This window comes from Pseudochaenichthys georgianus, chromosome 3 (genome assembly GCF_902827115.2).
Source record: "Pseudochaenichthys georgianus chromosome 3, fPseGeo1.2, whole genome shotgun sequence".
Taxonomy (NCBI): Eukaryota; Metazoa; Chordata; class Actinopteri; order Perciformes; family Channichthyidae; genus Pseudochaenichthys; species Pseudochaenichthys georgianus.
Genome location: NC_047505.1, coordinates 7,514,253 through 7,586,341, shown reverse-complemented (window position 1 = coordinate 7,586,341; position 72,089 = coordinate 7,514,253). Strand labels below are relative to the sequence as shown.

Here is a 72,089-nt window from a genome sequence, read left to right as displayed (position 1 = left end):
ATTTGCTCCTGTGGGTATTGTCAGCAGGAAACCGATGGACTGTCCACTCCAAGTAGGGAATGAGTCCTTACCCCAAGTGAAGGAGTTCAAGTATCTCGGGGTCTTGTTCTCGAGTGAGGGATCAATGGAGCGTGAGATGGGCCGGAGAATCGGAGCAGCGGGAGCGGTATTGCAGTCGCTTTACCGCACCGTTGTGACGAAAAGGGAGCTGAGCCGGAAGGCAAAGCTCTCTGTCTACCGGGCCATTTTCGTTCCTACCCTCACCTATGGTCATGAAGGATGGGTCATGACCGAAAGAACGAGATCGCGGATACAAGCGGCCGAGATGGGTTTCCTCCGCCGGGTGGCTGGTGTCTCCCTTAGAGATAAGGTGAGAAGTTCGGTCATCAGGGAGGGACTCGGAGTTGAGCCGCTCCTCCTTCGCGTCGAAAGAAGCCAGTTGAGGTGGTTCGGGCACCTAGTTAGGATGCCACCTGGGCGCCTCCCTAGGGAGGTGTTCCAGGCACGTCCAGCTGGGAAGAGACCAAGGGGTAGACCTAGGACCAGGTGGAGGGATTATATCTCTTCGCTGGCCTGGGAGCGCCTTGGGATCCCCCAGTCAGAGCTGGTTGATGTCGCCAGGGAAAAGAAAGTTTGGGGCTCTCTGCTGGAACTGCTACCCCCGCGACCCGACCACGGATAAGCGGGAGAAGATGGATGGATGGATGGATGGGTATTGTCCACAGTAGTTGACCATTACATGTATGATCTGTGTAATGTGTATTTGTAAAGTGCTTTGAGAGTCATTGATAAAGCGTTATAATAATAATCTTATTATTTATTAAAAGAGCATGGAACGTGTTGACTCGTGCATTACAGAACATTTCGCTTGCACTGCACCACCTTGGTTTTCTAAGCAGTATATGCAAACAGTCATTGTATGCAACCTGGAGCTTCCGGAGGCTCGCCTTCTTATACTTGACCCACAAGGGGGCAGTATAGGGAGGAGTGCAATAAGCTCTAAAGAGGTTCACCTTAACCTTATCTGAACACCAAGAGAATTTTCTAGCCAACATGTTGGCTTGTATATATAAGACACGCCGCTGTCTATACGTGTCATCATCATCAGCCATTTCATCTGTGATGATGTGTCCCAGATACTTAGTGTTACAGCAAACAGACAGCAGATACTTCGTGTTACAGCAAACAGACAGCACCTGTCCTGACAGGTAGAATGTTGGAAAACAAAGGTTCTTATCCCCTTTTGCTCTACAGATCATTACAGCGCTCTTCTTAGCATTGTATTTAACGTCAAATTTGACTCCGTAATCAGAACAAACATTTAGCAACTGTTGAAAACCAGCACTGCTAGGAGAAACAATTGCCAGATCATCAGCATACATAAGATGGTTTACAATCACATTACCGATCACAAACCCTGTTTTACAGACACTTAAATCATCTGATAGATCATTCATATAGATATTAAAAAGGCATGGTGAGAGGAGCCCCCCCTGGCGGACTCCATTACCAACACCAAATGGCGCAGAGACTGCATTCTCCCATTTGATCCGCATGCTCTGGTTGGCATACCAATAAGCCAGGATCCTAATTATACTGTTAGGCACACCTCTTTGTCTCAATTTTAAAAACAGTTTATGATGGTTAACTCGGTCAAAAGCCTTAGAGGCATCAATGAAACCAATCAGAACAGTGGAACTCTGTCTTCTATATGTTTCTACCATTTCCTTCAAAGCATAGATGCATAGCTCAGTACCATGCGAGCCCTGGATCGCGAGTCGTGGCTGTGGTCCTGGATCATCGGTCCTGGATGGATATCCTCGTGGATTCATCTTCCTATTATACACACATGACGTGTGTCCTTGGGCAAGACACTTCACCTGCACTTGCTCCTGTGGGTATTGTCCACAGTGACCATTGCATGTATATAAAATATGTGTAATGTGTATCTGTAAAGCGCTTTGAGCATCTGGAAAAGCGCTATAATAAATGCAAGGAATTATTATTATTATTATTACATGCATTTCCAAACATTTGGACTACCTATGTTGCAAATGTATTATCTTTTCAATTTACACACGGCATCTATTGCACGTCTGTCCGTCCTGGGAGAGGGATCCCTCCTCTGTTGCTCTCCCTGAGGTTTCTCCCATTTTTTCCCTTTAAACTGGGTTTTCTCTGGAAGTTTTTCCTTGTACGATGTGAGGGTCTAAGGACAGAGGGTGTCGTATTGTCATACTGATAGTCTGTACACACTGTGAAGACCACTGAGACAAATGTAACATTTGTGATATTGGGCTATATAAATAAACATTGATTGATTGATGCTTAGCCTTGAAGCCAAACTGGTTATCTGAGGTACATAAATAAGAACATCTAACAAAATTCTTTCCAGGACTTTGGATAACACACTGGCTAGAGCAATTGGTCTCTAATTATCCAAGCTCCCTACCTTGCCCGCTTTGTCCTTAATGACAGGGACCAAAGTAACAGTCAACATGGAGTCTGGCAACATACCATGAGTCATGAGGCCAGTAAAACAAATGGCAAGAAGAACTGCAACCTTCGGGCTTGCCAGTTTAAGGTGCTCTGCAGTGATTCGGTCAGAGCCGCATGCTTTGTTATCAGCTAGCTGTGCAATTGCTCGATAAACCTCTTCAGCTGTGATTCCCACTGTGTCACTTTTCACAACATTACCAACTTCGTAGGGGTCACTTTTAACACCATTAAGTATAGTAGAGTAATGTTGCCTCCACAACTCAGCTATGTTATCGGCTCCAGATACTCCCTCTATGGTACATGGTAACGATGTGCTGGCCCTGTTCAGAGCTCTCACCTCCTTCCAGAAGCCAGTCACATGATTATGAAGGAGCTTTTCAGCCATAGAGTCCACTCTCAATGTTTCTGTATGTTTGTTGATATAACAAACTGCATATTTATATCTAGCATTTGTACGCTTTTTGAGATCCAGGATAGGCCCCTCTCTGGGTCTTCCTGCCTGGACCCAGGCCCCAAAAGCATTCTTGGCTTCAGCATATTGATCAGCCACATGTTTATTCCACCCTGGCTTGACGTTGTGTCTCTTCCAGGTACAGCACGGTCTACTGGCCTCCCATACAGCTCCCACAGTACAATCATACATGTTACAGAGGTCTTCACGGTGAGAGCTTTCATTACAACCCACAGAGTTGCCACTTTGGGTAGATATACATCACTCAATAGGACATCAGTTCGCCCATAGTACAATAGCCTATCCTCATTTGTGAGCTTGGACCAATCCACTTTAGTGGTACAGGCATTTTTAACCTCCTGAGACATCTCAGGGAGACTATCATAATCTAGTGACATTACAAAAGGAATGTGATCTGACATTGATGCCTCATACACAATCTCAATTGATCTTACAATGTCATGGGCATTAGCAGTGCTTATGCAATGGTCAAGCCATGAAGTTGTATGCCAGGCCTCGCTTATATATGAATAGCTATCTGTAGGCAGAAGTATTTGGCTTGATAATATAAGATTGTTATCATCACAAAACTGTAGCATATGCTTAGCACCTTTTGTCTGATATGTCAGCATTCATATCACCCACTACATAAACACTGGTGGAATGATTATCAACAATAAAAGAATGTATAAAAGCAAGTCTGTTCAGGTATTCATCTTCATTATGCTGTGACTCATATGGTGTATATACATTGAGAATGCTAAACTCCTTGTTATTAATTTTGATCTGTACAGCAATACACCAGTCAACTTCAAGCCTGATGACATTAATGACAGCGTCCAGCTTTTTGTGCCACAGGATAGCCACGCCCCCTGCTATCCTTCCTCTCACTATTCCCAGAGATAGGTCCGTAGTGGACTCATCAGCCCCGTGAAAATGTTCATTAAGAGAGTTCAACATTCCCAAGTCCTGCTTTGGTAAGAAAGTTTCTTGCAAGCATAAAATGTCACATTTTGTAGCAAGTTGTCCACCACTACACGTCGGATCCTATCCGCAGCGCTGTTGCCCAGGCGCAGCCCGCGACAGTTAAATGATCCAACCCGCATAACGTTTAGCTAAGCAGCTCAGCCGTAGCCCCATTCAGTACCCTCGCACCAGCAAAAGGTCTAGCTCTGCTGGCCCCTATCACCTCCGCTTTACGTGGTTCATAGTATCGCCTCACAACTGAGCCTTCAGTTCTGGGTTAAACATCTCCGCAACTTCATTGCACTCAGCACACACTTTAAACGAGCTATATCTGTTGCTCGCAGTGTCAATACGGTGACAGTTAACATCACGGCCGAGTTGTTCAGTTAGATATTCGTACAGTGTCTCAGCATCAAGGTCTGGCGAGAATTTGGTAGCAAAAACACTCACCAACTTCGTACGGATCACTTTTATATTCCCTTGTGCAGCAGTGCCAACAATAGGCTTAGGCATCCTCCGTTCAGGTTTCCCAACAAGCTGTTTGGATAAGGCAGACTGGCCCTCGGCCCTATTCCTCCGACCTCGGCCCTGTTTCACAACTTGACTCCATACCTGCAAATTTACCGCAGTTCCTCCAGGGCTCACACAGGCACTCACGGTCCCTGACGCAGCAACCGGGTCAACACAGTTGGGATGTACATCAGTAGAAGAGCCGGGGGGGCTCGCATCCTTCACCAACACCGCACCATCCTGGCCATCACCCTGAGCGCTCCCACAGGCAGTTTCAGCGTCACTTGGTACAGCCAGTCCTCCACCATGACTCAGCTCCAACTGGCGTTCTACGGCAGCAACTCTGCTGTCCATGGTCGCAGCCACAGCACGCAGGTCCTCACCGATATCTATGAGGGGCCGTGTAGGCCAAAATTCAAACTCACCTCGCACACACACTACTGAAAACATCTGGCCTTGCACACACACTACTGAAATACTCTCACGTTCACTACTGAACACCTCACACACACACTACTGAACACATCTGGCCTTCCACACACATTACTGAAATACTCTCACATTCACTACTGAACACCTCACACACACACTACTGACAATTAGGCTCACACACACACTACTGAAAACATCTGGCCTTGCACACACACTACTGAAATCCTCTCACATTCACTACTGAACACCTCACGCACACACTACTGAAAACATCTGGCCTTGCACACACACTACTGAAATCCTCTCACATTCACTACTGAACACCTCACACATACACTACTGAAAATTAAGCCTCACACACACACTACTGAAATCCTCACACATTCACTACTGAACACCTCACACACACACTACTGAAAACATCTGGCCTTGCACACACACTACTGAAATCCTCTCACATTCACTACTGAACACCTCACGCACACACTACTGAAAACATCTGGCCTTGCACACACACTACTGAAATCCTCTCACATTCACTACTGAACACCTCACACACACACTACTGAAAACATCTGGCCTTGCACACACACTACTGAAATCCTCTCACATTCACTACTGAACACCTCACACACACACACTACTGAAAATTAAGCCTCACACACACACACACACTACTGAAATCATCTCACGTTCACTACTGAACACATCACACACACAATACTGCAAATTAACCTCACACACACACTCCTGAAAAACATTTTACTGAAAGGTTCTCAGTAGGGAATGTGCATGTGTTTCACCTATGTGTGTGTGAGGGGATTCTTGCTGTAACGGAAGTCATTCTAATGTAACGGATGTCATTCTAATGTAACGGAAGTCAGTGGTCTCTTTGCTAGCCCCGTTAGCTTCATTAGCTCCAGGCTGCTACTCCGAAGTGTTTGTTGTGTTGATGCCTGGTGGAGTATTCTTCATTGAAATATCGCACTTATCTTATGGCTCTGCGGTGCAAACAGACCGTCCATGAATGCAGTTTATTCGGTAAGTACAATTCAAGCACTTTATTTCTTACTTGTCTTTTTATTCAGCTAACAAGCGAGACGAAGCTACATCTGTGCTAACGATGCTATCCGTAGCATACAAGTTAAAACATAATGGAGAAGTGTAACACATTAAGAAGGTTTATACTGTAAAACATAAGGCTTCTCTGTGAGGTTGGTAAAATAAGGTCATGCTTGTACACTAGTTAGTTTGCTAGTTAGGTAACTGTATGCATTGTTATTGTTCATTTAAAATAGCTATGCTCGACGATGCAGACAGCTAGCGTCACATTAGTGTTGAAGAGCAGAGTACTGTATGAGATTAACCTCACTATAAGATCTGTGTATCTGAAAAATATGAATCTCACATTTCCAGTTGGTTCCAGAAATAACGTTAACGTAGATAGTGCAATATGGTTTGTTGAGCTGGAGTTGATTATTGAAGCTTACTGGTTAACGTTCATCATATTAAACGAACGAACCCAAACGTTGTTGTTTTTATTAATATTATTACCAATACTTAGCATTTTATTATCATTACACTGGAGAAACCGACTTATTGTGACAGCAGAACATGAACATGTAACTTAATGCCTGCATTTGAGGACGAAAAATAGCTCAGTCAATGCTTTAGGGACAAGGAAATTATTTGTTTAAATATTAGATATGACATTATGTGTGCTTCTGTGACAATGAAGCTTATTCATTGCATTACGTGTGTTGAAGATGTTTCTCTTTTACCCTTACGTGTGTGTTACAAATGAATGTGAATATGGCATAGGACAAATATTTAAATTGACTGTCTCATGAAAAACGATTCTAAAATAAAAAGGACCACAACTATACAATAATACACAATCAAACTGATAAGATACAGTAAGGGCTTTGATATCCAGCACTTTCTTTAAGGATAACAAAAAGATTATCACATGACATTTGCATGTAAAAAAGTCTGTGACCAACACATTGTTACTTTACATATATATCTGTTTGTTTAAAGTTTCCAGGTGATGCGGCAGACAGACCAGAGGATGCTGACCACGAGAGACAGACCTATTCCAAACATCAGTGAACTTCAGCATGGACTCAAAGGTACAAGGAATCGAGAAACGTTCTGGTTTAAATAGATAAAGTAACAACTATAATCAGCTTTCACATTTCAATGTATTTAAGGCAATTATTATTTTACATTGTGAGAATTGCTACCATTTGTCTCTACATATTGTCTGTAAAAGACGTGGTAAAAGTGGTTCTTGCAGTGAGACAACCGAGCAGTTGAATATTATTTAATAAGATATTTTAATGTTGATTAACTGCAGACTGTTCATTCATAATCTGATTATCTTTGTAGTACAAAGTGATGAATTAAAAAAACACATTATTTCTACAGCCGCTAAATAAACAAACGTTTCATAAATAACACACTTGCTCTGCAATAATGTCATATGTTTCTTGTCATTTCTGTTAGGAAAGGACATACCTGAAGGACACAACTGCCTCACCGTTTTCTCAGAGGGGCAAGAAGAAAATGAAAAGCTGATTTCAGATTAAAGACCAATACAGGACATTCACTAAGAAACTACACTTTTATTGTGAACACAAAGTCAAACAGGACCATCATTTGTTTGTGGCAGCTGAGCCCAATATGGGCTCACAGATGCAGTTAGGTGGTTTCTTCATCAGACCTGGTCCTCCTCCATCAGGCCACGTCCTCCTCCCAGAGAAAGACCACTCCACCTTCTCCAGCCAAACCCACAGACAGGACATCCGTCACGCTGAGGTTTCTCCCAAAGTCTCTGCACGCTGTCTCAATTGATCCACACTGTGAATATGAGGGGGAAATGTGTGTCATAAATGCTTTAGACAATAAGAAATATGAAGTTAACTGTAAGGAATGGCTCATTCTTTTTTAAATAGACAAAACTATTACTGTATTTCAATATCTCATGTCTGAAAGTTTAATTTAAAAGAAGAAGGGGCCCCAAAAATAAAGATTGGTATATCAATAAATGTAGTTGATTGTGTCTTTTTAATTGTTTAAAGTAGATAGAACTGGTACTTAAGAGTTTGAATACAATCTGGTTGCGGAGGAGGCATCACATGTAACTAAGCTTGACTTGAATTTATTAAAAGTATAATTAAGTAACCGCAACAAATCAATAACAAATCGTGCAAAAATGTGAATCTTTGCTGGGTCCACTGTTGAATTTACCACATATTGTATGTTTTAGAAACCTTAAGGCATGTATAGATTTGTATGCAAGTAATATCCCAAAACTCAATAAATACCGTAGATTATTATTGAAAGTTATGCTGAATAGTTTCATGTTCACTTACCTTAAGCAACGTAAAACGTGCAGACCGGGGGGAATACAAATACTTGTATTTCTCTTTTTTGGTTTGTAAGGGTGTCACCTTCCGCGGAGCCCATTTTCTGTAGTATTATCCTAACAAAGAGAAAACAAGAGGGAACAACCCTTATTTAGGTTTTTTAAAAAGTGACAATATCAGCTTGCATTCATCCGACAAAAATACGACACAGGGTATTGTCTAATTGCTGGTTGTCTTGTGTTTTTATGGGATTTGGATAACGGATTTATTCTATAAAATATCTTGAATGGTTTTCACTTAATACTGTTATAAAGTCGACTGCGGACAGCCGGGCTGTAGTAAATAGTGCAGCAGATCTACACAGCTAGCTCGCTAGTTAGCATTATTAACAGCTATTTATGTACATTTTCAAGTTCTGCTTGAAAGCAAGTTCCTGCAAACTGTTCAAACAAACGCTTCAACTTGTACCATTTATAATCTGTATGTTTGAATATGGATCTTAAATCGGCGTGACGTTGAAGCAGCTGCAGTTCCTTTAAGCATACCGTTAGCATTTTGCTTCTGGCAACTAGATTTATGATTTGAAAATTATAAAAGTAGGGTAGACATGTGGATATTATCCGGCTGAACAAAACTTGACCCGTCTCTTAAATGCGTCTCAACCACAGACCTTATTTCCAGCTAGTTTCAAACCATATTGCAATATCTACGTCAACGTTATTTCTGGAAACAACTGGAAATGTGAGATTCATATTTTTCAGATACACAGATCTTATAGAGAGGCGAAGTCACGCCAATCTACTTCCGGCCCATGGGACCCCGGAAGCGAAAAATTAACATTGAATTCAATGGAGAGAGAAAACGTATCTTTTGATCCCGTTTGAATTGTGCCACGAACTACACATATGATGTTTGTCAATCTTAAACAATAAGTTCCATGTCAAAAAAGTCACATTTTGTCGTAAAACTGTTGAAATATAAGACTATGAAAAATACGCGACTACAAAGACTACAAATCCCAAATCCCATTCTGGCTCGCGTAAGTGATGTCACAGGCGATAATGCTCCAAGTGGTTGCGACTAGTAATTAAAGCGAAGAAGAAGAAGAAGAAGAAGAAGAAGAAGAAGAAGAAGAAGAAGAAGAAGAAGAAGAAGAAGAAGAAGATCTCATAACTGATTATTCCCTCCAATAAATAAGAGATTGCTAAAAATAAATTCACTTTTACAAGATGCCTGTGTGCTTTGTACCAGGTTGTAATCACATAAGTGATCATACTTATAGATCATAGCTCGTTCTATCGCTTCCCGTCTGATGAAAGGACCAGGAGTCGTTGGACCAAACATATCAGGTAATACACATGTTGTGCATGGAACACAGTCAAGCTAGCTACATAGCTAGTAGCGAGCACGTTAGTTAGCATCACATTACTTAGCCTTGTCATTTGTATTAGCCTTAACATGAAGTGAACCCAAATGTTAAACAGTAAGAGTAGTCATGATGCTAAGTATTTTGTGAAACATTTGAAGAGGAGCCTATCGCTCCCTCCACCAGGTGCTAAGGGGGCGGGAGGTAAACTAACGGCAGATTAGCATCTGCGATCTTTTCTACTTAATGCTATCTGCTCAAATGGTTAACATTGAACATTAAAAGATCAGGCAGTTCAGGGAGAGTCGAAGGAAGGAAGGAAGGCAGGCAGGCAGCTTTGCATGACATTTATTTATTTATAGAAGGACCATGCATACAAAAACATTAATCTCAGCAAAGAGAAGAGATGCAATATGCCAGATTATAGCTAATAGCTAATTTCCATCTGTGGTCCATTCTTCTGGACGTGTTTCATTGTGATGATAGTGAGTCAATCTGTTTGTTGGAAAGACAGTAGTTGAGTGATTACTGATAGAACATTATTAAAAGAGATAATTATTTAAAGTGTTGTTACTGACCTTTTTCTCTTTTATTTTCTTTACCTCACCTGTAACTGCTGAGACCCTGAGGAACATGCACACTGACCTGCTCTGGCAACCTGATTTCCACTGTACGTAATAGTATTTGGTTATGGTATATTATTTATATACATCAAAGGCACAATGCACCCCCCAGAGACACATATGTATTGAGTGTGATATTGTGCATAGGTCAAGTGAAATCATCTTTACATACTAGAAAACTGTAGGAGCGGCAACTTGTTTTGAAATTGAATTTTTAATATCCGATAATGAAGTTGATCTGTTTTCTTTATTCTTCTCTCTTCCCAGCTCCATCCATCACCGTGCTCTGTTCCTGCAGGTCCTGCTTGCTAATCAATGCTTTATGTTTTTACACAATTACAAACAAAGTCAATGTATTGTATGACATGAAGTTGTGCTTCATTCGGAGTCAATAATAAATTCATTCTGCCTTCAACTGCACAATGATTGTGGACTGCACCGACATCCATGTAGCTGCCCCCCCCAGTAAGATGAACCAAGCAAAGAGGGTCGCCATCATGCCCAAGGACATCCAGCTGGCGCGCCGCATCCGCGGAGAGAGGGCTTAGACTGACCTGAGACCAGCACACCCAAACACAACGGGTCTTTTAAGAGCCACCTACAGTTTCAAAGAGTTGCAATCCTACGTTATTATAATGATTAAACTGGTTCATGTGTCACTTAGTTTACTGAACCGTGATGAATGAAAGAAATTAGTGAGGTAGTGGTTTAAAGAAGTTACAAAGACATTAATATATGAGTAACAGGTCAGTGTAAACACAAGCTTCTGTCAATTATGGATCACTCAAACTATTTATATAAAAATATGTAATAAAGTTCTAAAACAAGTATTCGGTATATTCCTTGATAGCTTTTGGAGAAGGTTGTTTTTAAGTTTACTAAAATCTATCGTTTCAACTGTTTCACTTTATAAAAAGGAACAGGTGAGTAGAGCATTATTGAGTTTCTTATTCTGTCAGTAAATTATCCGAATGAAATGTTTATCATTATTTTATTCAACCCTAAACAAATTGATTGTACCTTTTTAATAATGACCTTACATGGTTAAGTTAAATTAACTTCAGAAAATCAAATCTGTTCTGAGAGAAAACTAATAAATGTTTAAAGATAGGAACTTGCCATCCCACTGAAAAACAGTCCGTAGAGATTTAAAGGCGTAGTTGTAGTTCAGTCCAACGTTTCATTTGGATTCATTTCTCCAACAGTCAACTATTTTCATAAAGAATATATATATTTTTCAAAGTCAACTTTATTGTCAATCTTACTCAGTTTGTGTTTATAGACAGAGATCAAAAATACTTTTAAATCAAATAAAATTATACAATTTACAGATATGTATACAAATATATATATATATATATCCTATATAATGATGGTGGACACTTCACCTCCAGCAGGGCAGATGGCTGCACAAGTCCATCGTGGGATGCTCCCAAAACACTGACTCACTCACAAAGAGACCAGACTCGAACACTGTCTCCTGATAGGCCTGCACAAAAGCCTTCACCCCTTCGGCCTCGTTTACAACCCCCCAGTTGACAGCCATGACAGCCAAGTTGTAACCCCCGAGCACCCTCTTCATGAGGGACGCGCATGGAGTGGATGAAAGTCCCGACCGCAGCACAGCACCAAACTTGCTGGCTGTCAACCTGCCCCGCCTGTGTAACTCCCACTTTGTCCGCTGTCCTCCGGTGGCTGTCTGGATGGCAGCTTGCTGGTCTCTGCTCAGTCGCATTGAGGCAAGAATTGCCTCAAGCCCCCGACCCCCATGCCCCTTCACCAGCTCCGGCACGGTGACAATGGCCTGATGTTGAGGCCGCGGCTCTGGCTCAGGTGACAAAAGCCATGCCATGCCACACTGTGCGCCCCTCAGTGCAGACCTGAACCAGTCTACATCCTGAGTGGCGATGTCTCTGGCCAGTGGGTTGTATGTCTCCTCTCACTGTTGGTAAAGTTGAGACACCGGCTGGACTACTTTGGAAGTGCCAGGCTTCCTCCACTGGCACTCAACATCTGTGGAGCGATCTGCCACATGGCACATATTGCCAATGCTGCAGCGTGGCTGCATTTGTACATCCCCCGTGCACAATCACAGACAGCGCTCTGCATCGCGCCATCGTCTCCCATGCAGATCTGTACAAATAAAGTAAGTACCATGTTTGTTAGCATGCTATAATAGATTGAATGAGCAATAATACAAGGATGGTCCGGATCTGGGGGTGGGAGGGGTTATTTTTCCATAGTTTTGTCTGATTGTTGTTATTGTTTGTTTTTTCTGTATTTTTTGTAATGTGTGTTGTACTGGTTGTGATTGTACATTGTATTTTTCTAAATGTGTATGAATACATTTTTGAAAAACATTTGATCAACAATAAAAAAGGATTTGGTCAGGATCTAGACTCAGTGTGTAGTTTATTAATTAATCAATGCTCTCTACATTAGGAAAACACATACCAGTGTACCCGAGGGAGTCACACACAGCTGTGCCTGGATAACCAAACAAATTGACAAGATAACCAAAACCCTTGACTCTACACACAGCAAATAAACTCAAATGACACAACGAGATCACACATACAGTATAGTCGATATAAAACTGGCCGCTTCAATCTGAAGAGCAACTAAAACAAAACACGGGAGTTTACCTTGTTCTTGTGAACACTAATGTTATCCACAGCATACACACAGACCACGAAGTTCTAAAGGAGAACACTAGTTACTGAAACAAAACACGTTAGTGTACCTTGTTAGCTAATGTTAGCTAGCTGACATTAACGTTACACATTGCACTCATATTACTCACCAACATCTTGTAAAGCCGGTCCCGCTGCTCTTACAGAACCGACTAACTCCCCTTTCGTGTATGTACAGCTCTCAACGTGTCCAGACTTGTAGTCACCTCGTTTTATACTTTTATTCTCATTCTGAAAGAAACAGGTGAAATTTGCTAACGTGACGGCCATCTTTGTGATGGTGACGCGTATTGTGCGAGACAAGAGACCTGTAGTTCACTCAGCGGTTTCACACAAAAAAAATTGTAACTTCACAGTTTTACGACACATTTTAATTTTTTTGACTTGCAAAATATTCTTTTAAATTGACAAACATCATATGTGTCATTCGTGGCACAATTCAAACGGGATCAAAAGATAACCTTTCTCTCTCCATTGACTTCAATGTATAATTTTACGCTTCCGGGGTCCCATGGAGGATCCCGGAAAGGGAGGGACTTCGCCTCTCTATAGTGAGGTTAATCTCATACAGTACTCTGCTCTTCGACACTAATGTGACGCTAGCTGTCTGCATCGTCGAGCATAGCTATTTTAAATGAACAATAACAATGCATACAGTTACCTAACTAGCAAACTAACTAATGTACAAGCATGACCTTATTTTACCAACCTCACCGAGAAGCCTTATGTTTTACAGTATAATCCTTCTTAATGTGTTACACTTCTCCATTATGTTTTAACTTGTATGCTACGGATAGCATCGTTAGCACAGATGTAGCTTCGTCTCGCTTGTTAGCTGAATAAAAAGACAAGTAAGAAATAAAGTGCTTGAATTGTACTTACCGAATAAACTGCATTTATGGACGGTCTGTTTGAACCACAGAGCCATACGATAAGTGCGATATTTCAATGAAGAATACTCCACCAGGCATCAACACAACAACCACTTCGGAGTAGCAGCCTGGAGCTAATGAAGCTAACGGGGCTAGCAAAGAGACCACTGACTTCCGTTACATTTAGAATGACATCCGTTACATTAGAATGACTTCCGTTACAGCAAGAATCCCCTCACACACACATAGGTGAAACACATGCACAATCCCTACTGAGAACCTTTCAGTAACATGTTTTTCAGGAGTGTGTGTGTGAGGTTAATTTTCAGTATTGTGTGTGTGAGGTGTTCAGTAGTGAACGTGAGATGATTTCAGTAGTGTGTGTGTGAGGCTTAATTTTCAGTAGTGTGTGTGTGAGGTGTTCAGTAGTGAATGTGAGAGGATTTCAGTAGTGTGTGTGCAAGGCCAGATGTTTTCAGTAGTGTGTGTGTGAGGTGTTCAGTAGTGAATGTGAGAGGATTGCAGTAGTGTGTGTGCAAGGCCAGATGTTTTCAGTAGTGTGTGTGTGAGGTGTTCAGTAGTGAATGTGAGAGGATTTCAGTAGTGTGTGTGTGAGGCTTAATTTTCAGTAGTGTGTGTGTGAGGTGTTCAGTAGTGAATGTGAGAGGATTTCAGTAGTGTGTGTGCAAGGCCAAATGTTTTCAGTAGCGTGTGTGTGAGGTGAGTTTGAATTTTGGCCTACACGGCCCTTCATAGATATCTGCCTGAACTTCCACTACGTGTCTTAATGCGCAAACCTCGCTGTGCAGTCGCTCCATCTTGCTCAGCAGGTTGGACACATCCAGGTTGTTAAACGTAACAGGCGGCAGCTCATCCAGGTAGTGGGAGACAAAACGGGGGATGTTTTCACCGCATTCATTTAGCACTTTTAGGCAGCTTTTGATATTGTTTGCATCCTTCTGGTTTGATTTTTATTTTATTTTATTTGATATACTTTATTAATCCCAGTGGGGAAATTGTTTCTCTGCATTTGACCCATCCTAGTGTTAGGAGCAGTGTGCTGCCATTTTGAACGGCGCCCGGGGAGCAGTGTGGGGAACGGTGCCTTGCTCAGGGACACCTCGGTAGGACTTGGTCTTGCCGGGACTTGAACTGGTGACCTTCCAGTTGCCAAGCCAAGTCCCAATCGACTTCGCCGCCACCACCACCACCGTGTGTTACCTTTAAAGGCCACACACCGCTGCTTGGTTTCAGGACAGAGTTCAAACAACGTCGTTTTAGAAGTCTCGATCCATTCGGAATCGAAGGTGTTAGAGGTTACAAGGACTAGCTCGTCCTGGGTCATAGTTTTAATTTTAACCGCCAGGAAGTTGAGTAACTCATCCTCTACAATAACTAGGCCGTCAACAGTCTTGTCTATTGTAGGTTTTAGTCGAGGCCGGTGGTTTGAATCGGGAGCTACCGAGCCACGACACACACCATCAGCCATCTTGGATCTCGTATCTTGACAATGGACTTACTGATGAAGTCAGGAAAGTGTGTTTTAATTTCAAATTATCACTAAGATTATTCCATATTTGTACTCCCAAAACTGAAACACAACAAGAATTAACATTTATTCTTGCTTTACATGCTTTAAAAACACATTATAATGTCCTTCTCTTATGGCGCGTTTCCACTGCAGCGGGTAGCTCACTTTTAGCGTGCCGAGCCGTGCGGGGCCCGTTTATGGTTGCGTTTCCACTTGGCCTAGTTTTGGCCCGGGGCTACTTTTTCACCTTTTTTCTGACCCGACTAAATCGTGGTTCTAGGGCTGAGTATGCTAAACTAGAGAGAGAATCGCTGGCAAGGGGGCTACAACTACAACAAGATGAACATATTTGACCGTGATGTAATTGTAATACACGTTTAAAAATGATGCCGAAGTAACAACATACTGATACCGGTTAGTAAAAACCATGAATTAATGCTTTGACAAGTCTGCAGACAGACGGCAGGCGAAAAACCCTTTTAAAATGCGTGCTTTCTAAATGGAGCTTGGCTAAACTAACGTTATATATGCTCCGACCGTCCACACTCACAACAACGGCCTATACAGACATAAATAAACCAGCGACTGTATTCTCCATGACACAGGCAGTCTGTGGTTTGTACTTGTTTAACTTTTGTCTAGTTTCTGAACAGATATGAGGAGCTGTGAGCTCTGAGTGCTAAGAGCTAATGGCTGTGTTGTTTTTCTGGGGCTCTCATTGAAGATGACGTCATGGCTCCGCCTACACTGCGTTACTATAGTAACTGCCCCAGTTCCTAAACTGTAATGGAAGCGCAGCATTAAAGTGAGCCGGTCCTAATAAGGCCTAACCAAACCGAGCGAGGCCTGCTGTGCAAACTGTTGGAGTCTACCGGACCAGGTCCGTCCTCCGCGCAGATCGTTTGGATATGGCCAGAGCGGGGTCGCCGTCCGGATCTGCCGATGACCTTTCTTAGTTCTTAGTAGAGGGAAAAGGAATTGTGTCCTAGACACTATTCTCTGTTAGCTGTACAAAAACTAGACTTTGCACTCCAATGAATTGTTTCTTCAAATAAGCACTTTATTACACAGTTCAACAAAGATATATCAATCCGTACTATACCACAAAGCGCTTTGGACTCCTTCTTGAGTTCCCACCGTGACAGGCTCGTCAGTGTGAGATCCCAGTTGAAGTGAGTGCCGAATTCTGAATATATCTTTTTCTTTATAGTGTTTGCTGTGAAGCCCCCACCTTTGGTGCTCTCTGTGCTGCAGTCTGCCTTTTCTGCCCAGCAACACACAGTTTTAGCCAAGGTCAGGCCAGGGCCATACTCCCTTTTTCTAATTACCTGTTTTAACTGGTTTTCTCACAAGACAGTTGCGTCTGGTGAGGATCAGGGCCCCACATCTCGTCCTTGAAGATAACAGGATGTAGCCGGCCAGCAGTAAACTTTAACAGCAGTAAACTTTAACACGTTATTTTTCCACTCAGACAGCTCAATGTTTCCTATAACAGGATTTACTATATCTTATTCACAGTTACTTTTTCCTTATCTTTATCCTTCAATCCCCCTTTTGCCCCATTCTAATGATTGGGGCAACAAAACAACGCTATTGTTTATGTACATTTATGTCAGCTGTTTTAGGCTTCTGTCTCTCTTTCCCACATTCTGCCATACGGTGGTACTGATGGTGCTGTCGGGAAAGTGTCCATTGCTGCTGCTTCTTCTTCGCCTTCCTCAATGTCTGGGTTGTTTTCTAAGGATAGCAAGGCGAGTTGTTGGCCCAGGGGAGTAGAAGGTGCTATGGCGGTACTAATTATTTTGTCCACCATTGAGCGGATACATGGGATGCAGCAGCACCCGCACAAGGTCAAAATTGCTGCAAACACGGCCATTGATATCTTGTGTAGTTTCATTTTGTGGGGAATTTGGATTATTACTTTGGTCAATGATTTGCCTCCCCCTTTCACCCACTATGATAATGATTATTCCAACAATGATGAAAAAACAAAGTGTTAAGGCCAAGCAATAGAGGTGTTGGTTAGGTCCTGAGTTCTTCTTCATCTTCGTTTTTCTTGTAAAAGTTCTTTGGTGTATCAGTGTAGGTGAGTGTCTCTTGTGTGGTGTGTGTATGTGATGCGTGTGGTGTACCGCCTACTTTGGGGGAGCGGTCCCTTGTTGTGCCTCCTCGCCGGCTGTTATCTCCTGGGCTGCCGTTGGTTCTCCTGTTGTCTCCTCCTCCTCGGAAGTTGAGTCGATGTCCACACTTCGGGGTTGGGGGCTTCGGTTGTTTGTCTGATGTTCAGTTGGCCTAGGTCCTGGATGGTGTCAGCGAGGGTCCTGGTAGGTGCTGGTGCTTCCACACACCTGCTCCAGTGGTACCACGTGTCCCCCTTTCCTTGTAGGCGGACGGCATGGGATGTCCTCTGGGTCACTCGGTCGGGGCCGGAGAGCCTGGGGTTGACAGTCAGCCTCCTGCGTCTCGGGTCCCCCTTTCGGCGTCAGCAACCTGTGTGGAGAAATCTGATACAAATCCCTCAAGCCTACGCTCCGGGCTCTGGGGCCCTCGGCTGTTTGACCCACCAGTGCGTGGCAACTTGGAGCCTGTTGGTGGGGTGTCTTAAAACAACAGACGTCTGTGCACAGGTTTTCTAAATTAATTGTGCAGCTTCAGAATCTTAATACTTGGACTGTGCCCACTAAATAAGAACCCCAACATCTTTAGGTAAACTAAATAACATATTTCAATAGCTCTGAATTTCTGACAAGCATCTGTATTTATTTTTAAATGAAATCCCTGAGATCCCATTAAAAATCTAAATATGATTTGAACTGCTAATGTTTCTGGTAAAGAAACACACTAATCTTATGGATTCAAAAACAACCAAAATCACAATACTAACAAAGTGAACGGCTTCCTGGTGATACTGCTTTTACCCGTCAGTGCTTAGATATTATCCCGCTGAAAAAATGAATACAGAATTCCAACAAACTGTCCTCAAATGTCTTTCTATTATGTATTTAGATTAAATGTATATCCCCATAATGACCTCAACAATAAAGTCTATGGCTTTTACTTCTTTACCAGGCTAGTTACATGATGTTGTCCAAGTTACATTCTATCTCATTACATTACTATGTTTTAACTTTAACTGTAAATATGTTCTTTCTACATTTCAAACCTTAGTTACTTTAATACCTGTTGACACATTAGTTGACACATTACTCACAGGTCAGCTTCTTAAGTCCATCTCTCTGGTAGCCCCTTGGCCACTGATTCTTTATCTGTGTTACCTGCTATAACTCAATCAATATTAGAGACATGTCAACATTCATCAAACAGTGTGTTATCCCCAAATATGGAGCAGGTCAATTCTAAAACTGTCAATCAATGATCAGATTGAACAATGGAGTTGGGCAGCAGGTTCCTTTCAGTCCCTAAATGAAAAATGTACATTGTAAAGTTTACACTCCCCCTTTTTTACACATTATCTCATGTGTAAACAAAAACCTGTATGGGAAGAAAACCTTCAGGTCATAATGGATTATAAGACAATACCAAACATTTTTCCCAAATGTACATCCATCATTTCCCACAGTAAACACTCCAGTAAGTGTTTCTCTCCATCTTTCAGTCCTAAAAGAAACAGAATCTTCAAATGTCATAGTTTGAGTTTCACATTCTGCAAACCGCCACCTCCTGTGGGAGTGAAATATCAAGTAGGTTAGAAACGGTTTCCCCTTTTGTGCAATGTTAGGAAACCTCTCATTTCACACATTATTATCACACAGAAATAATGTGTTAGTCCAAAACATGCTTGATTAGTCATCGTTTTAAATCATGCAGTTGCACTGATCAGATGCAGACATACACTCACTCACACTGTCAGGTTGTAAAGTCAGGTTTTGGTCAGGTACACCTCAGAGTCAGTCATTGACAGTGCCTTCCCAAGCTACCCTGTCGGTCAGGGTCAAAGGTCAGTTGGTCTTTTTGGCCATGTGTCGTGCCCTGCAGAGATGTTCCAGCACAGCCCAGCATCCTCCGTCTATAGAAATCTGTATATATGGAGCGCCATCATTTATTAATTCACAATTACAACTATAATGTTCAAGATATCTCTGTTTTCCCAAATTCCCTGAAAAGTGTTAGCCAAAAAATGTCACTTCCTTATTGTACTACTACTGCAGTTCATTTACACCTAATCAATATCAACACGTCTAATAGATGTAATTCAGAAACTTGTGTACATCACTATTATCTTGTGTCAAAACATTATCAGGATCTGTAAAGCTCTGCTATGTATTCCATAACTCATTCTATTAATTTATCTTCAATTCTGGTGCACTTAAAGAACAATGTTACCCTCTTTAACAGTGCGTGGAACCCTGGGTGTCCTGAACATGAAACAATCACTCCTTCCCTTATCAAGGACCTAAAAACAGAAGTAATTTCATCAATGGTTTGTAGCTGAACTTAGGAATCATCCCTCATGGTAGGTATGTTTTTATTTTTTAACATCTCTAAATGTCGGTTAATTACTAACTAAATGAATGTCCATGAGGAGGTGGTGCCGCTAGTCCTCTAAACTCATAATCTGGTGCCGTGCGCTTCCTGTGAAGCTGCAAGTAAGATTTAAAAACCACTGCAGGGTGGGTCGAGTGACCCCTCCTCCCTATTGGTCGTCAATAATATGCACCCTTACTGGGTGATTGAAGGCCCCACATTATTTCCCATTTCAGCCTCAGCCCCCCTTTACTCTAAAATTACTTTTTAAATAGGAATATGTAGAAATGGAACAAATATTCAATCTTCAGAAAAGTTCTTAACCAATGTCTATCTGGTGAACAGCCAACATATTTTAAAATGTCAGATGTATAAAAATAAGCCTAAATACTCCCTTACCCTCAAAGTCCAAATCTAGACACAAGGTGAACAGTTTTGGTAACGGACAATTTAATCTAAAAACAAAACAAAATTGGACTTGTGTCCTTGTTATTTGTTCTTCAAAATACATTAGCAAATACCCTGCGTAGTATTCGCAACCTAACTAACCCTCCCTAGGATATGAAATCCATTAATCCCTTTACTCATAGTTAGTTTATATGTCTAAATTATTATGTGTGACCTAATAATCAGATGTGTTGTTTGTCAACCAAGAATATTAAACTTTAATCTTTTCAGCATTCCAGACCATCGCTTAAACAATCAGCCTCCCCTCTCAAACACTAATGTTATTGTTGTACACCACCCTCTGCCTTTTCTGCCCAGCAACACACAGTTTTAGCCAAGGTCAGGCCAGGGCCATACTCCCTTTTTCTAATTACCTGTTTTAACTGGTTTTCTCACAAGACAGTTGCGTCTGGTGAGGATCAGGGCCCCACATCTCGTCCTTGAAGATAACAGGATGTAGCCGGCCAGCAGTATACTTTAACAGCAGTAAACTTTAACACGTTATTTTTCCACTCAGACAGCTCAATGTTTCCTATAACAGGATTTACTATATCTTATTCACAGTTACTTTTTCCTTATCTTTATCCTTCAATCCCCCTTTTGCCCCATTCTAATGATTGGGGCAACAAAACAACGCTATTGTTTATGTACATTTATGTCAGCTGTTTTAGGCTTCTGTCTCTCTTTCCCACATTCTGCCATACGGTGGTACTGATGGTGCTGTCGGGAAAGTGTCCATTGCTCTTTCCCACATTCTGCCATACGGTGGTACTGATGGTGCTGTCGGGAAAGTGTCCATTGCTGCTGCTTCTTCTTCGCCTTCACCCTCTGCCTTTTCTGCCCAGCAACACACAGTTTTAGCCAAGGTCAGGCCAGGGCCATACTCCCTTTTTCTAATTACCTGTTTTAACTGGTTTTCTCACTGGTTTTATCTTTATCCTTCAAAACGCGCCATTAATTTAAACATATTTAGAATACAAACAGGCAGGCTTTTGCTCCCAACACGAAAAAGCAACAAAAAAAAGCAACCCTTTCTAAAGTTTTACTATAAAATATATCTGCACATTTGAATCAAATCAAGTTTTATTTATATAGCACATTTATAAACAATTTTTGGTCGAGCCAAAGTGCTGTACATATAATAAAAAAGAGACACTTTACAGCTAATACAACAGCACAGATTGTTCAGAATATCAGTATGAGAAAAAACGACACCCTCTATCCTTAGACCCTCACATCGTACAAGGAAAAACTTCCGGAGAAAACCCACAGTTTAAAGGGAAAAAATGGGAGAAACCTCAGGGAGAGCAACAGAGGAGGGATCCCTCGTCCAGGACGGACAGACGTGCAATAGATGCTGTGTGTAAATCAAAGAGATAATACATTTACAACATAGGTAGTCCAAATGTTAGGAAATGCATGTGTCTGTAATAAGAAGATGAATCTACGAAGATGTCAACTACAATCCTGTGGGAGCCTTCAGGGAGGCAGCATGACGAGACCCAGGTAGGACCGCAGAGACAGGTTTAGCCACGACCCGAAGTCCACGACTTAATCCAGAACTCAGGATAGAGGATCCAGGATACAGGACCACAGCAAGAAGATCAGCCTCAACTCTGGATCCCGGCGTAGATATAGACACAAAACGAGAAAAAAATTGGCTGGGTTAATCGGAACAAGAGAATACACAGACACAGATGGAAGAACAAGCACTCCCTTAGAATAGGTTGAGGGCAAAGGGTAGCAAGTAAGAGAGTAAGAAACATAGGTGGAGAGGCACACTCAGGGAACAAGGTCCCCACTGGAGCCTTAGTTGGAAATTGATGAGAGATAGGGAGGTACGCTGTGTCTACGAATCGTAACACTCCCCGGCCTGTCTAAGCCACTCTGCAAACCGTTTCTCTCTAATAAAACCTCGAGAGGTTAGAGAGGGAAAAGGTCTTGGATAAAAGTTATTCTTGATAAGAGAAGCCGAGAAGGCCAGAGAGAAAAAGTGAGTTTTAAGTGTTGATTTATTTAAATTTTTTAATTTTAAGGTGCAATACTTTATGAAATAATGGATTGGTTCAATCAAAACATTATTTGAGTAAGGTACAATATTGCATTTTTCAAATAGAAAATGTAATAACAATAATTATGGAACTGAGAGAGGGAGACACACTTACCAATCGCAAGACGCAGCCTGTGTCCAAAGCACTGAAGCCTTATCCAGTGATTCAGTTCCACAGCTTTTACAACATTGGATCCGTTATCAGTGGTGATGCACGTCTGATCCTCTTCCTTCAGACCCCAGTTGGACAAGGACTCTTAGTCCTTGTGCAATATTCTCTCCCGTGTGGTCAGCAGGAAAGTATACCCGTTGCAGGCAATGACTCTTCAACTCAAAGTTGTCATTTATGAAGTGCACGGTGAGACTGAGATACGGCTCGGTCGTTCTGCTCGACCACAGATCGGTTGTTGTCGCATAGTACTCTAAATTGTTCAGCTCCGTCTGAAGTTTATTCCTACATTGCGTGTACATTTCTGGGATGGCCACTTGACTAAAGTATGTGCAGGAGGGAATAGCATATCTTTTATCCAGCGTTCGGATGAGTTTTTTAAACCCTTCGTTGCTCACAGTGTTAATAGAAACCATGTCTTTAGCGAGGTAGTGCGTTATCGAATTAGTTATCACAGTGCCTTCGTGAGCCCTTTTCATACGGCGTAACAGCCGCAAATTACTCTGAAACAGTAGCTTGCTTAGCGCTAGACTGCGCTACGGGACGAAACACTGCGTTTCTGGCTGTGCACTCGTCATATAGCTGCCTGTGGTGCCTTTTCAAGTGCTGATAAAGGTTTGGTGTGTTGTCTCGGGATGTAGCGACTTTTCCAGCACGCAGCGCTTGTCATGGCCGCGCCAGCCCAGGCCCCAGCCCAGGCCCCAGCCCAGGCCCCAGCCCAGGCCCCAGCCCAGGCCCCAGCCCAGGCCCCAGCCCAGGCCCCAGCCCCTCACGGCCCGAGACTCGATCGGCCCAAAGTTGATGTGGGCGTGTCGATAGAGGAATGGAACGTGTTCATCCGCCATGGGACGTATTCCGCGCCGGCTCAGGCATAGGGGATGCCCAGGCCCCCTTCCAGCTGTTTCAGTGCACTGGGCCTATACTTGGAGACAGCCTGTTGAAAGCCGTCCCCGACGCCGCTTCCAGACCTAATCACCGCCATGCGTTCCCTAGCTGTCATCCCAGTCGCTACATGCGTCCTGCGCACCGAGCTACTTCAGTTACGCCAGGAATGCGATGAGACATTCCGCGCATTCGCTGCCAGAGTGCGGGGTAAAGCAGAGACTTGCGCATATAATGCGGTATGCGAGTGTGGTAAGGACGTGGACTATACCGACCACATTATCCGTAATGTTCTGCTCAATGGCATTTATGACTCGGACATACGCCGCGAGACGCTGGGGACACCTGACGTCCTGGTCAAGCCAGTTAACGACGTAATTGCACCCGTCGAGAATAGAGAGATGGCCCGTAACGCTATCCCGTCCTCCCTATCAGCCATGTCGTCATTCCGGCGCCTGAAGATGATCATGGGGTCAGAGCCGGTCTCCCAGGTCTCGTCGGTGCAAGTTTTTTGTATAGATCATTGGCTATGTGGGAAAATACTATGTTTGAAATGTATAATTTAAATTAGATGTTAGCTTTTTCTTATATATATATATATATATCTGTCGACTTTCCTGAAGTACTCCCCCGTTGATAGAAATCAACACGTAATGAATTAAGACCCCACGGTTTGATGATTGATAGGTGTGTGGGTTGTCTTTCATTTTGACACGCAGAAAAATGTTATAATAAACATAGATACTGTATGTTAAATGGATATATCCGCCTTCTTTCATTTATCTTTCCATTCCCACAACAATATACATAAATAAATGGCATATTTTGGACATAGTTCGAATGGTGATTAATCATGATTAATAAATTGTTAAGCTGTGATTAATCTGATTAAAAAATGTAATCGTTTGACAGCCCTAATATATATATATATATATATATTAGGGCTGTGCATCTTCACTGGTCTCACGATTCGATTACGATTATCCTGTCAACGATTCGATTCGGTTCGATATCCCGGTGCATCACGGTGCATCACGATTCATACCAATGCGTTGCATCCTCAATTTTCTATATTACTGCACATGGCTTATTTTTCATCAATGCATACATGCAGTAAATACATATGAACTCTCTTTTTATTAATTAGAAAGTGCTTCAGAAATCAATAACATAAATGTCTTGACATTAATTTATAAACCAAAATAAATGAATTGTATAGGTCTAGCCTCCGTGTGTGAAGTTGTTCCATCCTCAAAAACAAAAAGCTAATGCTTCTGCAGTCTAGCTGCAGCTTCTAGCCACGGCCTTCTGTTAAAAAAGGACACTGAATGTCCTGAATGAGGCATCACATACATGACTTGAGTCTGAACACAGCAGACAACAGGAGTATTTACAACAGCATATACAAACACAAATAGTGCATGTGGGTGCACACTTACATTCTCTGTCTTACTGTTACATAAATCCCATGAATGTTTGAGATTAAATTAGCTGCATTATATCTCAGTGATTAAGTGAATAATAAAGTTTCTATCGGGTCACTATCAGCCTGTCACTCATTATTTTTCATGGAGGGGGCGGGGCTTGGAGGAACGGAGGGGAGACGGTGATCGCGGAAGCTTTTTTCCTCCTGCCTTCACAAACTTTACACACGTATATATCGTCTGAAAACTGGTAGAGGACATTCATACTTTGCAATCCAAGACTTAATTAAATCCACCAAAAATCTGACATGATTGTAACGCGATTATTTTTGAAAAACATAAATCCCTGTCACACACTCCGTGTTGCTGCGGCTCAGAGACACAGGGACCCTGTGTCTCTGACACGGAGTGATTGAGAGCGGGTCCTTCTGCTGTCGGTTCTGGACTGGTGTTCTTGTGTTGGTGGATAAAGCAGACTGCTCCGTGTTGCTGTGCCGCTGTCACGTCTGTTCCCTGATCTCTGCGTCACCGACCGATTTGATATTAAAGTGACAGAAAAAATGTTATAGTAAAGCCGCGGCCGGAAAATCAGGAAGCAACGTTACTACTCTATAACCGATTATCTTCCGTCACTGCATCGAGACCGAATCGTCCACGTCCGCATCGCAATGCATCGTAGAAACGATTATTTTCAACACCCCTAATATATATATATATATATTGTATTCCAGTCTCCCTTCAGATATGTTAAGTGGCATGTCATTCAACACAATGCTGCTCACCTCCTTCAGTTGGGAGAAAAGCTGGTTCAGGTTCAGCCTTATGGGGGGACAGGGCTGCTGAGCCTAAAGATGGATCTGTTGGGACAGATCCAGGGACAACTGATTTACACTGAACAAAAATATAAATGCAACAGTTTTGTTTTTGCTCCCATTTTTCATGAGATGAACTCAAAGATCTAAAACATTTTCTATATTCACAAAATAACCATTTATCTCAAATATTGTTCACAAATCTGAAAAAATCTGTGATAGTGAGCACTTCTCCTTTGCCGAGATAATCCATCCCACCTCACAGGTGTGGCATATCAAGATGCTGATTAGACAGCATGATTATTGCACAGGTGTGCCTTAGGCTGGCCACAATAAAAGGCCACTCTGAAACGTGCAGTTTTGCTTTATTGGGGGGGTCTGGGGGGGTCCGAAATCAGTATCTGGTGTGACCACCATTTGCCTCACGCAGTGCAACACATCTCCTTCTAAAAGTTTATCAGGTTGTTGAGTGTGGCCTGTGGAATGTTGGTCCACTCCTCAGGATCTCGTCACGGTATCTCTGTGCATTCACAATCCATCAATACACTGCACCTGTGTTTGTCGTCCATCCTGCCCATACCATAACCCCACCACCACCATGGGCCACTCGATTCACAACATTGACATCAGAAAACCGCTCACCCACACAACGCCACACACGCTGTCTGCCATCTGCCCTGAACAGTGAAAACCAGGATTCATCCGTGAAGAGAACACCTCTCCAACGTGCCAGACGCCATCGAATGTGAGCATTTGCCCACTCAAGTCGGTTACGACGATGAACCGGAGTCAGGTCGAGACCCCGATAAGGACGACGAGCATGCAGATGAGCTTCCCTGAGACGGTTTCTGACAGTTTGTGCAGAAATTCTTTGGTTATGCAAACCCATTGTTGCAGCAGCTGTCCGAGTGGCTGGTCTCAGACGATCTTGGAGGTGAACATGTTGGATGTGGAGGTCCTGGGCTGGTGTGGTTACACATGGTCTGCGGTTGTGAGGCCGGTTGGATGTACTGCCAAATTCTCTGAAACGCCTTTGGATACGGCTTATGGTAGAGAAATGAACATTCAATTCACGGGCAACAGCTCTGGTGGACATTCCTGCTGTCAGCATGCCAATTGCACGCTCCCTCAAAACTTGCGACATCTGTGGCATTGTGCTGTGTGATAAAACTGAACATTTCAGAGTGGCCTTTTATTGTGGCCAGCACACCTGTGCAATAATCATGCTGTCTAATCAGCATCTTGATATGCCACACCTGTGAGGTGGGATGGATTATCTCGGCAAAGGAGAAGTGCTCACTATCACAGATTTGTTCAGATTTGTGAACAATATTTGAGATAAATGTTTATTTTGTGAATATAGAAAATATTTTAAATCTTTGAGTTCATCTCATGAAAAATGGGAGCAAAAACAAAAGTGTTGCATTTATATTTTTGTTCAGTGTAGTATGAATAGGCGCTAAAAATGTGCCTGCATTTATTAAAAGTAGGTAGGTAAGAATGGAGAAACCAGCACGAGTGCGCTAGAATTTGAAAGTACACAACCGAAAAAAATCTGTCCCTTCCTTCAGAGTTCCTTACAGAGCCCCTCCTCCAACACACACAAACGCGCACATGACCAAAGAGGGCACGGGATCAGTTTGTGCACAGATGGAAGGCTGACAGGCAGGTAGGCCATCCAGTTATTTTAGCCGGGCCGGCTCAGATGATTGGTCGTGCTTTTTACAGCGCCACAGCTTCCACAGATGACATTTTTGTATGTAGTTATTGTCAAAGCATTTAAGATATTCATTGCTATCGGGATGTTAAGAGCATTCCATGCAATATAACAAAAAGTGTTTCTGAAGTTAATTACCTACCATACCTTTAAATATCAGCTAAAAGAGCAGTGAAATGAAAGACCTCTGAATTTTCTGTAAAGATATTAACAGTACTTAATGTCAGCTTAGTAAACAAAAAAACATTAGCTAACAGACTAATATGGACCACACACACCTTTTCTTGTGAAAAACTGGGTGACATACTGTTGCCCTTTAGTCCCTCTCCTTTCTCTTCTTTGCTTAGAGCCTGACTTTGTTGGTCGTTGAAACATGGTACAACACACTTACGTAGGCTAAGTACTAGCATCCCTCCTCACTCACTGCCTACCTGCCTGTCAGCCTTCCAATCTGTGCACAAAGTTATCTCGTGCCCTCATTGGTCATGTGCGTGTTTGTGTATTTAAAGTGGGTTTCTTTAATTATGTCTTGTGAATTTTGACTCATGTTAGAAATTAAAATCAATGTTTTATGGCATAATGTACCTTAAACATACCGTCAGTTTAAATGCTATTTTATTCTGGAAAAAACCGGAAGTTCTCAATACCAAGCTTTTATTCTGAAAATCCTTCATGACGACATCCGGGACTACCGTCCATTAGTATCATTAAAGTGGCTATTGACGCCGTTAACATGTATTACATATAAAGTTATGAAAGAGATAAGGAGGAGAAAAGGCATGTGGAAGTAAGCAATGAATGTAAAATGTCGAAATCCTCTGTTTAACACGATATCGGACACAGAAGACCGAGGGGGAAGTCTCCTACGTCACTACAGCTCCCAGAGAGGAGGAGCAAACAGCCAGCAAGCGGGAAGGACGAATGCTTGTGAGCTCTCTTCTGCACGGCCATCCCAGGGAGAGGAAGGCTGCAACATTTCTCTCCTGACTGAACAATATCCTGTTTGTAACATTACCGCGCCATATTTTGTATTAAAGTAACCATTTTAACCTTCTCAGAGACTCCATTTAGTCTCCTTTTAAAGCTTCTCTCCTGGACGCGAGAATAACGAACACAGCATAACACTTAAAGTGTTTTATGTTAAAACGCGATACAAATAATATGTATTATTTTAGATATAACATATATTATATACACTGACAAATAAGCAATTTACACAGAATTCTCTATTGCCCTTTTTCCTCCACCTTTTCTTATAGCCAAGACCCCTGTACTGCAGGATAAATCTGACTGTCCCTGTCCTGGACAGGCTCTTTAATGACCAGGACACACGGCCAGATTTCGGCTGAGCAGGGAGTCCCTGAACGCGCTGCTGGACCTCCTGGGTCAGGAACGGAGACACGGCTGGGGTGCCACCATCGACCCTGGTGTTCCTCTTCTGTGCAGTTTTCACCACCCTCTGTAAAGCCTTACAATTGAGGGCGGTGCAGCTGCCGCACCAGGCCGTGATGCAGCCAGTCAGGATACTCTCTATGGTGCACCTGTAGAAGTTGCAGAGTATCCTGGAGTCCATGTTGAACCTCTTCAGCCTGTGGAGGAAGAAGAGCCGCTGTCGAGCTTTTTTGGTGGTGGTGTGAAGAGTCCATGTCAGGTCCTCAGTGATGTGGACACTGAGGAACTTGAAGCTGCTGACTCTCTCCACCGTAGTCCCATTGATGGCGATGGGGGTGTGTCCCTCTCTCTGCTGCTTCCTGTAATGCACAATCAGCTCCTTTGTTTTGCTGACGTTGAGATGGAGGTTGTTATCCTGGCACCAAGATGTCAGGTTTTCGACCTCCTCTCTGTACGCCGTCTCGTCGCTGTCTACAAGGTGGGTCATCACCAGAGTGGAAACAGTAGGGGAAGAGGAAGTCTGTGTCCCCCTGACCAACCACAAACATCCCCTCTAGGACAGACGTCTCTTCCAGGTCCCACTACTTCAAGAGAGAGGAGAAGGTTTAGGAGAAGACCCTTTCTCCCTACAGTTCCAGAACAGGGACCACCTTCCACATCCCAGCAGAGACCAAAGAGGAGGGGAGGACAACCATACACACACTCAGATGGTGGACGTAGCCGTGGGCGCAAGGGTCGTAGACGAGTCACTCCAAGCCCACCAACCCACTCAGATTCCGCATGGAAGACAGAGACAGATGCTGACATAACACCTGATCTCCCAAGGTTCAACCCGAAGCACAAGCCTGGTGTGCAGCCACCACTAATTCCACTCCACAAACAAAGCCCCCTGGAGATCTTAAAAAACTGTTTTGATCACAGGACTGTAAAGACCATCACAGAAAACACAAACAAGAATGCTGCAAAAAACTCTGCCAGTGGGAAGAAATTCAAATGGACGGACGTCACTCCAGTGGAGTTTTTCAAATTCCTGGGACTTCTGGTGTACATGGGAATCCTCAACCTTCCAAAACTGAGAGACATGTGGAGGGTAAAAAGTATCTTTCATGTCCCATTTCCACGCACTGCTATGACGAAGAACAGATTCATGGCGATTTCATGGAATTTACATTTGAATGACCGCAAAAAAGGCACAGCGGAATATTATTTCCTGCACAGAGTCAATCCTCTGTGTGATTCAATACGGAATGCCTGTAAATCTGTGTACCAACCCTATCAAAACGTGTCGGTGGATGAAAGGATGGTTGCAACAAAGGCCAACATCGGACTGAAACAGTACCTGAAACTCAAGCCATCCAAGCTGTTTGTTTTGGCAGATACAAATGGATACACCGTTGACTTCAAAATGTACAGTGGAAAGTCAAAGTTTGTGAGTGGAAAAGGACTCTCTTTTCATGCTGTGATGTCACTAGTGAAAAAGGATTACCTGGGTTCTGGTTACCATATATATTGTGACAATTTCTACACTAGCCCAGCCCTTTTCACACACCTGAGTAGCTTGGGCTTTGGAGCATGTGGTACCTACCGTGATGGAAGATTGGGGACCCCATCAACAAAAGAAAATGCCCTCACCAAGAAGTCCTTCAGGGCTCACTAAGGTGGATAAGAGAAGAAAAACTTATTTTTGTCAAGTGGATGGACACACGGGAAGTGTCAGTGTGTTCCACTTTACACACCGCATACTCTGGGGAAACCATCATCAGAGGCAGGAGGACCAAGGAAGGTGGATATGAGAGAAGCAGCATTGCAAGACCTACCCCTATCGGAGAGTACAATAAGTATATGGGAGGTGTGGACATGTCCGACCAAATCAAGTGGTACAAAACCCTTTTTCACCACTTTGTGGACATCGCAAGTACCAACAGCTACATACACTCAACTTTTCTCCAGGGGACAGGCAGTACAACCACACACGAGAGTTGCCATCTCTCCAACAGAGGACCAGTCCAAAAAGGGGACTGCAGGACGCAGAAAGTGTGTAGTCTGCAGGAAAAATACCCCATTCTGGTGCAAAGCATGCCATGTCCCCCTGTGTGTGATTGTGGACAGGAACTGCCATGATATATATCATGTGTAGTCATTCTTTTTTTTCAGTAAAAAAAAACCGCCCATGGACACTGCCATGGATCTTCAAATCAGTTCTGATACAATGACAACAAATGTGTGCAATTTTCTGTGTTAAATGTTTCTTTCAATATTATAGTCAGTAGTTCTTTTTAATAAAATAAGTAAAAAATGTATTTTGTTTTATGGAAACATATCCCCTATATAAGTCTCTAATGAGTGACATATATCATTAGCTGAGGTTGTGCTGATTTCTGGGAAGCGTAAAACTTGATTACACTGTAAAGAAATTACAATTTATAAGGCAAAACACAAAAATATACAAAAACGGTAATGTCCTATGTGGGTCTCAGAGGGTTAAGCCTTTTTCCCCAGTTTCTTTCACAAAACTGTGTCTCAGGCAGGGTCGGTGTCATGGGGGGTCATTCGCGGGCCATGCCCCCCCAAATGAGTCACTGTGCCCCCCACAACGCAGGGTGGGCAAGCTTTGCCGTTTTTAAAAAAAAATTGTATAAATGAAAACGTTTCCACTAAAGGTTTTTTGTGTGAAATATGTATAAAGAATACAAATATAAAACACAGCCTGAGCTGTGCTCACTGCTGCTTTCTGATTGCTTGACCAATGACCCCCGACCTTTGTTTTGTTATCATTACGTGGCTGTGTGTTTAGATGAAAGCCCGGTGGCGATCTGTTCATCTGTTACACTGATTATACAGTAAAGCCATCGAAAATAATATGATATACAGTACAGTACAAGTAGCCTACTTCTGGGTCTCTGTGTTTCATTCAAGCTCGGCTCTGTGTGTGTGTGGCACGAGCGCATTTTGTGAGTGTGTAAGCGGTAACGTGGAATGTTGTTGTTAGCATCTGGTTAGCTAGCTATGCTAACGGATATAAAGAGCTGTTTCTACACCAAGGTGGAGGAGAGTCCTCTCCTGTCAGACTGAGAGGATCGTATAACCTCAGCTCAGGTAAGGACTCTCTCAGTGTTTAGTTAACTTTAGTGTAGGTTATCTCAGTGGGTCTCAAACGGTTTGGTCACCATTTATGTGAGGAATACCTTTTATATGATCATTATAGTTAGTAAAGAACAAGAGCATAAATAAAAAAACGGGTATGAAATACTATAGGACAGTAACACAAGAATACAGTTTAAAAGGGGAGTGATTAGTAAAATATCCATAAAGAAAACGTAAATCTGTGTACAGTTATGTTTCATATGGATGCTGAGAGATGTAGGCTATCCATAATCTCCTAATGTTGCTCTCAAAGTGCACCAGATTGATGCATTTAACTTCAATATTTTTTAAATAATCTTCCCGGGGGAGCATGCCCCCAGACCCTCCTAGTGGAGGTTAGGTCGACCCCCACCTAAAACATGTTCACATGGATAGGATATTAGGATTTGCACACTTTTTGTATGGTGGCCTATGTCCATATGTATATGAACCATTTTTACCGAAACAAACACAAGTCTCACAAGAAGCGTCTAAATGAGCCCTGAGCGGAAAAACTCAACTCAACGCATTTAGTACATAACTCTGGGTATAAATCGATCGATATACTTATTGGATCTGCACAAACAAGCTTAGCTTGCAAGCTGAGATTCCACAGATTCTAGAAATATAAATATCATCACTGAGCGACGATCAGCACACGCGACAGGGGACAACACACGACGTAGCTTTAGGTAGCAAAACACAGAGATATGCTCACCTTCTGCTGTTATTCTGATCAAAAGTTGTGTTCAATGGCATTAAAATGAGAAAAACGCGGCTGAAGGTTAATCCAATGGTTAATCCAATGTGTCTGTCACTTTGAAAAATTATTGATAATCCATAATTAAATTTGTATGTCAAAAACTGAGTTTTCATATTAGCTGCTAATGATAGCTTCCAGAGTGTATGACAGCTTCCTGATTTGGCTACGCGTCACTCTCACTCAACAAGTCCTCCAACTCATACGACCAAATGGGTCGATTGTTTAAGCCCTTATTACGACCAAATATGTCGTTTGTTCAAGCGCTTAATACGACCTATAATTACGTTTGAAAATTGTCGGCCTGGAGTGCTCCCGTTGAATGCAAACGTTACAGAGGGTTGTTTATTCACAAATAACCCTCTCTGTAAAATCCTAAATTGTAGGGTAGTTTGGCCATTAAAACGCTTTATGATTAGATTTCTAGCGAGAAGTATATATTGTACTTTTAGAATCCACGTCCAGTCGATATGTAGTTTGATAGATATTACGAAGATGATTTGAGATTTCGTCAGGAGAACGTGTATATGCGGCAAGCTTCCATGTAAAGTTACGGGTTGAAAACAGTATTTCCGGTCTCGTCGTTTTCATAATAAAACCAATGATCAAATGATTTAACAGTGATATCTGCACTACTCATCCACTAAAAAAACATCAGTTTATCCTAGTTAATTATACGACATTAATTGGTTTAAATTGTGTACAATGCTTTTGTGTTTTTCCCATAGGTTTTTCTCTTTCGATTCTGAGAGACACATTTCTTTTTTCAGAAGTTTTGATAGGCTAAAATCACGCCGCAATGCACGTCGGGATATGGTGTTTATGTGATATGAAATCGGAAAACATTAAAACAAATAATAATAATACTTTATTCCGAGTGTTCTTGCTTTTCTCTTTGAAAGTCATCACATAACGGCATTGTAATACACGGTTCGGCTGCATTAAATATTACATATCTGCCCTAGATATGTATTTATAGAGCCCTGATCAGAAGACCTTTTGACAAACTGGAAGAGATGCCGCCAAAACTGAATACTTGACGTGGACCATAAATATATCAACAATTAAACAACATCTTCCATTTCTTTTCACACAATACGTCTCCTTGCAGTATCAACACTAATTCGGCTGACTTTTATATTTGATCCAATTAGTAGATAGTCTGTATTTACACCATAACGGTGCACAGCTGATAGAAAGGGACTTTTTTGTAGTTTTTAAAGATATTACTGATTTTCTGAACTACCTTTCCAACTCCTCATGCAGTTGACTGTTACAGGTCTATACAGGTTCATGGTGCAATGCATAAGCTTCACATCGAGAGACTGAAACTGTATTTTCCTTTACCGTTCTGTTTTAAACTCACAATAAAGTGAATAGTCATATTATGTACGATATTATTATGTTTTATTAACTAGACCACTGGTCTAAACCGCACCTCCTAGTGATTAAAGCACGTTATTGAATGTAGTTGTTGAATAAGTTATATTTATTTAGTTATTGATGAAAACATTTAAATATTAAGAGTAGCCTACATACAAAATAGGGGTCAATGATAGAAATATAGAATGGAAAATATCTAGAAGATACTGTAGTGATCTCTACAATAAAACAGTTTAGTGCAGGACGTCCAAAGATATTAACAGGAGGATGTGCAAAACAGACAAACTGATAAGGCTGAATTTTACTCAGGTGTAACTAAAGTCTGGTTTAAGGGTTGTTTATATTTCACATCATTAATCAGAATCTGCAAAGTAACAAAAATAAATGTAGTAGAGTAAAAATACCAGGTTAACCTCTGAATTGTAGTGGAGTAGAACAAAGTAGTACATGCTGCTGTAACAAAAACATTTCCCAACTTGGGATCAATAAAGTATCTTATCTTAAGATGATCGATGGCTACTGCCATATTTGCTAAATGTGCATCTGAACCTTGACAAGTGCATGTTTCAGGCTTATCAATTAACAACAGGAGGGGTCACAGACATAAGACCAGCTGTCATGTGGTATTAATGCTGCCCATTATGGACACAAGCAATTTTCACCCATGTATTAATTATATGTTCTAAATGTGATAACACCAATGTGTTTCGTGTCCCCTAAACCTCCAGGGATGTATACAGTTTAATACTGGCAACTTCTAATTGTGGGAAATACGAAAACGTCTTTTAAAACTACATTTTCCAGTAGAGACGTGCCATAGAACATGTTGCGAAACACACAATAGCCAGCAAGTGTAATTCTGGGGGGGAGGGCCGGGCTGGACCCGTCCAAGTCCAGTTTTGTATAGTCTGGCGTGGTTCCATTCCATTTCAAAGAGCTTTGACGCTCAGCGTAACCTTGTCGCACTGCCACTCCAATATCCAATCACAGAGCTTGAGAGCTAATCACGGGGTTTGTAAAGCAAGGCGGATGTTGTAGTCCCAAACGATAGCTGGGGATTCTGGGTAGTGTAGTGTCTTCGGAAACTCTGTAGTGTCTAAACTCCGAAAAAACTATTTGTTTCTCCGAATCGAAGGTTAAAAACACAAAAGCATTGTACACAATTTAAACCAATCAATATTGTGTAATTAACAAGGATAAACTGATGTTTTTTAGTGGATGAGTAATGGAGATATCACTGCGTAATCATTTGACAGTGTGGGGAATACTTCCGGTTTTATTATGAAAACTTCGAGACCGGAAATACTGTTTTCACCCACGCTAACTTTACATGGAAGTTGCCCCATATACAGTACACGTTCTCCTGGCGAGACCTCAAATCATCTTCGTATATCTATCAAACTGTAGATCCTACACATCCACTGGACGTAGATTATAAAAGTACAATATCCACTTCTCGCTAGAAATCTAATAAAAAAGCATTTTAATGGCCAAACTATTCCACAATTTAGGATTTTCCAGAGAGGGTTATTTGTGAATAAACGCGTTTGCAATCGACAGGAGCATGTTGTTTCTTACACGACCACTAGAGGGGCTACACTTTAAAACGTGTCTCTGGGTCGTATTTAGCTGCTGAACAATCGACCTATATGGTCGTTTTTTGTAGGAGGACAGGCTGCTCTCACTCCTTATTTGGTAATGTGTATGTGGAACTTCCCCTTGATTCCATTGGCTCTAACGGTTAAAAGGAGATGTCAATCATCAAAACCGACCAGGGGGGGGCAGAGATAGGTCAAATCCACCCAAATGACCCCAGAAGTGTTTTTCGTTGTTGCTAAATCTCTCTAAAAAGGTCACATTTCACTTGTTTTGCATCAATCTTGATACAGGGTACTTATTATATGTTATAGTTTGGATTCCTAAAGCTTTTAGACTACTATCCCATCATTCAAGGGTGGTTTTCACTATACGCAATGTTTTTTTTTGGACAGACACAATAGTTAAATTGTTTAATCTATATTGATTCTGAGTCTTCTACATCTAACTCACAGGTTTATCATTGCTTTGAGAAAAAAGATTATTAATTTACCCCTTTTAGAAGTGAAGTTATGGTCATTTGTTCTGGGAATGTCATTTTTCGAGCCTGAGACCTGGAAAACAGGCTCGCGGCAAATGTTAAAGAGCTTACAAAATGCTATCCACACGTGTTAGTGGGTTTGGTATATGATAGAGGTTGCATTTGTATTGTGAAATGTGCCATATACATTTTTTATTATTGATGTATTTTTTATAAATCACGATTATAACATCATACAAAAGCTGTCAGTTAGTAACAATCGTTCGTCGCGCCGGAAACATCAACTTCGGTCATTTCCGTGACGTCATGAGTAGATCACAGCTGAGCTCAGTCCCGGTTGAATGCATTAAAGGGCCAAATATTATGACAAAGGATGCACAGCAATAAGACGCCAAGAATAATCGGCAAGCGATGTGTTGTATGGGGATGTGGGGCCGTCTCAACATCTGGCTATGGGATGTTTTTGTAGCCAAAAAATGATAAAATGTTGCGTATATGGACAAAACAAGCGTGTCGTACGAGGGCGGACTTTGCTGGACCAGGTAACCCGGGGTCGATGAAACCGACGATTTGTGGGCAGCACTTCGAGAGATCGTGTTTCGAATAATCAACAATGCTCGCTAAGGAGAGAGTAAAAGCTTTCTCAAAGGTTTGTTTTGCTTTCTTACAACGTTACGGTAATGTTAACTTAACCTTAACTTTGCCATGAGGCTATAGAGAACCGCAGTGACGCGTCCTAAAACCCGGATGTAAACTTCTTCCGGTTCCTTCGTCAAAAACGCAATGCAATTTCTCCATAGGATTTTGGAAAATAGCTCGAAATAAGGTCTGTGGTTGACACACATTTAAGAGAAGGATCACGTTTTGTTCAGCCGGATAATCTCCACATGTCTCCCCTACTTTTATAATTTTTGAATCATAAATCTAGTCGCCAAAAGCGAAATGCTAACGTTATGCTATAAACGAACAACAAGCCAGTACAGCAGCAGGGTCGCACGACTTCAACGTCACGCCAACTTAAGATCGTTTCAACTGACTTGCACTGAAACTGCACTTTGAACACTTTAAATATTTTTAACATTTTAAACTGTATACCCCGTTTATCTAGGCCCTTTTTGTTTTGTTTTATGTATAGGCTACATGTCACACTGTGGGAAACGATATTTCTGGATGTATAACACATGTAGAATTTGTTTACAATAAAGCTGACTTTGACTTCCGCATGCTTGCATATTTTAACAAAGCTTTTCATTTTAGCCACACTGAATTTAACTAGAAGTCATGGCTGTGTCAATTACCAGTCTGATATCGTTTTACAAAGATGACAAGAAGAATGGAGATAGAGGAGAGAACCACTACAAGTCAGGACACGTGCAGCCTCGATGAAGGTGTACTTACCGGTGTTGTCAGGGCTAGCATGAGGGACAAGGATTATAGAGTGTCGGTGAGTAGTTATAGCAAGAGTAGTAGCAGTATTTTGAAATCTATTCTTTGACACACAGGAAGCCAGTGTAAAGACTTCAGAACAGGAGGGATGTGATCCACTTTCTTAGAGTTAGTGAGGACTCGAGCAGCGGCGTTCTGAATCAGCTGCAGCTTCCTAATAGATGTTTTAGTGAGACCTGTGAAGACACCATTGCAGTAGTTCAGTCTACTGAAGATAAAGGGACAAGTTTTTCCAAATCCTGCTGTGACATTAGTCCTTTAATCCTAGATATGTTCTTTAGGTGATAGTAGGCTGATTTAGTAACTGTTTTAATGTGACTGTTGAAACTCAGGTCAGAGTCCATGACTACACCTAGATTTCTGGCTTTATCTGTTGTTTTGAACATTGCAGACTGAAGCTCAGCGCTAACTTTTATACGTTCTGCCTTGGCTCCAAAAACCATTACCTCAGTTTTATCTTTGTTTAATTGGAGAAAGTTCTGACACATCCAGTCATTGATGTGTTCAATGCACTTACTCAGTGTTTGAATTGGAGCATCGTCTCCTGGTGAAATGGTTACGTAAATGTGTGTGTCACACACATCTATGGTAACTTATTTTGTTCTTCATTATCTGAGCCAGTGGTAGCATGTAGATGTTAAAGAGAAGAGGCCCCAAGATTACAAATATTACACACCAGAAAACACAGAAATATCCATGTAATAAACATACAGTAGGCTATAAACAATTAAAGGGATAATTGGGAAGGCATTACAAATGTAAATATATTTTAAATAATAAAACAATCCCACCACCACAGGTATCTACAGGAGAAGAGGGAATTCTCTCCACAAAATGTGAATGCCCATGTGGAGAATGGCTGCATTAGCCATCTTTGCCATCCACAATTTCAGCTGCACTGACACCCCCTGTCAGTGGAAGAAGCCAAAGGCAGCTAAACGTACACATTCAGTGGAGGAGCTATTTCCTCCAACCAATAACTCATTCAACCCGCTGACAAGAGAGCCCAAAGCGTGTGACTGCTTCCCTTAGTGCCAGGGTACTAGGGCAACAACAGGCCCTTGATGGTGTTTTGTCTGTACAGTGCGGGACTATGAATGAATGTGAGGGCGTCAGGGCATTCACCACTGCAACCCAGATGCAGGTCCATGAGTCAGGTTTGTGGCTCTCCCAATCAGGAGTGTTGTGGGCATCTCCAGATGGTCTGGTAGGGTCTCCCGCTGTGCTGGAGGTAAAGTGTCTCTACGGAGACAGGGAAATGACAATTAGTGAAGCATTGCAAATCAAGGGCTTCTGTGTCAGTAAGGAAGAGAAACATTCAGCCTGCGTGAGGAGCATCCTTACTGGCACCAAGTGCAAGGTCAGCTTCACCTCACTGCAAGAAAGAAGAAGACATTAAGAAATTGTGAATCGTTTTTAATTTACATTTACTCGCCTTTGCAATGTTGTGGTTGTTAGAGTGTTAGGTTTCCTGTCAGCTCGTCTGTTGGGAAGATATAAAATATTAGTTTCATGGAAGTCACACCGTCACATATAAGAGCATTAAGACATACAGTACATAGGCTAAAACAAAACATCTAAAGATATAACCTTGCACTTTGTCTCGTGAACATTTTCACTATTTTGACATTTTTATAGATGAAAATTGAACTAAAGAAATAAAGGTAGATTAATCCATATTGAAAATAGGTGTCAGCTGCTACACTAATTATAATAGTTATATTTCTTAATTAATTAAGATATTACTGTATTGATCCCAATTTTGGAAATATTTGTGTTGCAGCAGCATAACAAGAAATACAAAATATAAGTTATTATATATACAAAAGTATGTTAGGGATGGAATATTAAATTGAATATAAATGTAAAATGTACATGTGATTTTACGTCCAAGAGAAGCTATGGAGCCATAGACTGTATATATAAATGGACGTAGGGTCCGTGACGTCACCCATAGGATTCTGCAGAGTTGCCGTGAAGCCCTTAGTAGGCGGAGTCGGCCACTAACGGCTCAACAGTGACATCAGAGTTCAACTCCCGCCTTCTCCAGTCTGCTCCAAATAAGGGCAAAGAGGCGGAGCCGAGGCGGGACCTGCTGGAAGTTCCAGAGCTAGCTGAAGCTACCAAGCTAAGCTAACATGCTCCCCATCTGCACACTGCCGTCGCATTTTACGTTTCTAAGGTAAGCGGCCATGAAACTATTCAGCAAAACTATAAATAATAATCGAAGTTATTGAGTTTTTAGCATAATAGTTCAGAATCTTAAAACCCCTTAACGTTTGTATGCAATTGTGCTAAATTCAACTCTGGAATCAAGCAAATATTAATATGTTTGCATGACATTAGTTATTTATATTTTGATATCACTTAACCATACGTTTAATACATTTAAGTCAAGCTAAGGTACATGTGATGGTAGCTAGTTAGTGCTCTTACCTGTGAGGCCAACAGCATAATAACCAGACTGTATCATTAAAAATAAGTACCAGTTCTAGATCCTTGACTTTAGACAAACAATTCAAAAGACAAAATGTATTTAAAGACCAATCTTTATTTGAAGGTGCCTCTTAACCTGAGATATTAGTTATACACTAATAGTATTGACAATCTAAAAAAACTGAGCAACTCAACAGTCAACTTTATGTTTCTTATTGTCTAAAGCATTTATTATTTTCATTTCCCCCCTCTCATATTCAGTGTGGACGGATTGAGACAGCGTGGTGTCCAGAGGGCTGCAGAGACTTCAGGGAGAAACCTCCGTGTGATGGACGTCCTGTCTGTTGGTGTGGAGAGGACTGAGGGTCTTTCCTCAGCGAGGAGGACCAGGGCTGATGGAGGAGCCCATGCTGGGCATAGCTGATACCAACTGCACAGGCCTAGTCTGTCTCTTTATTTGACTAAATGTGTTTACTTATACATTTAATAGGTTTACACCTTCTGTCCATATGTGCTTTTTATTTAAAACATTTGATTAACTTTTGGTTCACATTTCAATAAATTGTATTTGTATTTGCACTCCTTTCGTCCATTATTCTTACTGAACATGTTAGATTTAAGCAATCATACACGAGAGGCCGTTCTTGAACGTCATTATTGGTACGACAGTACTGCGGCAGGACCGAGGCGCTTGCGCCGAGGTCCGTACGCCTGTACTGGAGTTGGGCCGAAAAGCAAACTGCAAGCAGTTTGCTTTTCGGCCCAACGGTATACCGTTTTTCTCAGACGCGGAGGGATACTGACTTGTTGTGAAAAGGCACGTTCTATTTGACCGTTGTTTGATCGTGGAATCAAACACGCCTATTGACCAATCAGAGAGGTTGCTCACACCTATGTGTTATAGAATACACATTCACATCTGACTAAAGATTGGCCCCATTTATTTGTGACGTTGCAAACTCTGCGGTACAAGGCACAAGTGATGTGAAGCTCATAAAGTGAGGCAAATAGAAATAATCAGCTGATGGAGTGTAGATGTGGAAATAGCTGCATTCGATCAGCTGACTGTTTTTACAATAAAAGTTGTTTATAGTGAATGTCCTGTACTGGTCTTAAAATCTCATAACATCAGCTTTTAATGTTCCTCTTGGATGTTCTTCTTGACCCTCAGAGAAGGAGAAAATGTCGTGTCTTCCAGGCATGTCCTTTCCTAACAAAAATGACAGGAAACATAAAACATATTATTGCAGAACAAGTGTGTTATTTATGAAAGCGGTGTGTTTGTGTGTTTAGGGGCTGTAGATATAATTATTTTGTAATTGTAATGGTTTTTTTTTATTTAAACAATGAGCTACAAAGACAATCAGATTATGAATGAACAGTATGAAGTTCATCAACATTGAAATATATGTTATTATCAAAATAATATTTAACTGTTATCAAAACGTAGTGCAACTGTAGAAGCTTGCTCTGTTGTCTCACTGAAAGAATAACTTTTACCACGTTTTTTACAGACAATATGGAGAGATAAATCTTTGCCTTCAATACATTACATTAGAAAGCTGACAAAGTCATATTGCTAAATATCTAAATGTAACTTTTTGCATGGAAAAACCCCTCAACTTAACTGATGTGTAGGTGATCTAGTATTTAGTATTGTTTATTGGAATGTATATCAGTGTATTCAAGTCAATACTTCATTCATTTAAACCAATATCTTTCTTGATTTTTTGTACAGTATGAAAAAAAGAGTCTTTGTACCTGAGCTGAAGTTCACTGCTGTGAGGAGTCCAGTTCTGTCTCTCACTCTCTGGTCCAGCCGGTCTGCATCACCTGGACACCTTAAACAAACAGATATATATATATATGTGTAAAGTACCATGTGTACAAACAATATAACTGATTCTCTTCTGTTGGACATGTTGGATTGTGTATTGTCCGAGTCAGGGTCCTTTTTATTTTACTATAACTTTGGAAGTTGTGTTACCAATGCTTACTGTTTATTTGATACCCATTTGGTAATGCAATTAATAAAAACAACAAGGTTTGGGTTCGTTCTTCAGATGACTGTGACGTTAACGTGTAAGCTCGATAATGAACTCCAGCTCAACCAACCATATTGTAATATCTAAGTAATCATCTTGAAATATGATTACTAAATATAATTGTAATATACACACATCTTATTGTGAGGTTGATTTCACATAACTACTTCGACATTAGCTTGTCTACATACTTGAGCATAGCCAATTTAAATTAACCTTAGATGCATACAGTTCCTCCTACATAATAAAATATCTCTTAAGTTACAAGGATGTAACCTTATTTTATCAACCTCAAACAGAAGCCGTTTGTTCAACAGTATTATCCCACTTAACACTTGTCTATTTCGTTTTAACCTTTATATATACAGTCTATGATTTTAACTTGGAGGCTACGATTACCATCGTTAGCACCGGTGTAGCTACCACTAGCTTACATGCTAACCCAAGCCTTACCATTCATTACGTAGCTGATTAAAATCATTAACACATAAATAAAGCACTCGAATTTCACTTACCGCATTCATGCACCGTCTGTTTTAACCGCAGAGCGAGTCACAATTGTCCGATATATAAGCATGAAGAACAAACAGCCACGGCCGGCTACAAGTTGTGTTTCCTGGATGAGCTGAGCAGGCAGAGTCCCTGTAGCTAGCTTCACGGAGCAGCTAGCGGAGAGACAAGAAGCTAACAGCGGCAGGCACTTCACAGAGCCGTCACTCAATGTGACCACGCCCTAATTTATGCACACACTTTAAGACCTAATATAAATAAAAGGGTCGCGTTAGAAAACAATTCACTCTCAGATCCATAATCATGAAGGTGGAATCTAACTATATCGATAATAAAATGTATGGAGCCAGGGAGAGAAACATGTTTTTTTCTGCTGTAAAGTTGGGCATTTTAACATGGGGGTCTATGGAAATTGCTCCTTTCTGCAGCCATCGCTTATCGGCCAATATATGAACTGCAGTGTGTGACACTTCCGTATTGGCTTCACGGCTCTACCCCACAGTTTGCCGCTTGTATGGAGCAGAGAGTTCTCTGCCAGCCAGAGGTGATTTGTTATTAGTTCAATATGTCAAACTGATTTCCCTGAATACAATCTTTAGTTACATGGTGAAACGTTATGCTGCTTGTACTAATTAGACTTATCATATAAGCCACACAGGTTTTAATAGGATGTATTCATTATCTTTACTTATGTTGCGGTCTTTTCAGAAGCGCCATCTCTAAAACAGCGATACAGTCACTACCCATCATTTACATTTCACCGTGACATGGACAAAAATGTAACGTCAGCTTACCTCATGGCACGAATTCAGACTCTCCTTTGGAAAACATTGGCCGGGAAACGATAGAACGAGCACGTTTCATGCAAAGACCTGTGGCTGCAACCCGGAGCAAAGCAACAAACCATTGCGTAACTAACTAGTAGCGCTAGCTTTAGCTGACGTTAGCTAACGAAACAAACTGCCGAGTAAAATTGGAAAACACTGGTAATGAATTATTCTATAATTTGTAAAACTACGGTGTTAAAAACGACAATTTCAAAAATACAGATTCTAATGGTCAGATATAGATATACAGATACTAAAGATAGGCAGGTACTTGCTTTCAAGCAGAACACAGGGGAAAACAAACTTAGCGGGAGTGTTTACGTGTGTAGGCGTAATGACGTACAACGGCCTCGACCATTTCTGTAGTCCTATTCAGCCACTCGGTAACAACCATCGTTTTTCAGACACGTAAACTCTTCAAAAATCACCAGTGGGGTCACTGCTGATGTATCTACTGTCGTAGAACAAAATGTGATTTATCTCTTAAATTTGTGTCAACCATAGACCTTATTTCGAGCTATTTTCCAAAACCCTATGGAGAAAATGCATTGCTTTTTTGACGAAGGAACCGGAAGTGCTAAAAATGATAACTTACTTCCGGGTTTTAGGACGCGTCACTGCGGTTCTCTATTGTTACTTCCCTTAAGAGCTAGCTGTCTTAGCTTACAACAGTTAGCAGCTAACGTTTTCTGCAGTTTGTGTTTCAACTGAAAAACATGATGTAGTTATTTAAGGGTAGGTTAACTAAACGTTATCTTACAAGTAGAGAGAGTTAAGTTTTGTTTAAAATCGTCAATGTAATGCACGTTAAAGGTTTTGTGTTGAACATGAAGTTAGCTAACTGTAGCTCACCAAAGATTAGCATGTTAAGCTGTACTTTATGTGGCAGCTCGCTTAATACAAAGAGCAGTGGCGGCTGGTGGGAAATATTTTTGGTGGCGCTGTTTATATAGTGAGTAAAAAAAAAATGTTTGGGAGAAATTACCCCTTAAATTAGGACTTCTGGTGATGTAATGGCGCGTCTCCAGTGCAGCGCGGAGCTCGCTTTAATGCTGCGTTCAGACCGGACGCGATGCGAATATTCGCTTCGCTCTAAACGCTCCTATCACATCGCTCTAGTTGCTCGAGTTTCACCGCGGCTGCCAGCTGTGTTTACTCGCATCATTCAAACAAGACGCGCTCTTGAGCTACAACTACAACAAAATGAACATATGTTACCGTGATTAAATTGTAATACACGTTTTTAAATGATGCCGAAGTAACAACATACTGATACCGGTTAGTAAAAACCATGAATTAATGCTTTGACAAGACTGCAGACAGACGGCAGGCGAAAAACCTTTTAGAATGCTTGTTTTCTGAATGGAGATTGGGTCGACCAGGCTAAGCTAATGTTGTATATGCTCACTTAGAGCTGCGTACCTGGACTCACATTCAGGTTCAGATCCGGACTCAAGTCCAGAGGTTCAGGTTCAGGTCCGGACTTATAAGTCCGGACCTGAACCCATGGCTTGTGTCAAGTTGTGTGAGTAACTAAAGTGAACTTATTGTGAGCTAATTATCAATTGAAAATGAACTCATCAAATTCAAACTCGTCAGGTTTATTGTGCTCCCTTCCAACTTGTGTCTACATTTCTCTACAAAGTACAAATGTAAAAAAAACACTTTTTGCCACTTAGTCTACAAATGACTTATGACAGCAACTACAGTGAACTACTACAAAGTTCAAACATTTATTTCATTTACCAAACTAAAGTAACCAAACAGTCCCTGAGCTGACTGAGCCTAAAGTGTAGAGGAGACACTGTTACACACCTACTATACAGTAAGAGTGTACGGTAGGCTACTGTCTGTACACCATGTCTTTTCTACAACTCTACATGTGTACATTATACAGTACATACTACATACATAGTGATGTACATACATACTGTTAGAAATTAAAATCAATGTTGATATGGCGTAATTTTGAATTAAATACACTATTTAATTTCAATCAGTTTTATTCTGAAAAAAACGGAAGTTCACACTATTAACTTAATACTTTTATTCCGAAAGTTCTTCACTTCCGGTTAGCATTAGCATGTGGCGAAATGCTACGTTTTCAAACCATGAGTCGAAGGTGAAATGACATGTGATTTTGTACACTGAGCACACTGGGAATAGCACTCATTTATTGACGCTGAATAACGTTTATCAGGGAATGTTTAAATAACCACAGACACCAGAATATACGTAAGTGCTAGTTTTTTTGCGAGTCCAAGTACCGGTTCCCGACGTTCCGGTTTTAACCGGACTTGAACCGAAACTTTTTACAAGTCCAGTACCGGTTCGGCGTACCGGTACGCAGCACTATGCTCACTCCACACTCATAACAACGGCCTACAGACATAAATAAACCAGCGACTGTATTCGCCATGACACAGACAGTGGAGCCGTGCGGGGCCCGTTTTTGGTTGCGTTTCCACTTGGCCTAGTACCGGCTAGCGGGTCCTAATTCACAGTTTTTCTGGCCCCATAAAATCGTGGTTCTAGGGTCAGGAACAACCAGGCTGAGTCAGGCTGAGTATGCTAAACTAGAGAGAGAATCGCTGGCAAGGGGGCTAAAACTACAACAAGATGAACATATTTTACCGTGATTTAATTGTCATACACGTTTCAAAATGATGCCGAATTAACAACATACTGATACCGGTTAGTAAAAACTATGAATTAATGCTTTGACAAGTCTGCAGTCAGACGGAAGGCGAAAAACCCTTTTTAAAATGCGTGTTTTCTAAATGGAGCTTGGCTAAGCTAACGTTATATATACTCCGACCGTCCACACTCACAACAACGGCCTATACAGACATAAATAAACCAGCGACTGTATTCTCCATGACACAGACAGTCTGTGGTTTGTACTTGTTTAACTTTTGTCTAGTTTCTGAACAGGTCGTATCTGTCCCCGGCTGTTTGAAGAGCAAGCATGGGAAACAAAAGACAGCATTTACCTGTTTGCATCCAGCTAGCCATGCCTTTCTGGTGTACCAGCTACGTGAGAAGCCTCGTTGATACGTTTTGTCTTTTTCACGTGCTTACTGCGATATATACAAATCGGGTTGGTCCGGTCCAAGGTCTTTAAGCGACAGTTTATCTCCCAAACTTCTCCTTTCGAAAGGATTGGAGATTAGCTCTTGAACGGAATTGGGCGGGGACCGAGGTCCGGCGACTCCACCTGCACACGAAGCCATTCTCATCACCTTGGTCACTCACGAGTCTAAAAAACAACTCACGTCAACGCACGTGACTTATCAGTAACTTTAGACATCGTAACACAATTTTAAACCAGATTTTATTGTAGATTCTACATTTTACTGATACCAATTGTATGATATTTACCTTGTTCATTAAAAATAAAAAATATTTTTTTTTTTACATTTTTTTTTTAATTTAATTTTCTTTTTTTGAATATGGGAAGAGGTGGAGCAGCGCCCCTAGCGCCCCTATGGGCCGGCCGCCACAGACAAAGAGGGTGCTTCATTGTAAACTTGTCTTGCAAATGTGTGTTAATCTACCTCAGGGGTGCCCAACCAGTCGATCGCGAGATGTGTCTAAAAATAGAACAACAATATTCTGTTTTATCGTTAATGTCCTATAACATAATCTTCCTGTGCCAGAATAATGCACTTGAACGCATCAAAGCTTTGTGATTGGCGTGACCCCATGTGTCAGGGCGTGGCTGGTGGGCACTAGTTCGCTGACGTTGTCCGTGGCAACAGGAGTGACAGTCCGCACACACACGAGACCACCATTTTGGCAGAAGCAAAAAAGACCAAAATATATAATTTTTTCTCCGAGTGGGAGGATGATTATTTTTGTATCTATTCCAATTCAAAGTCTATCTGTCTCATCTGCAATGCGAGCGTGGCTTTATCGAAGAAGGGTAATTTAGGAGCGGCATTTCAAACAGTGCACACACGCTACGAGACGGAAGTTTTAGTTTGTTTGAACTTATTCATTATAATTATTGTACAAAATGGTATAAGAATGCAAATATTAAGATCTGTTCTGTTTAAATTGATTATAGTCTATTATCAATTCAGGTTAAGAAACTAGTGTTGCTTGCATCCTATTTTAAAAAGGCATTTATTTTTATACTCTACTAAAATGCAAAAAAAAAAAAAAAAGGGTTTGATTCTATTAAAGGTGGGGTAGGTAATTTAGGAGAAACCAGCTCGAGTGCGCTAGAATTTGAAAATACACAACCAGAAATAATCTGCCACTTCCTTACAGAGCCCCTCCTCCAACACACACGAACGCGCACATGACCAATGAGGGCACGAGATAAGTTTGTGCACAGATGCAAGGCTGACAGGCAGGTAGGCCATCCAGTTATTTTAGCCGGGCCGGCTAAAATGATTGGTCGTGCTTTTTACAGCGCCACGGCTTCCACAGATGAAATGTTTTTATGTATTTATTGTCAAAGCATTTAATATATTTATTGCTATCGGGATGTTAAGAGCATTCCATGGAATATAACAAAAAGTGTTTCTGAAATAAATTACAGACCCCACCTTTAATTGTGTCTTTTTTATTGCACTTTGGCAGCAGATTCCTGTGTAGCTTCAGATCTGAGTTGTCTTATTAGTAAGCCTAATTTATACTTTAGTAGCAACACTATTTTTATATAATGGCAAAGAAAGGGTTCAGAGTCTTTTCTTTTTTCCCTGTGTCATATGTGGCAGCACTGTTCAATGTTTCTTGAAAACATTACCCACTGTAGTATGTGACGTGTGAATAAACTCCAACTCTGTATCAACAACAATGTTGTGTAACTTCAGTTAAATACTTGTATGTGTGTAGATTAGAAAGAGGTAAGATAAAGGATCTGCAGTATTTTATGAAGTATTAATCGTACGAAGGTCAGTTTGTGTATTTACCTGGTAGGCTGTCAGTAATGGCTGCGCCTCTCTATTTGGTCTGGTAGATCTCGGCAGACTGGCAACTTTAATACTGCTCTGGTATGAATACAAAATATAATTGTAAAATGTAAGTCTCCTGCTCTTGTCATCGTTCATCATTCATTTGAACTCCTATGACTGGTTGCGGTTGAAGGGAACGACTTCCTGGCCATCCTGACATCGGGTGAGATTCTAATCCATTTCAATGCCAAAAGCAAGTTATTGTTTTTAACTTTTTTAATACGATTTTTTTTTGGGGAATTTCAGTTTTATTGGATAGTAGAGATCTACTGGAACCTAACACCAGAGAGAGAGAGGGAGGAGATGATATGCAGCAAAAGGCCCAGCCGGATGGTTGCTGCTCCGTGTGGAACGTGTTCTATCAGGTAAAGCACTTTGGTACCCAGTTATTTATGGTATTGAGGTCATTTCAACAGTGCGTTGTAATGACTGAAAAAACAGGCTCGGGGCTAACAGGTTAAAGCTTGACTTGATTTGGTATTTTACTTAAAGAGCCTGTAACACGAGTTTCCCCCATCATCCAAACCCATCAATTTGAGTAAATATTGTCCCCTTGAAAACCGTTACTGAACTGATTTTGGATATTTGTACTTTGATAACCATTAATCTGCCCTTCAATGTTTACCATTTTCTGGATCTTCTCTGGGATTCTTCAAGTTCCGCCAAATTATGTGTGACGTCATTGCGGGCACAGCGCTCCAGCTGCACCGTTCAGGATCCCAGCATCTGCATGTAAACGCACGACGGCGCACACAGCAGCAAGCTCAAACAGCGATGACAGTTTAATTTTGAACGTGTCTGAGAGCTCATATGAGGCTGAAGGATCGGTTTAATTTTGAATCTATTAGAATTTTAGGAATGAGGTGCGTCAATATGGGTGATCATAGGGTCATGTAGCCAGTGGTGGACTGGGACTAAAAATCATCCCGGGACTCTCGACCGGCCCACTTCGGTACCGCTAGTAAATTGTCAACGGGGGGAGTGGGGGATGTCACGGGCGGCGGGTGCTGTAGATAGTAAATGTAAATATGTAAATATTTGTGTCACTGCATCCTGGTAAAATACAAATATAATGTATAATGTCTGTGTCTTTGACATTAGCGCTGCTAGCCACCTGTGCCCTGTACTACGAAGCCAGTTCAACATACCCTGGATATGTTTGAGTAACAAACAAACTAACAACAACAAACTAACAAACGAGATCTAAAGCGGTCCTACGACGCTGGTTATCAACTCGGTAAATCAAGCCAGGGTTTCTCTCACCAGCTGAGAGCGCGTTCACGTCTAAGACACGAGTGGATCTGACTTTAATTACATTTGACTCGAGTGTTTCGTCAACATAATGTGTTGCTTAAAATAATACTTCTGCATACAGTATGTGACACTGTAAGTGTTGCACGGCCAGATACGGCTGGAGAAGCTGACTCAGATAAGGAAATATATGATATATTATGATATTATATGATCGATGATCTGATTGATGATGTAATATGAATGATAAGTGCGACACGTCGGCGTCTTCTCTGCATACGGCAGTTTAAACTGTATTTCCTTTATCCTGTACTGTAATATAACTTGAGAGATTTAAACTCCGCACACTGAGTTGATCTCTTTTCTATAGACGCCGGAGGCGGGCAGCGTCAGGTAAAACAAGTTATTTAGCCTTCCCAAACCTGAGCCTCATGCGCCGCCTATGGGGGATGTGCTATGACCAACCTGATCTCACCAGAATGCGTGACTCCACCACGACTCCTTAACACCACAATGCGTGGTGGAGTCACGAACTTTGTTACATTTACGTGTCGGCACCACGCAAACAACCCCAATGTAAAGTGAATGAGGCTCCTTTGTCGTGGTGCACACACGCATTTCTACAACGTCCAGCAGTGAGCTTTTATTCGATACAACGTTTTTTAAATCTACTGTATAGCCTGTAGTAACTCACGGGAGGCTTCTTTTATTTTATTTGTATTCATAATAATTGTTGAGCTTCAGCTGTGTCAAATAGATTGTTCCCTTTAGTTTACGTTATTTAAAAGACAATTACATTCCTATGTGATCAATAAAGGGGTATTGTAGGCCAATATTAGTCATTTAAAACATATACAATGATGATAATGATGGTGAAAACAACTCCCCCCACTGGCTACTGACTGTATTTGAAATGCTTTTTGTTTAATAGTAATAATAATCATTTTTATTATAACCACAATAAACCAGAAGAAGATTCCGTAGTTACCCCGGCAACGTTACGTCGCGCTTGACGGCAACGTGACGTAGCCACTTTACCCACAATCACCTCACTTTCATCCGATTTCATCTGACAACGGACTACAGTAAGTATCTAAAACAAGTGGAGTTTATTTCTTTAAAACACGAAATAATATTGCTTTTATTTATTCCACTGTAGCACAGTCTCTATAGCGTTTCATTCCTGGATATTAGTTTGAGTTTTGGAGTGTGTTTAGCTTTTACAATAGGCCAACTAGCGGCCACGTTCAGCTAGCCTCCGGCCTTCCGGTCAACGTTTTTAGCTGGATAGCATTTATAGTTTATACAGCTAAATGACATTAGCTGTCACCGGCACAGTTGGATAGTGGAAGTGCGTGCTTGAAAAATATGTTTACATTTATGTATTTGCACATGTGTTGTACAGACAGTGTTCAACACAGAGTTTTAATAGTGGCTAATGCATCGGCGATGGAGTGGAACAAAAATGTGGAACTGGAGTTTTTCCAGAGGATTTGACTGGCCACCCAATGTCCCACTCTGAATCAGAAATACTTCATTGATCTCCGTGGGAAATTGGGATTGTTACATTGTAGAATTTAAATATATAGTAGAAGATATAAGAAAAACAAGTGCATAATATAACAATATGCACAGTATAAATGCATAATGTATGCCAGAGTATTGCTCAGATTCATTATTATTGCATATAGAGTAATGCACAGATTAATTATTATTGCATAGAGTATTACACAGATGTTACTGTTATTCTAAATAATCCTAATCATGTTTTTCTTTTTTTCTGTTTTACAGCGTCATTACAACACTTAATATCACCAACACACACATATCCACACACACACACACATATACAACCAACGGCACTTTTAAGAGCCACTCTTTCTCTCACTGTCTCTCTTTCTATCACTCTCTCACTTTCTCTTTTAATCACTCTCTCACTTTGTCTGTTAATCACTCTCCTGTCTTTCTCTCACTCTTCATTTTGTGTATTGTTTGTATTATTTGTATGCCATGTCCCTCAACCCTGAAGTGAGGGTCTTTGAGGATCTCAATGAGGCCACGGTGCACATGGCATCATTGATTAGCGAGGCTCATCTCCTTGAGGCCAGGGTGAGGCTTTTCATGATAAGCAAATACCCAAGTCTGTAATATAATCATTGCTATTGCTTTTTATTGATGTAATGTAAAGGGACAGTTAGTCCATTTTATGCAACCGTTAAATAATTTCTCAAATATAAGTGCTGCTGTCTTATGTTGTATTACAACTTTGTTGTTGATCTCAACCTCTGAAAAAATATAGACTGCCATGGCCACGGAAACCCCTGCCATCCCTCCGGAAAAGAAAAGAAAAAGCAGGAAGAGACCTCTTTCTAATCCAGTGGTCACACGCAGACGTGAGAGACAACGGGAAACACAACGCCCCGCATCAGGTTAGTTCTTTACTATATCATGATTTCTAAGAATAAAGATAATTCATAACAAAGTTATTTTGGTGTACACAGTATGAAATTATGTAATTTAAAGATACCTCTTGACAAATCTGTTGCAATTTTTAAAACATTTCCAAATGAAATCAAGATATTTTTTTAGAGCCTGTGATGATAATCCTTGCCTGTGTTGTATTTTTTTAAATGTGTACCTCGATTTGGATAAAAGTATGCCAAATGTAAATTGTCATTGTGATGCTGTGGTAATATGTTCTTAGTTTAATTACCTGCAGTCCTTACAGAGCATTTTCATATTACAATTAATTGGTGTCATTTGAGATTGATTGAAGGGTTAAGCAAAAATGACTGTCTCTGCAGCTTCACAAGCCAGAAGAGACGATCCTGTGCATGAGGAAGGCCTTCAGCTAGAACATCAAGAGTTTGGTAGTCTTGGTGAGTATATTGATTATAACAGCAGTTGACTGGCACTACAGTTTTTCCCAATGTTTCCATTTTTATACTCATCTAGTTAATCATAATAAAGTATTGAGTATTGACTGTTTCATGACAAGTGAATGCATATTTGGTATAAGTATCACTTGCTAATATTGCTTTGGATGCATATGATGATTCATAGCATGTTGCTATTATTAGTCCGCATATATTTTTCCAACTCAAAAGTGGTTCAGTATACTACCTTAATATCCATCATACCAGTTTTAGGGTGGCGGCTTAACAGCTGTTTTATTTTTTAGAAACTCATCTCCAAGAGTTAAGGGACACCCTAACTACAGTCCAGGTTCCGGAGGCAACAGACGGAACGGTTTCTGCCTGGGCACAAAGGCAGCTTCTCACAGATGTGAAAATGAAAACGGCTAGGCCAATGCTTTTTAATGCAAAACTCTCAGCTGAGAGCATAGCCATTCAGAAGTGCCACAGATGCTGTGCAGAAGAAGCGGCTATTAGGTGCCTGGACTGTGTTCCACTGGACATGGAGTTCCTCTGTGCAACCTGTGACATGGAGGCCCACAAGAGGAATATCTTCCATGACAGAGAGGCTGTGTTCAATGGATTTCTGGAGCCCATTCCCCCTACAACTGCTGTGGTGGTGGATGAAAATGGCCAGCCTCAGTTTTGTGAACAAAGTATGTAAAGGTTAACATTACATTACAATGTCCCATTATAATGTAGTTCCCAAAATTAAGTGCGAATGGGAAGTGTACATAGCTGATTGAAAAAAGTACGATTGGTTTTGACTAGGGCTGCAAGATATGTGGAAGTTATGCAACATTTTATTGAATATCTTTATAATCTGGAGAATTAAGGAAAAACTGTAAATACACCCTTCCTAATTTATTTTCTATATTGCAGTATGTCAACTGCCTGTTCCTACTCCAAGGTCAATCTGTGAATGCTCTGATGACGTCACAGTTACTCCTTGGAAGCATATTTCTGTGGTCACCATCAACGGTATGTTGTTCTGAAAGCCCTTCTTTTTGTACAAGTAGTATTGTACGGCAGAGTTTTACCACTTTGTGCAATGCAAAGATTTTTATCACCTGGTCATTTTCAGACAACACCCTGGATTTATAGCTAATATATCATATATGCATATCTATGTATATATGTATAAAATCCAATATTTTAAGGCAAACTCACATTTTAATTACCGAAATACCTTTACTTTTTCCATTTGTTCACAGGACGATACAATGTCTGCTTGCCTCGGAAATCCTGTCCATCCTGCTCTGCAGAATGGACTCCTGAGGTTAAAGACCTGCTTTTGTATCGGTACTGGCCAGCTAGCACCAGCTGCCAGACGCTTTACAAATATGATGTGTTCACCTCATTCGAGCACATGAAGGTGACAGCACCAGCCATGTCCAGGCAGGCATTTCTGAAAATGTTGGAGCACAGATCTGTTCAAGCTGGACGGGTAAATCTGCCTGAATTACACGGAAACATACAAAAAACAATATCATATTACTGTATACCATATCATAAATTGTTGGCATTGCTTTCAAAACAATTACTAATCCACTTTTTTTAAATCAATATACAGACAGGTAGTATCTGTGCTGATACATTTCAGCGAAGCTTCTTCGAGTTTTGCTTCTGTCAGTACAAACAAGAGGATATGTGCCAGGTCCATCACTTTGTTTGTCCAGCATGTTCTCCAGACATGTTGGCTGTCTGCTGTGATGGAAACCGCAAGCATTACCGCTTTTCCAAGTCAAAAGGGTAGGGATAAGTATTAATGAAAATGATAAAGAACACACCGCTAATACAAATAGTAGCCCTTGGGGTTGTGTTTGAGTAGCCATAACAGACATTAAAACAAATCATAGTAATGTAGTGCTTTGTGATTTGTATTATTAACTTGTATGTTAACTTATCATGGACAGGACTGAGGAGCCGCCAATCTATGAGGGCTTGTTCCTGGCCAAGGATGAGGAAGTCGCAACATTTGTTGACCTTGTCAGAGGCAACATGAAAAGTGTACGTTTTTTTTCTTATTATGATAGTTGCAGTTACACCTGTGGTGTTCTTTTTTATATCTGTCAAAACTTGTGTGTAATAAACTGACTTTATAGGGAAATGACAGTGCCGTCTGTGGTACTGCCAAATTCACCGCTGGCAGAGAGATGTCAAAAAAGTCTGGTGCCCAGATAGACGAGGAGGGCATTCAAGTGGCAGTTTGCAGGTATGTGTTTGTAAGTGTGTCTGTGTGTGTATATGTGTTTGGTCCTTGAGTCTGGTCTCATTATTTCAGTTTTAATAGCAATCCAAGTCTAAGTCTTTGTAAGAATTGGAAGCATTAAACACTTTTGATTGTGGAGCGGAATTGATCCATCATTTGTAGCATCCAAGTGATATGTGTTGTTATAGCCACCTGACAGAGATGAGTGCTTAAGCCAGGCCTAGCTGTGTCCGTTTATCATTAACAACTAGATGTTCTTCTGATTAATCAGACATGGGTTTCTCTTACGAGGACTGAACCACTTCCGTGGAGAAATATACGGGTACCCAATGTTTCTCCAAAAAGAGATGTCCAAGAAGGCAAATGTTGACTTCTTCTGTATGGATGTAACATGCAGGTAATCCTCACTGTCATATTGCACATCCACAACAATGTTTAAAATGGCCTATGCCTCAGCAGTCATTTTAGATGATATTGTTGTCATGTCAATTAAAAGTGTATCTTTGTAACACTCAATCACAAAATGCTGCTCCTGCTTCTTAGGTACTGGCCATACCTTAATAAAATAGCCGAGGGATTACCAGAGCTTCTGCCGTTGACAGAAATGAGGCCATTTCTTAGCGTGATGCATGCTAAAGCCCATACAGCAAAATGCGAGGTACATAACATCTTTAATGCAAAGGATTTTTAATGTTGTGCATGGCATGCCTTATTGGATATCAAAAACGTTGCTATATAACACTATTTGCGCTGTGTTGCAGGTGAGATGGGGTGGCAGAAGTCAGGACGGGGCAGGAAACACAGTGGGAGAGGAAGTAGAGCAGGTATGTTATTAATGGCATTATTATAACTGTATGGATACAAGAGGTCTTAATAGAAAGCAGTACAAATATGTATGTGTCATCTCAGTGACAAGCCTATTGATTAGTTTAAAGCATATCCTTTATGTCTGAGTTCAAATGAAAGATAGGCAGCTCATATGTTCAGCAACAATAAATGCATGCACATTGTAGGAAGTCAGTACACACGTTTTCTCTCAAACCATCCAGTTCAAGATCTATGATGTGTAGGTAATATTGTTATGTAATGGTGACCGAACATTAATTGTAACATTCATTATAGGTGAACAGCTTTCTCTCCAGGGCAGCTCTGGTCACAAAATACATGACAAAATCAGGTTGGTATTAACACTACACTGTGATAAGGCAGCCCTGATAGTATGTTACAGAGAGTTCCCTCCGTAAACACATTATTGGTGTATTACCAGTTCAACAACCTTTTAACGATTGGGTTTAGTCATGTCTATCAGGTTTCTCACTCAGTGTTTCCTTTTTGATGTGAATACTTACTTTTTTGTTTGTGGATATATTTTTGTGTTTTTTAGGAAGAGTGAACATGCTCACTCAACAGGCCATGGGCTGGAACAGAAGGAAGAGGGACAACCTTCATCACGTTTTAGCACACAGATATGTCAAAGTAAGGGCAAATTACAATTGTCTTCTCATCTGACATTACATATTTATGAAGGATGTCTGCAATGTAACCTCATGGCTATATACATGATGTTCTCCCTGATCCACACTTCCTCTTGCAAGTCAGGTGGTGTCATGGAATGTTTCAACTGTTCTTCTGAAGGTCTTGTACTGAAAACTGGTGCTCTTTGCATTATGGTGTTGCATGGCGCTTTTGCTCTGACATTTTCTTTTTTTGTAAAGATCACAGAGAGGGCAAAGGTGGAAGCTGCCAGCTTCAGCGACTTCAAAAAGGAGCACAACCTTGATCAGGAGACCATACAGCAGTGGGTGTATGATGTCAGGCAATGGGCGGTCACAGGTAAGACATACCACAAGTTCTCCATATATACATCTGTTAATTACTGTAAGTTTAGACATACAATATAAGTTGGCTATATGTTGAAACTGAGACTGTCACTGATTGTATCTCTTCTCCAATCGTTTTATTGCAACTATTTAGAGAGAGTTTACGCCCCAGGGTGCACTGAAGGACTGAGGGTGGATATTGAGAACATCACCGTCACTCTTTTGCGCAGGAAGCAAGATCTGTATCGTCAGCATGGTTTGTTGTCAAACGTAGTTATTGAAATTACACTTCAAAAACAACAAAAACATTCTGGCACCATGACACAGTTTTGTTTCCGTTTCACTTTGCAGACAGCAACCAGGCAAGGCAAAGAAAGAGGAAGAGAATGAGAGAGCTGAAAAAGAAGCTTCGCGAAAAAGTTGTGCAATACAACACCGGAGTGCAGGAAGAACAGATTGACGAGGAGTTGGCTTGCAGTCTGACAGAGGGCTACATCCTACCATGGGAGAGGCATGCAAATGGTAGGATAATTGCTAGTTTGGCTTGTTGTTTTTTTAGTCCATACCAAAATATTACAGTTTATCATGGGGCAGAAAAAGCAATGGTGATACCTGCAAATATATAATATTTGTAATGAGTTTACATTATAGAGAACCAATGCTATCGCTACAAAGATTTGTGTCTCAGAAATGAAAATCATTCTGTAATAATATAATTTATGAATAAATATTCCTTGTCCACTACTCCATTCCTTTCCTCAACCTAAAGGCAACACCTTCAGGTTGAAGAGGTCTGTCTTTGACCAGGTAATGCTGGTCAGACGTTTGGAGGAGGAGCAGAGCATCCTGGTGAAAGAGATGTCGCAGCACATCATGTTCCTTCTGAAGGAAGTGCAAGAAGTGGAAGCACTGAGAGGACACACTTTGGAGGGCATCAAAACCAGCAGTATGTCTGAGATCTTAACATTTGAATATTTTCATCCACTCTTCAACACATTGCATGTCTTACATAAGTAGAACACATCTGTCACTGTGTCAGGCCGAAGTGAAATAGTAAATTACTGAAACTATTCATCATCAAGATCATAATCGATTATTTTCTGTCTATTGACTAATTGTCAAGCACTTTATCAAACATTAATCAACATATCCCATTTGGCACCCAATATATACTAACATCCTTCAGTTTAAGATGGATGTACCTACTTTGTAATGTTTACACATGCAGCATTGTACAATGCAAAGAGATTTACAATTGTCATGGTTTGTTTACATTGAGCCCTTTTTCTGTGTGGTTATTCCTCTACAGATTTCGGTGACCTGACAGAGGATGCTGCACATGGGCTCAAGAGTGTCCTCAGTCGGAGGTGGCACTTCCTCAAAAGCCAACACAAACAGGCTGTACATGCGTACAGCGGTGTAGCCGCTTTGGAATGCCATGATCTTCAATTACAGCAGGACATTGAGGAGTCGGATGACAATGACTACACTAGCCCTGAGTCTGAGGAAGAAGACCTGTAAAGGTTTCTGCCAAGCAACACAGAGGCACTGGAGAGCTCTTTCACAAGGGACGTGTCACGTCCACACGCTGGCGCACGCCATAATAATGACAAAACACATTTAAAACACACTTAAAGGCCTACAAAATAAAGACATTTTAAAACACTATATATGAGAACAATATGAAACTATGCACTTGTTTCGCCCGACTGAGTTCATAATAATGTGAAAATGTGTTATATTTTGTACTTCCGTTTATTTAAAGCGCTTTGACTTGCTGATGTGTATGAAAATAAATTGCCTTGCCTTTATATTAAACTGCCTCTTATTACTCAAACAAGTGCTATACAATGGTTGTTTTCTTGTCACTGCATTTTGTCATTCGTTGATTATGAACTATTTACAATGTGAATACATTGTAAATACATACAATACAATAACATAATTCTTTATTAGTAACGTGCATAATGCAGGGTAAATACCAACACATTCTCACTCCCAACTCGTACTTCTAATTTTCTATTATTTTCTAAACCACACACTGTTATTTACTCAACAATAACACACAATTATTCTTGTGTTTATTTGTTTGATTGTATAATGTCGGACTTTTGGAGTCCGTCAGGACCGAGGGTCGGAGCAGCTCATAGTAGTTGCTTTAGATCATTTTACACCCGGAAGTAAGTATTCTCTCTTCTTTGCTTGACAAACCCCCGTGATAGTCCTCAAGCTCTGTGATTGGATATTGGAGTGGCAGTGCGCAGAGCGTCCAACAGCACTTTGAAATGGAATGGAACCACGACAGACTGTCCAAAACTGAAGTCGGACGGGTCCACCCCCTCCCCCACCCCGTCACCAGAACTACACGTGCTGTGTGTTTCGCACATAGGTTTTGCATGTTCTATAGCACGTCTCTACTGGGAATTGTAGTTTTAAAAGACGTTTTCGTATTTCCCATAATAAGAAGTTGCCAGTATTAAACTGTATACATCCCTGGAGGTTTAGGGGATACGAAACACATTGGTGTTATCACATTTAAAACATATAATTAATAAATGGGTGAAAATTGCTTGTGCCCATTATGGGCAGTATTACTATATATACCCACATGCCAGCTAAGGTCAGAAGAGCTTTATTTAACAGCTGGTCTTAAGTTTGTGACCCCTGTGATAACATTACATTACATTAATTGATAAGCCTGAAACATGCACTTGTCAAGGTTCAGAGGCACATTTTGCAAATATGGCAGAAGCCATCGATCAGCTTAAGATAAGATATACTTTATTGATCAGAAGCGGGGCCATTTTTTCGTTACAGCAGCATTGTGTAACAGTTGGAAATATGCAGTGGTGTTTATTTAGAAATCATTTAGTATGATCACACAAATTCTATGTTTTATATTTAATAATTCTCTGTTCCTCATTTATTGGATGTTCAATACCTGACAAGGTCGGAGATTAAAAAGGTCAGAGATTAAGAACTTTGGTCGCAGGTTCCTCAACAGTGCATTACAAGACATCTATCGATATGTGTGTATCCCTCCACCATTAAACTGTCATATTCTGCACATTTCTTATTATATCTACATACATCTTATAAGAGTATACTACATATGTATAATATCAGTTAAAATAAGTGCTTCAACTTAGTTAACATTGCAGGAAAGTTGATTGTCAAGTTCCAAAACAAACTATGCAATATATTAAACGTTAAGCACTTTGTCAGACTTAATATTGGTCTGTAGATACCCCCAAAGCTTTTTTCTTATTTAAAAGAAGACCTTAATTTAAAGTAATCTTTAATGTTTAAATGAAGCCTATTTAGTTTGTCTGTTTTGCACATCCTCCTATTAATATCTTTGGATGTCCGGCACTAAACTGTTTTATTGTAGAGATCACAACAGTATCTTCTTGATATTTTCATCTATATTTATATGATTGACCTTCTACTTTCCCCCTATGTATGTACTATGAAATATAACATAATTCAACAAACAAATTCAATAACGTGCTTTAACCACTAGGCGGTACGGGTTAAAAAAAACTGTCAACTTTAAAGTGTTAACAAGACAAATTATACTGCTGTTTCCAGTTTAGTTTATGATGGATGTATTTCGTTATCGACACATATATTGTTTTGATATTTGTGACACCAATCTTCGGAAAAAGTGTGTTTGGTATCTGAAATAAATTAGGGTTATGCAGGTAGCGGAGAGTGGACCGGCTCCGTTTCCACGGCAACGGTGGCTGAGGATCATGGGTAATCTAGCCTTCCGCTGTCCAAAAAGACCACAAAAAAACGAGTAAAAAACCATTGAAGCCCCTGTACTGATATTTAGAAGTTATCTACTGGCACTTCAGCGTAGCTTAGTTAACTGGAGAAAGAATAATAACACTACATTCCTCCCACCAAGAGCTCCCCATCAAACACCGCATTGACTTTAAAATATCACTTTTCACTTTCAAAGCCCTTAACAACCTTGCCCCCCCCCCGTCGCCTCAGATGTTAGCTGAAGCTAACCTACTGCAGCCCATCAGGACAAAGCTCCAGACCTAGGGTGACAGGGCCTTCGCAGCAGCCTCTACCCACTCCCTCTCCAGCCACGTCAGATCCGTCAACATCATTCAAACAATCTCTCAAAACTCACCTTTTCACTCTTGCCTTCAACTCCTAATCAACTAACCCCTTTCCCTTATTCCACCTAGTTTAGCACTTTCTACTTTTGTTGTTATTTTTGTTTTACTTGCTTGTAAGCGCTTTGAGGACCAGGAGAAGCACTTTATAAATGTAATGTATTATTAAATTAAAATAGCCTACAAACAGTGTATTCTCAAAGGATTGAAGCATTGGCTACTTATTTCTTGATATGTTGTGCATTAAGCATTCTGTTATTAATGTTTTCAATAATGTACTATCAACTCAAGGACCGTTTGTGGGCTGCTTCTGTATATTTCAATCAGGAGAGACTTCATTTTGTTTAAAGAACATTTATTGACACATGCCATACGTTAAATGTTAAGTCTTCGGCGATTAGACCCCGATCATGAAATGGTATATCTAAAGGGGGAAATGCAGCTGTGAGCATATAGGGAACCCCTCCGGGGTCTAGCCACTGGTGGTGATGCTGAAGATCTGGATTTGATGAGGAGATGGGATGAAGAGGGGGTGTGATGAGGTCTTTGGATTAGCTCTCCTGGCACTGGATGTGATGAAAGGAGGTGGACGAGGAGGAGGCGGGCGGAAGCATGAACACCTGAAATCACAGCTGACTGCCATTTTAAAGTTTGGCTGCAGCACAGTGATTGGCTGCTGGAGAATGAGGTGAATGTAATATGTTAAAGAAGAGAACGCCTGTGATGAGCTGATTATATGCAGCTACGGAGTGAATGTATATATACAGTATATATATTATATATATTATATATACCCCGTCTTCCTGAAAGAATTTGCGCTTAGCTTCATTTTACATCAATATGCAATTCACCTGTGAAATTAATTGCCAGTGGCCATAAAACAATGCATACAGGGATCCTTCAAGTCAAAACAATGTTAAGTCTGTTGCAGTTGTTAAACTGTTGCACTTTATTAATTCCATACAAACACCAAAACATTTATTGGTTTGTTTGGCAATGGGATTTGCATGGGGTGGGAATCAGGCTGCTTGCCAGGATGGAGGCCAGGACATACCACTGAGAAAGAAATAAAAATAAAGGGAGGGTGAAGAAGAATTAGTGAGCAGTAATACACATTCAATTGATTTTCATTAGGCTACTGTAACATTTGTATACTGTTTTATAAACGTTTGAAGACAAGTGCAGTGTTGTATGAAGTATTTGGTATTCCACTGTATGGATGCAGCGATTAACCAATGTCACTTTTAACAGTTCAGCTACACTGAGTGTTTTTGTTATCACTCTCTAAAAAACTACATTATGGTATGTTAAGGTTCATTACAGCAACTGTTGCTCATTGAAAAATATGGAAAACGGGTTAATCGTGTTAACAAAGGTAAATAGGCACAGCAGCTGAACATGCCAAAATGTTGTGGAAAAATCCTATAAAGCCTCTAATTATAAGTACACATTCATCCATTCCTTAGTGTAATAGTTGTAAAACCCAAAGGTGATGTTTCCTCAGACTATTATCATAGCATCAAAATGTAAAATCATTGCATCCCTAGAGCCTTACAGCACAACATTTCAAGTGAATAATAACTCCTCCAACAGGCACATTGTATTCTAAGATAAGGGATAAAATAGCATTTGATAGATAACAAACAGTCTATAGATCCCCTTGGGGAAATTATATCACGATGCGTTTGTTACGTTACAATTTATCTGCCCAATAATAGGGTACCGATATATTTCCCTTTGTTCTAGTTTACGGTTTCACCCACTTGATTGTCATCACTGTTGTTAATTTACACTATCTGAAGATGAATGTCTAATCATGATTCTTTGTCCTAGTTCCTTTACATTTATGTTGTTGTTTGGTGATTATTTACTAATACTTTAGTAAGTGTGGACTTAACGCCAGAGTAGCTAACATGAACCTGGTGTCTCTGTGGTGTAATAAATAAATAAATAAACTACCTAGGTTTCAATTTATCGTTTAGTGTGGACTTTGCACATTTAAAATAACTTGTGTATAGCTGGTGCTACAGACAGCAGAACTTTAACAAATGCCACCTAAGATAATGGCATGCCAACAATTACCACAAATGTACACATAGATGTAATTGTACAAAAGCAAATTAACATACCAAATGGTGCAAGGGCTCCCAGTCATAAAGGTGCTCCGTCCCCCCCGTGGTAGGCAGACAAAGACAGTGTACATCTGTATGTTATTTGAATGTTGTACTTTCACAAGTACTTATAATATATGTATTGTTCAAATAGTTTGCATATATTTAAAAAAATAGTCATGAAAAAAGACATCTGGCCGACTAGAGGGATTTACAGGATGTTTACACAAATAGCTTACTATTGTGAATTGGACAACAGCATTCCTTCAAGGTCCGATAAAGCAATTGCTATACCAAATTCAGAAAAGTTATCCAACAGTAAACACTGTCATCCAGGTAATCATTATCCTACCTTTCGTTCCTTGTCTTTATTATGTTGCGGACAGGGAACACCTCGAGATGGTTGTGAGAGCAATCTGTAATTGTATGGAATACATTATTTGCACAAATTGTGCAGAACAGGTAAAGTACGTTTTGTTATAGGCGTCATCTCAGAATGCACACACAATGTCCACTGTGTGACATAAGCACATTTAGTGTTTCCTAGCTGAGCAATCATCAGAAGTTTAAGAGTCTACAACATGCTTTTATTCAGAAGCTTAGCTTCTCTGCCATTCCTGTCGGGATGTTGCTGTGTCTGCTAATGGACTGATTACATCTACATTGCTTTCTACTGAGTGGATATGTTTTAGTCTTATATCATTACACTAGTACTTGGGGTCTGTAGCACTAATATTACATTAAGCAAGGATGTGCAAGCTTTCTATTCAATTATAAAGTAATAGAAAGGTTTTAATGAATGTGACTTCAGCTTATCAGACAACATACATACAGGTTACTCTGTTGTGTCTTTGTTTTAACTCCAAAATATGCATTGTGTGCCCGAAACATAAATCATAGCAATCCATGCATAACATTTGAAGGCAAATATGAGTCCAGCCTTTAATAAATCAATGTTTGGAACGTTACAAAAATCGCAACATTAACTTACTGATGCTTATGTGGCATCTACATGTGAGTAGAATACAAGCTAAACATACCTTTCATTGTTTTGGTTCTTTTACGTGGCTGCCGCAATTGGTGGGATTTGGTGTTGGATGGTTCCAGCATCATTTGAACCGGTGTGATGTGGGTGGGGCTGGGGATCCTGGGTGATGGAGCCTGTTTTGGTGGTGGGTGGGTGCTGGGAGAGCCTGGTTTGGTGGTGGGTGGTGCTGGGAGCCTGGTTGGTGGTGGGTGGGTGATGGGAGCCTGGTTTGGTGGTGGGGTGGGTGCTGGGAGCCTTGGTTGTGATGGTGAGGGGGTGGGTGCTGGGAGCCTGGTGTGATGGTGGGTGGGTGCTGGGAGCCTGGTTTGGTGGGTGGGTGGGTGATGGGAGCCTGGTTTGGTGGTGGGTGGTGCTGGGAGCCTGTGGTATGGTGGGGGGTGCTGGGAGCCTGGTGTGATGGTGGTTGGTGCTGGGAGCCTGGTTTGGTGGTGGATCGGCCTGTTTCCTGTGGGTTGCTGGTTATGGGTGATGGGTGATGGATCACATGGCACCAAATTTAAGATGTAGCTTCCATCGGGCAGTTGGTTGGGTGGGTCTGGGGTGGTGTTGGTGTGTCAGGGTGCTCCTCTTGGTCTGGGTTGAGTCGTGTCCAACCTACAAGGGTTTGTAGTACAAATCTGTTTAAAAGCCCCACATATTTATTTATTATGTATAATACCATAAATGTTGCATTGGTTAGTTATCTGTTCATATATAATATATTTATACATATCCACATCTGTTTATACAACCTTTTCATTCATGCCTCCCCATATTAAGTATTTCATTTTACTTTCTGTTTTATCTTATTCTATTTTATACGTATATATTTGACTTATTCCTGCATGTAAGTTTTGCACCTACGTTGTTGGACTAGTTTCTTCTTGCACTATTTTATTTCTTCTTGTACTATTTGTATGCTGCATTGTTTGGAGGAGCCTGGGAGTTAAGATTGTCATTGCCAACAACTACGCTGTAGCTGTGCATATGACAATAACACCTTTGAACACTTGAATGTTCGAAAACAGGAACATGGAATACACACACATACATTATAAAATATGAAATTAGGCCAATGTGAAAAACATGCAAACAAAGGCACCCTAATCAACCTAAACTGTAAAAAAAAAGATTGATTGAGTATGATGTCACCCACAGGTATCTGCTTGGCATCAGGGCAGAGCAGCCAGAGCAGCTGAGGGTTGTCCACAGAGCCACTGCTCAACGCAATTTATTTGAAGAAGATACCATTTGTTCTGACTATGTGACTGTGACTCTGATTGTGGTGGAGGAGGTCCCCAAACACTTGTCCCCTCTTAATTCTTACATTCGAGGGCGTCCTAGCAGTGCCAGTGGTCCACCATGCAGCATTACGAGTATCATACAGTAATTAAATGTTTACAGGCAATCAATGATCGCTTCAATATTTGCAAAAGTTAATGGTATCCCCCACACTGGGTTATCATTGGAAAATGGAAGTTTGATAAGTGAACAAAATGTATTATTTAATTTTGGCCAGCAATATAATTAGGACTCATATGTGAAATTGTGCGAGAGCTGTCACTGGCCTTTACTTCTAGACTTTGCCATCCAAATGTGTAGGTGGGGAAGATGTGCTGGGTGAGGTCACTTGAGAAGACGTGTGTGGGGGGCCGCAGTGTCTTCAGCGCGCTCTTTGTGCACCACAGAACGCATTGGAGATAGTCTGGTACTCTCACCTGTTCTGCTATTGTTTACTGCTATTTCATGTTATCTTGGATTTTTGTCATCAGCTGTGGTGCGCTCCACAACTGACCATGAGTGTCAGTACTATACTGTTTTCAACCATCTCCTCTGCGCTCCGATGGCGAGGACAGTGCTGATGAAATACAAAGTGGAATTTTATTTGAGATTTGAGTTGGCTTACTTCTTTTACAATTGAAAGATGCTTATGGAATTAGTTATGGCTCACAAGCATATGCACAAATAACACTGATGGTTTGAATGTAGGATCTTTAGAAACGTGTGATAGTAACTGACATTAAATATGTGAGAGGCTTTATTATATGTATAATGATGCTTATAACATGTATTTCTACAATCTGGCTTCAATTCACCACCTTATACCATCTGCATAGACAGTTTCCCCTGTCACCATAATCTTCTGTAAAAAAATTTCAAAATATAGATTACAACTTTTGCATGGGAAGTGGCATACACCTCTTTCAAGCCCTGTTGTGTGCATACATAACAGTTATACATGAGACCCCAGCTTTTTAAAATGACTCTTTGTTGCTTGCTTTGAAATAAACAGGACAAATCAACACCACACATTGTATAACAGATAGTTAATATATGCACGAGTGACTCGTGCAGATGGTTATTAAATAAATGCAATCTCACCTGCAACCATCAGTTTATAGATGGCCTCCACATTGTCGAGGCATGTCTTGGCTGATGTGCTCAGCTGGGCATGCATGGGCATCAAAACCTTTGTTTTATATGCCCGTGGCACCCGCTTGGTAGGGGGATACGCCAGCAGCAGCAGGGGCTTCAAGCCAAGGGCATGTAACTTTTCCAGCTGGGAAAATAATTGTTGAGAGGTCGAGAGATTAATTAGATAAATACACAAAACTGTTGTTTACATTTGAATTTATCTGCAAGCTTGCCCTGAAGTAGCATCAAAATAAATCATCTACACTAATATCCTGACATCATAATAAAAACAATGATTTGTTCATAATGTTTTGTTGGATACATTTGGGATTTTTAACTTATGAGACACTTCCTAAACTTCATACACATAATAGTTAATTTTGTTTGAAAATCATTAATCATGAATTATATTCTCATTAATGATACAATTAATAATGTGGATGTGAAGCAATACCAGTTAATTTATAATCCTCTGTCAAAGTAATAAAACTACTTTTCACACTTTTGGTGAATGAGATAATTCTGTAAACTACATACCAGAAGGGCGGCGTCATCAAGAACGTGGGACATTATTCTGTTTTTAGTCTTGGATGACAACCACTGCTTCTGCTGGCTTTGGAATTTGTCCATTTTCTTTTTTAGTCTCACATTTTTTGGCTGTGGATGTTCACAGAGTGGGCAGATTTGATTTCCACAGTAAATTTGTTCATTACAATTTGGGCAGGTCTTTTTTTGTGACCCTCCAGCCATTTGTAGGAGTGAGAGAAAGACAGGAGAGTGATTAACAGACAAAGTGACCGAGTGATTAAAAGAGAAAGTGAGAGAGTGATTAAAAGAGAAAGTGAGAGAGTGATTAAAGAGAAAGTGAGAGAAAGAGTGGCTCTTAAAAGTGCCGTTGGTTGTATATGTGTGTGTGTGTGTGGTGTGTGTGTGTGTGTGTGTGTGTTGTGTGTGTGTGTGTGTGTGTGTGTGTGTGTGTGTGTGTGTGTGTGTGGATATGTGTGTGTTGGTGATATTAAGTGTTGTAATGACGCTGAAAAACATGATTAGGATTATTTAGAATAACAGTAACATCTGTGTAATACTCTATGCAATAATAATTAATCTGTGCATTACTCTATATGCAATAATAATTAATCTGTGCATTACTCTATATGCAATAATAATTAATCTGAGCAATACTCTGGCATACATTATGCATTTATACTGTGCATATTGTTATATTATGCACTTGTTTTTCTTATATCTTCTACTATAATTTAAATTCTACAATGTAACAATCCCAATTTCCCATGAAGTATTTCTGATTCAGAGTGGGACATTGGGTGGCCAGTCAAATCCTCTGGAAAAACTCCAGTTCCACATTTTTGTTCCACTCCATCGCCGATGCATTAGCCACTATTAAAACTCTGTGTTGAACACTGTCTGTCCAACACATGTGCAAATACATAAATGTAAACATATTTTTCAAGCACGCACTTCCACTATCCAACTGTGCCGGTGACAGCTAATGTAATTTAGCTGTATAAACTATAAATGCTATCCAGCTAAAGACGTTGACCGGAAGGCCGGAGGCTAGCTGAACGTGGCCGCTAGTTGGCCTATTGTAAAAGCTAAACACACTACAAAACTCAAACTAATATCCAGGAATGAAACGCTATAGAGACTGTGCTGCAGTGGAATAAATAAAAGCAATATTATTTCGTGTTTTAAAGAAATAAACTCCCCTTGTTTTAGATACTTACTGTAGTCCGTTGTCAGATGAAATGAATGAAAGTGAGGTGATTGTGGGTAAAGTGGCTACGTCACGTTGCCGTCAAGCGCGACTACGGAATCTTCTTCTGGTTTATTGTTGTTATAATAAAAATGATTATTATTACTATTAAACAAAAAGCATTTCAAATACAGTCAGTAGCCAGTGGGGGGAGTGGTTTTCACCATCATTATATATGTTTTAAATGACTAATATTGGCCTACAATACCCCTTTATTGATCACATAGGAATGTAATTGTCTTTTAAATAACGTAAACTAAAGGGAACAATCTATTTGACACAGCTGAAGCTCAACAATTATTATGAATACAAATAAAATAAAAGAAGCCTCCCGTGAGTTACTACAGGCTATACAGTAGATTTAAAAAACGTTGTATAGAATAAAAGCTCACTGCGGGACGTTGTAGAAATGCGTGTGTGCACCACGACAAAAGAGCTCATTCACTTTACATTGGGGTTTTTTGCGTGGTGCCGACACGCAAATGTAACAAAGTTCGTGACTCGTGGTGTTAAGAAGTCGTGGTGGAGTCACGCATTCTGGTGAGATCAGGTTGGATATAGGAGATCACCCGTCCCAGTGGATGAAGAAACACACTCCTCAATGTCAGTCTTGGTACTTTATTGACAAGATGACGACACCCTGAAACAGAGCAATGCCGCAGGATAAGCTGACAAAGTATTACATACATGCATGTCATGACCAATACACATATATTAAATTACATATATTAAAGACACACTAAACAGTAGTGGAAACAGTCTTACATGAGTGAGTGGATGAATGTCTCAACTCGAGGCGGAGTGAATGAACAACATGTGAACTAAAATGGCCGCTAAGCACTACCGGGTCAAAGCACGGCATATCCGGGCAGCGACAGCAGTGACGCTGCCCTCTTGTGGCCGGCGATAAACTCTTCATCCCCCCCAGACCGGAAAGCTATGGGACGGAATAGGTTAACGGTCTAAATCCAGCTGCCGGACTCGGGCTCGTAACGTGCAGGCGGCCTCCTCACGCGGCCTGGCCGAGTAGGCTGGGGCAGCATCGGCGGCGACTGCGGCACCGGTGCGCCTAGGAAGGCACCCGTAGGAACGGTGAGGTCAGAGGACGCCTCACCGGCAGGTGCCTGTGGGGAAGCGCCCATAGCCGAGTCGCGGGGTCCAACAGCCGGCCGCTGAGCGATACCCTGGGGCGTCGCCCAGCCCGGGTGGATAGGTGGGGGCTGATGGTCCAGAGCAGCGGGCGCGGGCAAGGGCGCAGCCGGCTGCTCACGGGCGCAGGGTGTGGCCGGCCGGCGACTCCACCACGATCCCTGACCTGTCCCATTTATGGGGGCTCGGGCCTTGCTGGTTCTGGAGGAATACCCTTTCGCCGAGTGCCAATGGGCGGAGCGGTCTTGAGTGAGTCCCCAGAGACTCGGTGGTACGGGACATACGGGTCCGAAGGGCGTCCTCCTTCTCTCCCGCCATGCCTCGCGCCATAGCAGACGGATGTGCGGGTTCGAGAACTTCTCGAGGCGGTTCACGAAGGAGAGCGAGCCACAAAGGAGAGCGAGCCACGAAGGGGGCGGCCGAAGATGATCTGCGCTGGCGAGAGGTTGCAGTCGGGGTCAGGCGTGTTTCGCAGCTGCAGCATAGCACGCAGGAAGCGGTCCTGATCAAGGCCGCCCGACGGGCCGGTGTTGGACATAAGAAGGCGCTTAGCGGTCTTAACCGCAACTTCTGCCCTCCCATTCGACTGCGGGAAGCTAACGGACGACACACGGTGTTTGACGTGCCATAAGCGGAGGAAGTCCTCAGTGTGGCTCGCCTTGAATTCCGGACCACCGTCGCTCGAGAGCTCCTCCGGTACGCCGAAGGTGGCGAAGAATGAACGGAGGTGTTGGACCAGGCCAGCTGAGCCCGCCAGGGCAGTACTCAGCTCAGGACCTCTACCCAGCCCGAGAGACGGTCCCCGACAACTAGGTAGTGGCGGCCCCCATAGTCGAAGCAGTCAGCAAACACCGCCTCGAATGGCGTGGACGGGGGTGAGGACGGCAGGGGGGGTGTAGCCGCCTGTGACGGAGCATTGCGGTTGCAGTCTGCACATCCATGTCCCCGGACATCCCAGGCCAGTAAACTATGGCTCGGGCATGCTGCCCCATCGCTGAGGTTCCCTGGTGGGCGGCATGGAGATGCTGAAGGACTCTCCCACGGAGGGATGGGGGGACCACGACGCGGTCCCGATAGAGCAGGACGCCGTCCTGTGCGTAGATGGACTCACAGACCGATGACAGACTCGCCAGGGCAGGGTCATTTACGTCTATCCCACCCTCCTGCTCGATGAGTTGGAGGAGGTGGCCGAGGCATTCGTCAGCTGCTGTCTCCCGTGCGAGGAGGGGCCAAGAGACGGCTCCGAGCTCCCGTGCGTCGTCGCGGATGGAGGCCATGAGTGCTGACTCCACGGCGTCAGGCCCGCTCGGCAGCCCCAATGAGAGGCCGTTCGCTGAGCCCGAGGGGGAAGGATGCCTCGACGTGGCATCAGCGGCATAGTTGCTCTTGCCAGGCAGATGCACAATGTCAAAGCGCCATGGGAGGGTGCGCTGCTTGAGTCTAAACAGACGCGAGTTTGTGATCTCATCCAGCGTACGGTCGCCAAAGATCTTCACCAACGGCTTATGGTCGGTGACCACGACGAGGTTGTCGGACCCCTGCGTGAAGTACCGCGTCTGTTCCAGACCCCAGGCCACAGCTAGGGCCTCTCCCTCGACGGCCGCATAGCGCTGCTCCGCAGGGGACAGGAAACGCGAGCCCGCGAGGGTGATCCTCCATCCACCTGGACAGCAGTCCGGTATGCCCGAGGCACAGTGACAATGTTGCTGGAGCAGGAAGTAGCCAATGCCACGCATGGACCAGTCAGGGCGGAGGCAGGTACGCTTCTGCATGTCGTAGATCTCCACGCCCTCACGGATGGCCTCCATTATGGCTTGCTTGGACGCCTGGAAGGCCTCCTCCAGAACGGGGGACCATAGGAACACACAGCATGGGCTGAGGAACGGCTTAAATGGAGCCATCGTGTCACGCAACTGGGCGTAGTTGGCCACCTGGTTGACAAGGCCGAACCAACTCCTGATGTCCGTCGTGGAGCTAGGGGTGGGGAAGTCCCGGATGGCGTCCAAGTATTTCGGGAGCGGTTCGATGGTAGATTCCGACACCCTGAAGCCAGCAAAATCGACGCACCTCTCCGCGAACTGAAACTTGTCTGAGTTCAACACGATTCCTGACCGGCCGACACGCGTCAGGAAGTCGATGGTCCTCCACCAGTGTTGCTCCAGGTCGGTGTCATAGTGGATGGTATCATCCACGCAACGTTCCTTGCGTTCATAGTCCGAGAGGACGGCATCAAACCGACGGTTGTAGCCATCCCCTGATGACAGGAAACCCTGTGGTGCCCTGGTGTAGCGCCAACGGCCGAAGGGTGTGATGAAGGTAGTGAGGTGGCGATCCGACTCACGCAGGGGGACACTGTGGTAGCCGTTCCAGGCGTCCGTGACGGTCTTCCAGGTGCCCTTCGGGACGCGGCGTGCAAGGTGGAACGGGAACTCAGTGGCGAAAGTCTCACGTTGGCAGAACTTGTTAAGGGGGGAGAGGTCCACTGTCCTGCGTGGGGAGCCGTCGTGCTTCCGAGTGACTACCATACGATGGCACCACGTCACAGGCTCGCCGTATGGCACACGTTCAATGACCCCAAGGGCTTCGTCCCGCAGTAGGTCATCGTGGACCCTCCGCTGCCAGTGTAGAGGCACTGTAGCCGCGGTGTGACATGCCCTAGGCGTAGCTGCGGGGTCCACGTGCATCTCGATAGGTGGCCCCTCCATGCATGGTAGTGCTCGATGGGGGCAAGTATTGAACGTTGACGAGGCATATCTCCCGAGTAGCCAATCTTTCATCCTGTTATTGTTCTCTGACTTACAAGGGAACGGCAGTGCTACGGGGCGCGCCGGGGGGACCGTGCGCTGAGGACATGTGCACTGGGCGTCCCGGGGTCACCTGGCCCCACACAGCCGCCGTTGGCTGACCTCGTCGCATTGACGGACAAGGGCTGGTCTGGCGTGTCAGCCGTGTCAGGGCTACGCCTTTCCTTGTGCCCCCCTGCAATGTCGTCCGATGGGAAGTTCGCGGGCAAGAGGCC

The 72,089-nt window shown here is 41.8% G+C and overlaps 1 protein-coding gene and 1 long non-coding RNA gene across 2 annotated transcripts; both read left to right on the top strand.

The window, feature by feature from the left end:
• The first annotated feature begins 51,463 nt into the window (after window positions 1-51,463).
• Window positions 51,464-52,844, top strand: LOC139433020 (uncharacterized). The gene is made up of 4 exons (XR_011642584.1): window positions 51,464-51,623; window positions 51,814-51,943; window positions 52,319-52,393; window positions 52,696-52,844. It is a non-coding gene; the product is annotated as an uncharacterized lncRNA (long non-coding RNA).
• Window positions 52,845-53,798: 954 nt separating this feature from the next.
• Window positions 53,799-58,295, top strand: LOC117462541 (uncharacterized). The gene is made up of 14 exons (XM_071202578.1): window positions 53,799-53,876; window positions 54,003-54,181; window positions 54,346-54,439; window positions 54,535-54,644; window positions 54,913-55,038; window positions 55,185-55,299; window positions 55,403-55,465; window positions 55,764-55,818; window positions 56,026-56,117; window positions 56,357-56,474; window positions 56,616-56,717; window positions 56,813-56,983; window positions 57,231-57,407; window positions 57,771-58,295. Exons 1-14 carry the CDS (start codon window positions 53,799-53,801, stop codon window positions 57,980-57,982), a joined length of 1,692 nt encoding a protein of 563 aa, XP_071058679.1. The 3' UTR covers window positions 57,983-58,295.
• The last annotated feature ends 13,794 nt before the right edge of the window (window positions 58,296-72,089 follow it).

Coding starts and splice junctions, on each gene's coding strand:
- LOC117462541 (XM_071202578.1), top strand. CDS start 53,799: ATGAAGGTGACAGCACCAGCCATGTCCAGGCAGGCATTTCTGAAAATG. Junction 53,877..54,002: donor GATCTGTTCAAGCTGGACGG/GTAAATCTGCCT, acceptor ATCAATATACAG/ACAGGTAGTATCTGTGCTGA. Junction 55,039..55,184: donor TGTATGGATGTAACATGCAG/GTAATCCTCACT, acceptor CCTGCTTCTTAG/GTACTGGCCATACCTTAATA.